Source organism: Triturus cristatus, chromosome 9 (assembly GCF_964204655.1).
Source record: "Triturus cristatus chromosome 9, aTriCri1.1, whole genome shotgun sequence".
Taxonomy (NCBI): domain Eukaryota; kingdom Metazoa; phylum Chordata; class Amphibia; order Caudata; family Salamandridae; genus Triturus; species Triturus cristatus.
In genome coordinates this window covers 53,886,823-53,958,911 of record NC_140592.1, presented here as the reverse complement: position 1 = coordinate 53,958,911, position 72,089 = coordinate 53,886,823, and the positions used below count along the sequence as shown (strand labels likewise).

General features: G+C 47.7%; 1 protein-coding gene across 4 annotated transcripts; it reads right to left on the bottom strand.

Moving 5' to 3' along the window:
- Window positions 1-17,041: 17,041 nt before the first annotated feature.
- Window positions 17,042-70,855, bottom strand: GATA2 (GATA binding protein 2). Of its 4 annotated transcripts, none has more exons than XM_085624386.1 (6): window positions 70,755-70,855; window positions 33,243-33,616; window positions 29,192-29,755; window positions 26,085-26,263; window positions 23,257-23,382; window positions 17,042-19,196 (listed from the first exon to the last, which is right to left on the bottom strand). In XM_085624386.1, the coding sequence occupies exons 2-6, from the start codon at window positions 33,466-33,468 to the stop codon at window positions 18,897-18,899; spliced, it is 1,395 nt and encodes a 464-aa protein (XP_085480512.1). In that variant the 5' UTR covers window positions 33,469-33,616; window positions 70,755-70,855; the 3' UTR covers window positions 17,042-18,896. The 4 variants fall into 4 exon arrangements, with proteins under 4 accessions (XP_085480512.1, XP_085480513.1, XP_085480511.1 ...); XM_085624387.1 differs by lacking the exon at window positions 70,755-70,855 and adding an exon at window positions 35,024-35,408 and having other exon boundaries at window positions 26,085-26,230; XM_085624385.1 differs by lacking the exon at window positions 70,755-70,855 and adding an exon at window positions 35,024-35,391.
- Between the last annotated feature and the right edge of the window lie 1,234 nt (window positions 70,856-72,089).

Sequence of the window (72,089 nt, the reverse complement as noted above, 5' to 3'; positions counted from 1 at the left end):
TTGCAGTTACACAAAGGAGGGTCAGCAGCCATTCTATTCAACCTTGGCGCGGCCTTTGACACGGCAGAAAACGCCACACTTATCTATAGGATATCATGGGTCATTGGCCGTGCCCTGAAATGGCTTTCCTCCTTCTTGAAGGACAGAACTTTCTAAGTTCTTGACCACTGCTGGTACTCTCAGTCTTCCCCTGAGTTGTGGTGTACCGCAGGGGGTATTCCTTAGTCCCACCCTTATTAATCTTTATATGTGTCCCGTTTCTGACATTGTCCGTTGCTTCGGGTTGTCAGTGGTCTCTTATGCGGATGTCACCCAGTTGGTGTTATCTATTTCTCCTGATCGCTCTTCTAACCATCACAACTCTTGGCCCCCGTTTTCAGGAGGTGGCCAGTTGGATGGCCAACTGTGAACTTAAGCTAAACAAAGACAAGACGGAGGTTATGCTACTGGGCCATAACCTCAGCAAGAAAGTCTCAACTCCTGTGCCTCATTGTCTGGAGAGACTGCCCAATCCTAAAGTTGTGATAAAGAAACTTGGATTGTGGTTAGAGTCCAGTCTTACTGTAGAACCAAGAAAAGCCCACCTCAAGGAGGAGTGGGGACTTGGCGGTGCGGGAATCACCCGAGTCTACTCTTACCATCCTTATATAATAAAGTGGACCCGGAAACCTTCGTCTGCAGAGAAAACCACCTTTATTACAATAGCCTGGGCTATGGAACAGAGTCCCAAGCTAGTCAGAGACGAAACCCAGGAGGCTGCTGCTTTACTCCACAGCGAACAAGCCTTATATACATTTTTACTCCACTCTGTTGGCATTCAGTCCATTGTTCAATCAGGGCGGTGTTTGCAGTTGATAACCTGATCGAGGCGATGTTTGTAGTTGATGACCTGATCAAGGCGGTGTTTGTAGTTGATGACCTGATCAAGGCTCGGCATTCAGACCATTGTTCAATCAGCTTGATCAAGGCTCGCCATTCAGATCATTGTTCAATCAGCTTGATCAAGGCTCGGCATTCAGATCATTGTTCAATCAGCTTGATCAAGGCTCGGTCAGTCAGACCATTGTCCGGATAACCTGATCAAGGTGTCAAGGATGTTTACCAAGCAGGAAGCGGAAGATGAAAAACAAGCTTGTTTACACAGGGCGACGGTGTCTCATGGCTTTGTTGATGAATTGGCTAACTGCAAAGAACAGGGGGACTTGGGTATGCAATAGTTTTGAGCGTCAGCAAAACTGGAGGCTGTAGGCAGGGTTTTGTCACGAGATGGCAAGGAATGGAGGAATGTAAGGAAATTAATAGAACCTAGTAAACTAATTTTCTTCAGACCCTCCTTTTGCCATTGAGTGGCAAAACATGTTTCTTAGGAAATGTCTATCTGCATTAGGTCACCAATCTCTTGTTGAAGCATTATCCTTACGTTGGTGGCACGCGTACTGACCAGGGAACTTTTAAGGACCTGTGTACACATAGCACAAAGCATAGGCAAGCACTGGATACACAGGCAGCATGAGATGATGACTGCTATTCCCAAGGCAAGAAAAATAAGGATCTCACATCTGGAAAGGAGGCCCCAAATCCAGCCCATGAGGAACCAGTCGTCTTGGTGTTGATGAATCTCAGAGGAAAGTTTATGCAGACATTGGATAGCTTGATAGACTGATGGAGCGTTATCAGGTATGTAAATGCAGCAGCTGGAGCCGATCAGTTTACATACACCACCACGGTCAGCAAGGATGATGTCAAGTACCATTCGATGTTGTAGTTTCATCAGGCGGTCCGCATGAAGCTCCGCGGTGATGTTGCCCAATGCTCCTGCTGTTTCATTAATGGTTGCCTCCACCACTCGGGTAAGGTGTCGTATGTTGCGGCTGTTGACCATAGGACCCAAGAACGGCAGGAAACCTTTGAAGAAGTTCCCCGCCTCCTGTTCTGCAGTGTCATCGGCTTCAATTACTCCCCTAGGCATGCGATGGTGGAGGTGGGGATTGGTCAAGTGATGCGTCCCAACAGCAGTAAAGGTAGGGGGGAGTAGAAAGGCCAAATAACACACACCTGACCAATTTCCGGGAAGCCAGGTATAAGCAGACTGTCCACAAACAAAATATGTATTTGGAGAAGCGATTAGGAGTGGTGGTGAGGTAATATTCAGGGTACTGACTATTGCGCAGTCACTGACTCCTACCTCCCGGGTCCCCAATCCTTTCAGGCACACCTGGCCATGCGTGCTGATCACATTGAAAGCCTGCAATTTGGTGGGAACTTTGCGTCTGGACCGGAAGCGAGAAAAGATGATTCTAGAGGTGTTGAACACAACCATCTCATTGCGTTCAGCATGAGAAATGTTTAAGATGTCAGATGTCGTAGGAGGGCAGAAAGGATTACTGACATTGCCTGTTCTGTTTCGGGTGAAAGTGTCATAAAAATCGCCAATGATGGAGCTCGTTGTTCCATTGATTGTATATGCATCGGTGACGAGCATTCTCCAAGCCAGACAGGACCCAAAAACAGAAAACGGATAGACAAAATAGGGGACAGTGTGTGTCATTGAGAGTAGCATGAGCCCACATACCCAACAGTTCGAAGTATTAATCACAAGCTGATGCTGGTGCAATAATTGTACAAAAGTATTGTTCATGAATTCCAGGCATCGTGGTAGTTCAAACTTCATGAGGTGACAAGGTGGCGTGGAGAGGTTCCGCAGGTGTCGGTGTCGTAACCAGAGGAGCTGGGGATGTGGTCAGTAACAGAAGCCATCCCACAACCAGCAGGATGAGGAGAGCAAAAAGTATAACTATTGTGGAAAGGAAACATGTATTGTTCACAAGTTTGACATATTTCTTGTGTGCTTCAGATCCTTGGACTTCTGCCATTGTGCTCAGCCTGTTGTCACTAGCGGCTGTCTGTGATTGGTGGTTGCTTCACTGGATGTGAATACCAAGAGTCCTACGGACTTCCCATTGGTCCAGCATACCAGCACCGGTCTCAACCGGGATATCACAGCCCTACAGCCTATTAGACACCAGACAGAGTCTAGGGCCAGCCCCTTTTCTTGGTCTCAAGTTGTAGCGAGTGGAGGAAGGTATGAAGTGGTCTGGAAAGAGATCTTCTTGTTCCTTCCTCTGATCCTGCAGAGGAGGGATGACTGGACCTCCTAAGATTCGATCAGTTTCGGCTTCCGTAGTGGTGTAATGAAGCTGAGCATCACTGAAAGGGACAAAAGTCGGTACTACTTCTGTGTCGCAATTCGGCAGTCCTTCTTTCACCCATTGGTCGTACGGGAGGGGTAGCATGTGTCCAGTTCTTTCTCCCTTCGACTTTTACAGCAGTGCGGGTGGCCAGAAGAACCTGTCGGGGGTGCGACCAGCGGGGCTCCAGACACTTGGTACGCTGGAAATTGCGGATTACCACCCAGTCACCTGGCTGGATGGTGTGACCCGGGCCTTCGCTCTTGTCGGGGATAGCAGCGTGTACCTGATGATAAAGAGTACGAAAGGAATCAGTTAACTGGTATAGGTAATCGGTCAATACTGGGAACTCAACATCAGACAATTTCTTTGGCCTTGGTACGCCCCATACGTTAGCTGGTCTACCAAATACCAATTTGTAGGGAGATAATCCTATCCTTGAGTGGGTAGTCGTCCTTACTGACAAGAGAGCAAGGGGTAGGGCATCTACCCAGGTAACACCTGTTTCCGCCACTATTTTGGCCAATTTTAATTTAAGTACCCCATTGTATTTCTCCACCAACCCGGCTGACTGGGGGTGATTAGCAGCATGAAACTTTTGTCTGACACCAAGCCCGGAACACACAAACTGGACCACATTGGCTGTAAAATGTTGCCCATTGTCACTCCAAATCAAACGGGGCAACCCAAATCAGGGAAAGTATTCTTTCTACAAAACTTTAGCCGTTGTAATAGCTGTGCAATCCTTGGAGGGGGTAGGCCTCCACCCATCTGCTGAAGGCACAGACCACTACAAGGACATATTTCAAATTCGCACACCTGTCCATGTGGATATAATACATCTGGATGGCATCAAAAGCAAACGTAGGAGGGGAGAAGCCACCAGCGGGGCTAACTGTACTTTTTCCTGGATTGTGTATAAGGCAGATCATACATGATTTAACCACTCGGTCAGCATATAGGGGTATTTTTTCATTATACCACGTTGGCTCTAGTAACTTGCATATTCCCTTCGCACTGATATGGACAGGGCTATGGGCCATAGTGACAACCGGGGGACATGACTGTCTTGTAACATCCATTGCCTCCCTTCGGATATACGCACCCAACATCCCTCTATCTCTTTCTCTGCCAGATGTTCCTCCCATCTGTGCAGTTCTTTTGCAGTGGCATGAGATTGAATCTCGACCACACTCTGACTAGTATTTTCCAACATTCCTCCTTCCACCACCCATCTGGCTGGTCCTGTCACAAACATTCCATCTGATTTACTTAGAGCAGTCTGACTTGCTGTTTGGTCTGCAAGGGCATTGCTTTCCCCTACATCATCAGTCACTTTCTGGTGGGCTTTACATTTAATCACTGCAACTTTCCTAGGTAATGTCAAGGCATCTAGAAGTCTGTGTATCAGGGGACCATGTTGTATTCTAGTCCCATGTGAGGTGAGAACATTTCTTTCCTTCCAGATTCTGCCAAAATTGGGAGCCACCCCAAAGGCGTATTGACTGTCCGTATAGATATTAACAGTCATGTTTTTACTGATTTCACAAGCTCATGTCAAGGCCATTAATTCAGCTGCTTGGGCCGATGCCTGTGGAATTTGTGCTGTCTCGACTACCGTAACAAGAGTGGTGAGACCATATGCAGCAGATGTAGTTCCATACGATCTTTTAAGACACAAACCATCTATGTATAGTGTTTCTTCAGCGTCTGTTAGGGGGGTGTCTTGTAGGTCCACACGACCCTTTGTTTCTTCTTCAGTCCGTAATATGCAGTCATGAGGGTCAGAATTTTTCCCTTGTGTCTCAGTAGGGAGTAGTTTAGCTGGGTTAAAATATTACATCTCCTAATGTCAATGTGACTGGCAAAAAGAGTGAGCTCATAACCTGTAAGTCGTGCACTGGTAAGGTGTTGTGTCTTGGTGTTGTTGAGCAAGGTATCTACTGCATGTGGGACCATTAAGGTCAAGGGTGAAGACATAACAATACCTGCGCTCTGGTGGGCCATAAGTGCAGCAGCAGCAGTTGCGCGTAAACATCCAGGGGGTGCTCGGGCTACTGGGTCAAGTGTAGCCGAGAAATAAGCACAAGGGCAATGTTTGTCTCCAAAAATCTGAGTTAAGACCGCGCAAGCGCAGCCAAGTGTTTCATGGACAAAAATAAAAAATTGTTTGCCATTATCTGGGGTGCCTAACACTGGAGCTGTACATAAGGCATCATTGAGTGTCTGAAAGGCAGCCACATGCTCAGTTGTCCATGGAAAACCGCTCTCTGGCATATCTTTAGTAGTGAGAGCTAAAAGAGGTTTGACAATGGCCGAGAAGTTAGGGATCCATTGTCTGAAATAGGAAGTGATGCCTATAAAGGCACGTACTTGTTTCTGTGTCAAAGGGGGAGGCATGGAGGTAATAAAGGACACTCGGTCAGTGGTAAGTTGTCTTCCCTCCTTCGAGAGGAGGTGGCCGAGGTAGGTCACTTTCTCTCGACAAAATTGCAATTTGTTCAAGGAAACCTTATGATTGTGGGAGGTAAGGTGGGGAAGTAGACGTACTGTTGCTTGTTCACAAAGTGGAGCAGAAGTGGCTGCAATTAAGAGATCATCTACATATTGCAACAGAGTGGCTCCTACTGGGAGCGTCAGGGAGTCCAACTGATTCTTGAGAGCCTGACTATAGATGCTGGGGCTTTCAGTAAAACCTTGGGGGGTGCGGCAGAACCGGAAACTCCGCCCTCCAAGGGAGAAACCAAAAAGATGTCTACTGTCTGGATGTATGGGAATGCTGAAAAACGCATTCTTTAGGTCAATAACAGAAAAATGAGTGGCGGTCGCTGGGACCATGGTCAAGAGGGCTGTGATATCAGGGACAACGGAATACTGTGAGATCGTAATTTTGTTGAGAGCCCGCAGATCGATGACAAACCAATGGATTTTGGAGACCGAGGGAGAGGGATCAATACATTTTTTAAGAACTGGAATAATTGGGCTGTTACACTCATTACCACGTGTCCTCAACTACTCCCGTCTTCACGAGATCTGATATTATAGATAATAGGGCAGTCTCACCTTCCTGGGGAAGGCGATACTGGCGAAGCCGGGGCAGTTGGGCACCTTGCTGGATACGGACAGTATGTGGAGAAATGTCGAAGTCCTACATCAGTGTCAGAAGTGGCCCAAAGGGATGAGGGTGAGGCCTGCAGAATGGGAGGGAGGGGTCCAGAGAGGAACATAGTGGCGGAGGAATCTGGTGAAATGGTAAGGGACACGCAATCAAGATTACAAGAAATGGTAGCATGTAAAGCCTTTAACAAATCCATACCCAGCAAATTTTCACTACATCCAGTCGTGAGAATCAAAGGAGCATCCATATGAGCTGGACCGAGATCCAGCGGGAGAGGCTTAGGCACGTGGTTGGTGACAGGGACCCCAGAAAAACCCACGGAGACATTGAGAGAGCCAGAAAGGGGTGCCTCCGGTATCAAGGTGTGCGCAACAGAGGATCTAGTAGCCCCGGTGTCTAGGAGAAACTTCTTTTTATACCCTGCAACTGACATCCGGACTTAAGGACCTCGCTGATCCACAGGAATTGGCACTCTTACATTACCCCTTTCCTGGCTTTCCTATGGCTGGTAGAAACCGGTCTCATCGGTCTCATCATAATCATCGTTAACGTAGGTCCTAGTGGCCTCATACCCGTTGTCAAATCTGTTAACTGTACCCTAGGGCGGACCCATACGGGGTCGAACATTAGGATCTGCTGCACACCTCTGCCTAGGAGGTCCCATATTTCCTTCCCTTTGGTTTCGGGCCTAGTTTTTCCTGACTGAATATTCTGGGCTAATACCAGGCATTCACTAACCCAGTGGTCATAAGCCTTACAGTAGGCACACTGGTCTTAATCACGGCGGGACCTGCCGAACTGATGGACTTCTGTAAAGGAAACTGAAGGGGGCGCTGGGGCAGCCTCTGGAACTGGTCCGAAGGCGGACCTTGGCCTACAGCATTTTGTCCCCGGGGTGGATAAGCTTGTTGTAACAAAACTTCCGTTTTAAGATCCTGGTTCTTCCTAACCTCTTTGTCTTTATCTTCATTCTCTCTATTCTCTTGATATTGGGCCATGGCAAGGATGCCTGCCATAGTCTGAGCTGACCACGTACTCTCAACCTTCTTAAGGCGGGCAGAGAGATCCGGTAATAAATTAGATACAAATTTATCAATAAACACTGAACCCGAGTCAGGGGCTCTAGGGTCTAAACCACTGTGACTTTTGTACTCAGTTTCGAAGCGGGTGAAAAAATCAGCAACAGACTCATCCTTACGTTGTTTACATGCATTTATCTTATCCCAATTAACAGCTATTTCGGGCAAAAGGGTCTTCGTGAGTTGCAACAGATGGCTTGGGAGAGCCAGAATAGCCGGATCAAGCTTAGTCCCTCCCTCTCTGTCATTCTCCATCCTCTCAAAGTCGGTCCAGTCACCATGCAAAGCGGCATTATGGTTGGCATGGCGTATTTTGTCCCATATGTCGGGTGGTACTACTGACCCGAACAATAAGTCAATATCCTCTAAGGTAAGGACACCAGAGGAAACAATCTGACCTAATTCCTGATAGTAAAGAGCCGGATTCTTACGGGGGTCTGGTAATTGGGATTTCAATTGAAGAACATCCGCGGGGGTCTGGTAATTGGGATTTCAATTGAAGAACATCCGCTCTTTTCCATGGGACATGCACCCACATCCTACGCCAGTGGGCTGGGGCTGCTCCAACACCCTGGTTATTGGCGAGCACTGCAGGGATAAAGACTGGAGCTGTCTCTCTCGTAGGCATAGCTTTGTCATTTGGAGGTGGCGGAAAAGCCGTTGTGTCTCTGAACGCAATCATGGTAACAAGGGCTTCATGCATATCATTTCCCTGAACATGACCCTTGGCAATAGTTAGTTTTAAATCAATCAATCCCCGGGGAGTATCTATGAACAATGCTTCGTATCTTTTCATTATAAATGTGCACATATACTCGGCCATGTCTGTTTGTTGTATGGCCGTCCATTGTGTAAACGTCGACCAGATATCTTTAACGCCATAAATATTACCATTATTTACCCAAAATGCACATTGTTTTTGTATAGTGTCCCTTTCACTACCCCCCAGCGAGTTCAGCAGACCTCAAAGACTCCTTTCTAGGGGTACCGAAGAATCCAAACAGGGCATTGGGCATAAGAGAGGAGCATCTCGTTCAGTTCGGAGTGGCATAAGGGTCACCAACAGGGGTACCAATGGACTGATTATCAAGCAGACGGGAATGTATGGTCGGGGTTGGGTCAATAGGTGGGGCGGTATGAACTGTTGGAGGGAGGGGTGCTGGCAGGATGACGGGAGTCAAAGGATCAGGCAGTGGTACAATGGGTGGGGCAGCCTGAACCACCACTGGTGGGGGTGGGGCGTTAGGAACATTTTGAGGAAGAGCGGGATACATAGGAGCTGGAGCATAGGCAGGAGGTGGACCTTCAAGAATAGCATTCAACAACGAGTCCCCCTCTTCTCCTTCAACCTCAAGGTCCCTGGGAGAACGAGCAGGGTAACATTTTGTCGCCTTAGCCCTATGATGCCTATTTGCCATTTCAACCCCTTCCTGAACCTTATTTTCTAAATGCGCTTTCGCATGATCAGCTGCAGACATCCTCTTTCTTTTTATTCAACGCTTGCTTTTTTCTCATTCTTCGATCTATTTCTTTCCTCCACAACACGGTGGCGTCAAACATGGCTTGATGAGACAGTTTGCGGAGCAGCTGCTCCTCCAGGCTCGAAAGGGCCTGGAGATCAAAGGAGCCAAACTGGCCAGTGTAATTCAACATTGCTTTGTTTCGTATATTTTATCCATAAGGAAGAAAACATGATAGCAGATGGCCCATATTTAACATACATCTCATAACTTGGAGTTCCTTCTGGAAGAAGCGGGCAGGCTGCCTCCAGAAGGGAGTCCTCTGTACATACGCAACAACATAACTTTCGAAACTTACTACTGACTGGCATATTTTTACTTCAGGCAGACAATAGTGGGAGAAAAACACTCACCTCACTGGCTTGACTTTTGCAAAATTCAATACAGACAGAAAACAGAGCACAAGTGGTGGATGATCAGTCCACCCTTACCCGAAAATGTTGTTCTCTTCTGCAGACGTAGGCACGAGTCCAGATCCAGACAGAGACCGCACTAAAGGGGACACCAGCGGGACGCAGTCAGGTGACCCAGACCGGGTGGGGAAGACCGTGTGCAAGACTTCTGGTCTACCGGACTCATAATGGTCCCTCGGGTAGGGTACCTCTGTCGGACTTCCACCACGGGCCCCCTCACGACCACCGGGCCAGACCTACATCTCCGTGGTGTCCCTGTTCAGGCGCCATTTGTAGAACCAAGAAAAGCCCACCTCAAGGAGGAGTGGGGGCTTGGCGGTGCGGGAATCACCCGAGTCTACTCTTACCCTCCTTATATAATAAAGTGGACCCGGAAACATTTGTCTGCAGAGAGAACCACCTTTATTACTATAGCCCGGGCTATGGAACAGAGTCCCAAGCTAGTCAGAGACAAAACCCAGGAGGCTGCTGCTTTACTCCACAGCGAACAAGCCTTATATACATTTTTACTCCACTCTTTTGGCATTCAGTCCATTGTTCAATCAGGGCGGTGTTTGCAGATGATAACCTGATCAAGGCGATGTTTGTAGTTGATGACCTGATCAAGGCTCGGCATTCAGACCATTGTTCAATCAGCTTGATCAAGGCTCAGCATTCAGATCATTGTTCAATCAGCTTGATCAAGGCTCGGTCAGTCAGACCATTGTCCAGATAACCTGATCAAGGTGTCAAGGATGTTAACACACGGCGTAGGTGTCTCATGGCTTTCTGTTGATGAATTGGCTAACTGCAAAGAACAGGGGGACTTGGGTATGCAATTGTTTTGAGCGTCAGCAGAAATGGAGGCTGTAGGCAGGGTTTTGTGACGAGATGGCAAGGAATGGAGGAATGTAAGGAAATTAATAGAACCTAGTGAAAACTCATTTTCTTCATTACCATGGAGCACCAAGCAAAAAAGCTTACGACCAGTTGCTTTGTCCTGAGATTACTTAGAAAAGTCTTAAACCTTCTCCCTTTCTTAGCCAGAAGACTAATCGCCCAAGCTCTTATCTCTCATCTCGATTATGGCAATGTTCTGTACCTTGGTACACCAGGTTGTGAACCAAAGGTTACAGACCACCCAGAACGCAGCCTTGAGATTTCTCATGAACCTCCCCAGTCATCACTCTGTAAAAAAAAGCCTTGAAGGATCCCCACTGTCTCCTAGTGGAACAACCGGTCTAGTTGAAAGCTTAGTGCATTCTGCACAGGTCACTCCACAAGAAAGGTCCCACTTTGCTGAGTCCTTTCGCCATTCCTTACATCCCAGGAAGGTCACTTAGATCCTCCCCAACCCACCTGCTACAGGTCTCCAAGTTCAGTAGATCTTGCTGGGGTGGCCTCTCTTTTTCACATCTGGCCCCTAAACTTTGGAACACCCTTCCCCTTGAGCTGCGTCAGCTTCCTTATGAACTTTCCTTCGCAAGGCCTTGAAGACCTGACTTTTCGTTAGGTAGTGTAGGTGAGCTGTTGGGATTGTAGACTGTTCTAGCGCTGGGAGACCCTTGGGTAACCATGCACTGTATAAGTTTTACAGAATAGAATATGGTAGCAGCCCAGCCTTTATCTCTGCCTGTATCCAAAAATACATACCCACCCGTAGCTTGAGTCTTCTCACTATTTCCTCCTTTAAAAAGAAGAGTCTTGGCGGCTCCTGATTTTCTGTACCCCCCTCTCCATATCTGGAACTCCTTCCCACTTGGTATTACGGTGACTCCTTGTTATGTTAGATTTGGACAACTTTTAAAAACATGGCTTTTCAAACAAGCATAGGACTGAAAGTGCAAGAAGTATGTAATGGTTCTGTTACTATAGCGTCAAGAACCTGTCTGGTTTATGCATGCTTTATAAATGCTAGTAACGTACCATAAGATGTGCTCCCTCATGATCAAATGGTACAATCACTTAAATTACGGACTTTGCTGCCCCTCGCCCAGCCATTCAGTGTCTCACTGGACTAATCAACATAATCTACCCAGATCTGATTGGGTATCTCCTGACTGTCCCTGAATCTTTGGCGATGCATCTCAGTGGTCAGCCCAAACATGGGAAGCAAAATGGCCTTCATGGGGGTATACTTGGTTTGGTCCCCAACTAATGTCAGACGTGTGTCCCTCCCCACTGTAGGCATGTCTTTTCAGAGAGACCCCCTCCCCATACTCCTCAGGAACCCACTGTATCTTCAGTGCAATTTTTCATAAGCAGAAAACCACTTAGCAATGTCATCTCCCACCACATTACTGGACACCAAGTACTTGGGTATACAAACCTAATCTCCATCAGGCACCGTATGTAGCTGCCACCATCACTGCTGGTTTATATCTCCTTTAAGCTCCTCTCGTGAGCTAATAACAATGTATTTTCATCCAAGGCCCTTTCAGTCTTCTTTTTTGTAGCCTCCCTTTCAGCCGTTTTTTCCTCAGCTTTTATTTTTAACTTGGCTATCTGCAGTTTAAATTCTCTCTCCTTCCTTCCTATCTCTGGAGATAGGCCACAAGAGTAGACACTGCTTCCTTCTTTCACAGGAAGCACAAATTCAGGGATATCACCCTCAGCCACTGCAGTTGATTCCTCAGAAGATCCATTCTTAGGCTTCCCCCAAACCATCATTCTCCTTGGAGCGGGCTTCTGCCCAGGCCCTCAGCGCCTTTTGAAATTCCACCTTCTTCGTGGCATCTTGGCAGGAACTCCCATCTCCTGTCTTCAAGGTGGACAACTGTGTAGTTATCAAAATTGGCCAAACCCAGCAGGCAGAGATGTAGAGAAAAGTTAAAAAATGCAATCGGGGAGAACTGGGAAAAATAACTCGAAATGGTCTGTGAAGTGGATGGTAGTATACAACAAATTACTGCTAGGCACTGCACAAACACATGTCCTACCCTTACCACTGATCACCAATTTTAGAAATTTGGTCTCTAGTTGACAGAGGTATGCACCCTGTCCAAGTGGGGACCACAGACCTAGTTAGGGTAAGTCACAACACACCCTAAAATATCATGTGCCAACCCTCTGGTAGCTTAGCACAGAGCAGTAAGGTTTAACTTAAGAGGCAATGTGTAAGGTATTAGTGCAACACTTAAACCATTAACAAGGTGAAAACACCACAAAAAGATTCTACACCAGGTTAGACAAATAGATTATGATCTTAATATAAAAAAAGAACAAAACGACAAAAATCCATCCATTAGAAGTAGAGATATGAATTTTTAAAGATTAAATGTAAGTAAAGTGCTTAGCAGCTAATTGGTCATGCTAGATAAGGTCAAACTCAAGGTTTAAGGCCACCCGTGATGGAGGGCAGACTGGATGCAGTACCCACACAGGGACCGCTGAGCTAAAGTACCTTAATCCATTTTGCAGCATGAGATACATCAATGATCCCCACACAGTTGGGGTGTTGCGCCAGAGTTCTCCTCACAACTGCGACGATGCGTCTCATCTGTTGAGTGAAGCACCGGTTCTGAGTGCTGCAGGTCCGAATACAATGCACTGGGCTTATCCGAGCTGGAGGGGCGATGCGTCGATCTTCTCTACGTAGTGAAGGTGATGCATTGGTTCCAAAGCTGCAGTTCTAAGTGCGATGCACCAGCCCGGTTCGTGCAACAGCGGCGATGCGTCAGTTCTGCTCTTACAGCAGAGGATACATCTGTTCCACTGGAGTAAACCCCTAGGTCCCCTTCCAAGGGTCCAGGACTGGGGTGGCAACACTTGGCAGGACAGACTCGCAGGCAGGTGAGCAAAAAGGTTAGAACAGGAGGGGTCTAAATCTTTTGTGTTCCTAAGACTTAGGCTACAGGAGGCAAGCCCTTGGACAACTGAACTGAATTCCTACTCTGTCACAAAACAGACAGGGCTTTTTTTCATGTCACGCTCAAGCTGAAGCTTCAAAGAAGCCAGACACAGGCGGACAGGGACACCACGCACGATTCCATTGAATAAATTCAGTGCAACATGGAAACATTTTATTTGTTTTGAGCCAGAGTAAGAATTTGGTTATCAATAGACTTGGGACGTCAAGCGGTGACCACCATGGATTACGGTTAACTCATGTGTGGAAGGTTTCCCCATAGTATTCTCAGAGAACATTGAGTGGACATGAGTGATCAATAGTTTGAGTCCTGAGGAGAACCAGATATGAAAAAGGTTATGGGTTTGAAACGCGTTGACAAGTGTGTAACCAACTAGAGCATTAAACATTAGGCGCTAGTAATCAGGGTGGAAACGACCTAACGTGAAGAAAGTTGGATCCTTTGCTTCAAATACCGCAGCACTGATTTGGTTGTCTTGGCCCATTAAGCAAGGAGTTCAGTCATTTGTACATTGTGTATATAGTAGCCTCTCATTTTGGACAGCTAACTGTAATTTGTTTGTTGCATTAAATGTTATGTTTGTATGAAATGTCTTTGTTGTGATGTGGGGTGGGCGTAAAATAGATATTGTAATGTTAATTTATGATACATTCATATTAACTTTTGTGTATGTCAATTTTTATTGCAAAAGAGCAATGATTCATGACCTAAAATAAATGTTGATCACTGCTTTTGAATACAGTGGTCATGAAGGAAACTAAGGGTGTGTAGAAGTAGTGTCAGTATTGGCAGTTGTGAGATATTTGAACTATCAGTGGCCTAGCTTTGCTGACTTATAAGGGACCAACCCCTGTTACAGGTGGTACACTTTCTAAAAGTGGCATTCTTAGACTTTCAATTTAAAATCCAACTTCACTATCAGTTGTGATTTGAAATTTTGAGACCAGGGACCCCAAACTCAAAATATCTGTCGCAATTGAAAATGTCACTTATAAAATGTAAGAAGGTAATCACAGTGTTAACCTATGGGAGAGATAGGCTTTGCAGTAGTGAAGAACGAAATTGGGAATTTTTCAGTACCAAGACATGTAAAGTTTAAAAGTACATGTCCGGCCTTTTAAATACACTGCAACCTGCCCTGTGGGTTATACAGGGCCTACCTTAGGGGTGACTTCTATGTATAAAAAGGTATGATTTAGGCCTGGCAAGAGACTTTGGAAGGGGCGATCCCAGATCATAGGAGCCGTATCTTCATGAATGTTTGGAGAAATCATAGGGGTCTTACTAATGGTATGGAAGTCAGACTATGAGGCAGCATTGTACATGGCAGCCTTCTCTCTCACCATGTACAGGACATGTAGGATCTTTGAGATCATAGGAAGATCAAAGCAAAACGTTCATAAGGGGACTTTAATCAGCCAGATCTCTTGGCAGTGAGAGAACCTAGTACACAGAATAGCGTGCTCTATGACGGATCAGTTAGGTAAAAGGGCACTCTTACGGTGAGCTGGTAGATTCCCATGGTGTTCAGTAACCTCAGTGTATAAAGTTGTGCAGATATTTCCACAGGTAGCATCAACTTCCTAGGCCTGTGGCAGAGGAGTTGTGTGTGACAAGAAAACAGGTAGACAACTTTGACATCAGGAATATAAAGGCAGGTGAATTCCAGCTAGAATTGGGTTTTTGAAAACGTAGCCAAGACAGGGCCTATAGTGAATTTGGATGATTTCATTTATTCATTTTTTTATTGCCATGCAATAGTTCTTGATGATGTACATGTTGTACATAATGTGAATTGAATTTTAATCTCATGTTTGGGGTGGTAATAAATATGGCCTGAGAATGATGTGTTCTCGAATGCAAGAATGATGGCTAGTTAGTCTTTTGTCATTTTGTGTGGGATCGTCTTTATATTTTAGGAGAGTATAATTTGGGGGTGGGTGATTATATTATGGCTGGTCTCACTACGGTCCCCCACCTGTGGACTAGGGGCTAGCCCACAAGATGGCAATCCTTGGGGACCGGTGTAGGCCGGATCGAACCTCTTTTGAATTTTTCGCAGCCATTGGTTGCTGGGCGATTGGCAACATGACAGGTTAAATCCGGAGTATAAATGTAGGCGAATTCCTGTTTTAATCTTTTTTTTAAACCTTTAGCTCAAGCTGGGGCAGCAGTACTGCAGTCTCTAGTGAGGGCCTTAAGACATCCGCTACAGCTATTGTCAACCTTCCAGGGTACTCTATTATACGCCCCTTGGGGTGCGGATGCTGGGGGATGGTGGCTGCTTCTGGAAACCAAGGTATTGCCCGGTTGCTCATGCCATCCCCCAATTGGTAACAGAGTGTGTCCTTTTTTAGGTCTCGCCTGAGCCAGCCCATGCGCTGCTCTGGCGAGACATTTAGTAAGCGGGTTTTTAAAGTGCTACCCACATGCTTTTTCCGGCCACCAGCTTGCTGTTAAGTGCACAAGCGTGCACGACGTGCACAGCTGCCATCTGGCTTTATCGCGTGAATCCGAACGTGATCACTTTCGCCGCAAGCACAAAACTCCCGGGCTTCTTTTCACGCATGCACCACTCACGTGCTTGTTGCCTGTTGGGAAAGCCTCATTCCTGTCTGTTTGTTTCTATGTAAACCTCGCCAGCCAGATTCAGCCGTTCTCTAATTTCCGCTGCGAAAGAGTAGTTTTGACTCCTCGCGACCTCCGTTACCAAGGGCTGTGGCTTTGTTGCTATGTGTGATCCAGTCAGAGCCACGGCGGCCTTGTACTGACCCAACATGAACAATGAGCGGCGCAGCAAGTCCCAGTGTGTTCTTGTTAATGGTGACCGGGCAGATGGAGAGCGCCGAGGTGAGGAAATAAAATACCCAAATGTCCGTAAACTACTCGTTAGAGACATCAGCATCAACTGAAAGACCAGAACCCCACTGGCCGCCTTCAAGCTCTGTTAATTTATTGTTTAACCTCTGCCCAAACATCCCAATTGTCAGTACCCTCGGCTACACCACGCCGAAGAATATGTGGGGGGCATAATATTTTGATTTGTAACCAGGGATTTAATGGTATGAAAATGACATGGCTTGTGTATTTAGGGGGCTTGGCTTAAACAGGTGGACTAAATGTCTGTGAATCCCCTAGGGTACCACCCGTCTGGTTGTTAGCTGTTTAAGACAAGCATAGGCATAGCCAATAGGTCTCGCCTTTGGGACCTTATAAGTGTTTAACCATGCAACAGTTAATGGTGTTTCACCAAGGGTATTGTGCTGCATAACTAAATACTTACAAGGTCCCAAAAATGAGACCTATTGGCTATGCCAATGCTTGTTTTATTATTGGGTTGCCTTTGGCATGTTTCTTAGGGGGACAAGATTTCATGCTGGTCCAAGCTTCCCTCCATCTTGAAGGAACCGGTGAGTTCACTTTGTGAAGGACAATTATGGAGGGACTCACGGGTTTTCCCTTGGCCGAAGCCAATTGAAATAGTGAATTTAGGAGATTTCATATATTCGTTTTTTCTTACCATGCAACTGTCCACATTGATGCACATGTTGTAAATAATGTGACTTGAATTTTAATGTTGTGCTTATGGTCTGTTAAAAAGCTCTGCCTGAGAACGGTATGTTTTCGAACGCAAGAAGGAAGAGTATGATGGTGACGGCAATCCGTCTAATCTCGCTAGGGCAAGAAAGCAAACATTGCCCCCCTGCCCCCGGCAATAAAATAAATGTTTTCAATGCATTTACCTGCTCCTTTCCATGGCACTCTAAAACACGGAATAGCAAGATCAGGTGACACAAAATATTTGTTGCTTTCTTGACTTCTTTGTAAGCACATGTATAATTCGGCTGCATTGTCGTCTAAAAGGATGCCAAAAGTTCTCACAAAAGTTATTTATTATTCTTAGCAATGTTCACCTTCAAGGAATATGAGAATAGCATACACTTTTTACAGACAATATATAAACATGTTGTTCACAATAAACAATAATTTAGTTCACTAATCAAAATAAACAAGCCAAAATTAAAATACTGCAGAATTTTGCGGGTACAACTACAAAATAATTTAAGTTTGGACGGCTGCTGCCTATATACTGCAGTGACTGACAATATATTGCACTTTGTCATTTTAAGGCAGGAAATCATTCCCTCCCTAAAGTAATTGTGATAATGTACAACTGTACCATGTTGAGAGATTCAAAGAAAATAATGTTTTTTTTTACTAAAATATACTTAAACTTGTTATATTTCCTCTTCAGCGGTGGTCCCTTTTCGTTTTTGGGCGCTACTTTACAAAGTACAGCTATGCCACACACACCAGAAAACTTCTTAGTCCGCAATGAATTTTTGTATGCAATTTTTGAAATATATTACGATGGTGAACATACATGAAACCCGGTGTGCTTGCTAAGAAATTCTGATTGGGAAACCACGGGCTTGGTCCAAAGCTTGTCACAAACATTAGGCTTATCCTGTGTATACTATCGACTGCTCGTTTCTGTAGGGCTTTCCATCAGAAGCATTGTACATCACATGTTATAATTACTGGAACTTCATCTGGACGGTGATTATCGACTAATAAGTGAATAGATTACACATAGTATTGGCAATATCTTTCTTATCTGTTATTTACGAAGACTGTGGTTCTGTAATGCGAGGCAAAAGGGTTTAAAAAATGTGCTCTGATGAAATCAATGGGAAACGCGTCGTTATTTTGTGAGGCCTGCAGCTTATCACTGCGTTTGATGTTGAAAGTAATAAATGAGGTTATTTGGTGTGCTTCCCTTTCCCCAACCATTTTTTCACCCTCTTGTCCTTCCTCATTTCCATGTGGCAAAACAGTATGACCTGTCCACATTCGCTAGTTCTGAATTTCTGCAGCTATGTGCAAAAGAGCCAGCCCAAACTTCGACATCTTAGAAGTCGTTAAACCTACCCAAAATGAAAAACACAATCTGGAACTTATCTTGTCATAAATTAGTATTTGTGTGTTGTCAACTTTTTTTTTATTTTTTTTCAGTGGGATGGCATACTTTTGTTTATACGGTTCTAGATGTGAATTAAAGGTCCATGTCCAAATAAAGCACAACTTCGGTCCAGATACAATCACTAGTACAGTTATATTACACTATATATTATTTTCATAGCAGGTGTTTACAAATATTAAATTAAGGGGCTGTATGGTGTTCAGCTAGAACTCTAGCTGAATAGAGAAAGAATTCCCGTTGCAAAATAGCTTAAAGCATGCAGGTCAGAAAGGAATGGGGCTCTTTACAAAAGCAAGAGCAAAATAAATAATTACTCCTCTTTTTAAAATTAAGCTTTATAAATGTTATAAAGTTGTCCTTTTGCAAACAATGGTCCACAATAGAAATCCAGCAAAGGCTACTGCTGGGCCTGTGCTGCGCTTGGAGACGGCCAATAGATTTACAATATTCACAGTAACAAAAAAAAGAAAGAAACACGAGGTTCGTCTTTTGACACTTTGGGTTTACGTTGACCAAGAAGTGTGAAACAAGTGAATCTTTCTTCTTTCTTCAGTCCTCGGGTGCTGAATTCCAAACAGACCCAAACGTAGTCAGTTTGCCACATACCAGTTGGCTTATATGCGACTTTTCCATGGATGTCAGATCCCTTCTGAGTTCAGTATAGCAGAATGGCTCATTCCATGGTGCTATTTCTGGCAGTACCCTGTCTGCTTCAGTCCACTGGGTAGGCATGTCAGTGATCAAAACTATCCCATGGCTGTAACCATGCTGGAGTGATGCGGATGTCCAAAAGATATGCTGGAAGATGGATGAATGGGAGTGGGTGTCTGCAGAATGTGTCCGGAGTGGCTAAAGGGGGGTAGGTGTCCCATGGGAGCAATGTGACCAGCCAGGGCCGCAGCACTGAAGGGTGAAGATTTCTCCTGCATGCATTTGGACAGTTCCTCAAAGCATTCAGAGCCTTTCTTGCATTTTTTGGATTTATTGGACATCTTCCTGTTCCTGGTCTGGATGCCCTCCTTTTTCATCGTCAGAGGCCTGTTCACCTGCAAGAAATAAGAAAATCAGGCTCATGCAGAAAGAAGTTAACCTACATAAAATGTTCATACATTTTGGGGTACACATTGTTGCCTTCATTTTTTCAGAATGGCGAATCTTTAAATTTTGGTGTGGAACTTTATTGTATTTGTAGCTTGGTCTGGAATTCTATTTTCATAAAGATTCAAAGGATCCCATCCCATGGCAGGTTCACAAAAGATTTTTAAAAGCTCCTATTTCAACGCTAATTCCAGCTGTAGTTTGATTCACATTTCCTAAATTTACTGTGTTGTAGTCAGTCCTCAAACATTTGCTGAAATTGCTTCAGTCAGATGTACGTAAATCCTGCCCTTACTTTACCATTATCATTTAGCTTGCGTATACCACTGTTTAGCCCTTGTTTAATATCGGTTGGTTTTATTGTGGGTTTACTATGTAATATTGACACTTTCTACTCTTTGCATCGTGGCTCCTTTTGCAGAACACTTTGGCGCCCCATAGCTGCAGGTTATTCTACAGAAAATAACCAAAGCGAATAAATTAAATAAATATCCGAAGAAAAGCTGCCACGGGCACTATTTATATGGCCCAAACGCCTCTCTTAACATCAACCTAGCCAAATACATGAGAGCTTTCCAACGCATGACATAGTGTCACAGAAACTCTAGGCACTCGACCCAGGAATGCCCTGCTCTGAAAAGGGCCCCTTTACACTCGCAGATAAAATGGAAACTATTTGAAAAGGAGTGCTGTGCCACAAGAATTAACCGGAGATGGGTGCTAGGCACTATAGTACTCATTGGAAGTGGCCTGTGAGTGGATTGGGTCCAGCGGCTTTTTTTGCTCCCTTATATTTGTCAGTAGTGCTCTTTTTATAGACTCAAAAACAAGGCATATTTGTTCTGTATATCACATGGAGGTTTGGGTGGGTGAATTCTTCAAGGGGAATAGTGAATGCCATGGTCTCACAAATGAAGGCTTATAATTAATTTGGAGAAATTGTGTATCCCTAAATATGCCTCAAAGTGGAATCTTCTGAGTGCATTCTGTAGAAAATACCATTGGGCGGTACGCATATGGAACAGTATGCATGAAAGTATACACGCTGGTTTTAGGAGTAGCATATGTACATTTTGGGGCAGAAGGTAGGTACATGGCCGTCAGTATGCTCCTAGCCTGTATTGGGTTATAGTGATGAAAACAAGTGCAAATATCAGGTATTGAAGTAAATAATATCGACTGAATGTGTTATTCTTGAGGTGACCCTTAATAGTGGGGAAAAGCAAGAGTTGTCCGTTTTTGCCTCTAGGCATTATTATGGCATGGGAAGCTATTTCTTGCCTGTTTGAAGGAAAACAAGAAGCTATTTATTTGTGCTTAACTAATAAACTCCAATTCGGCACAACCTGTCCATAGCAGCTCCTTGTGGATTATTAACACCCTAAAAGTTGTTTATTTAGACCATAGGTCCTTCAACATATACAGACATAAAAACCAAAAATCTCGATTTAAAAAAACATCTTAGGCTAAGAGCTATACAATACCCGTATAAAACACCAAATCCAATATAAAAATCTTCTTATATATAAAAACATATTCTATATTACAATTATTTAGATTTCAGTTAACACATGTAAAACTGGGGTACAATTCATTAACTCAATATCAGCAATAAAATATCCATTCTGTACGTTTTTAAGAACTGGCTGTCATGAAGCACACAAACAGCTGGTCTACTTATCTTCCTGTAAGATGAGGCAAACCAGTTTTAAAGTACTTCATTGGCTTGAATATACAGCAGCTTTACTCTATTACTCTATATAACTCGTGACCCCTCCCCACCCCCAACAGGGCTCCAAAGCTCTAAAAAAAAAAAAAGAAAGAATCCGCCTGCTACAGAAACCACTAAGCAGGGCTGACAAGTTAGAAAAAAGCAATGTCTTCAACTGTTTCCGAAATATCTCTGCACTTGGGCTCTGGCTCAAATACAGTAGTAAAGTATTGCAAAGTTGAGGTGCCAGGAACTGGCCCCCAAGCCTGGCACGATGATGGTCTAGCATCAGATTGGATGTTAAGGTCCTGGGGGAAACTATGGCTGAATCAGATGACTAAGATCAAGAGGCCCACAGTTATCAACTGCCTGGTATGTCAAGAAGAGGGTTTTGAATGTCATACTTGCTCACCGGCAGACAGTGAAGACCCATTATATACAATGACAAAGTGACACTTTGGAATATCTCCAGAATATCGTACTGCAGTGTTTTGCAGGATTTGAAGTTGCCTTAATGATTCTTTTGCAATGCCCAAATACAGAGCATCATTGTAATCCTAGTGAGATGTTATGATAGGCGGGACCATGGTTTTTGGGTGGAGGTCTGAAGAGAGCCCATATTATTTTCTCCTGGTATTTTATTCAAGCACAGGCGCTGGAAGTACGGGTGTAGGGGTGCCGCAGCACCCCCAAAATAACCATGCTGGAATTCATAAGGTGAATGAGCAATAAATATGCCTTTAAATTGTGTTTTTATCTGGTCACATTTCCTGTGCGTTTGAAAGAGAAGTCAAATGCCAGACTATATCCTCTGGCAAAACGCTGCTTATTCCTTTTTCACGTGGAGATTGGGGTTTACTTTTCTTTCTCTGACTTCAAGGTTAGAGGATTTTGTAATGTGAACTCTCTGGCAATCTTGCTGGGATACAGGGAGTGTGAAAAGTAAGGACGTCATTGTTTTCCACTCAACAAAATGTAAATCCCTGTAAATCAATTGTACACATTTTTGAAACAGCAGCGGTTTTGAAAGCACACCTGAAGTGTGATGAAAACATATTCAATAGGACTAAAAACGAATGAAGACTATTTACTTGGGATGAGTACAAGATTTGTTGAAACCAGATTTGTACACACTATTGTATGTGAGCTATATAGTTCTATCAGTAAAACTGCATCAGTGCAATATTTGCAGCCTTACCTATGCAAAGCATGATGCCTGTAAATGAGTGTGCTATACCACACGATGCTTTTAATAACCTGTTCTTCATAATTCGCCCGGTGCTCCATACCACACCTTGACCAGTCTCCTGAAGGGACGTGGCGTATTTGCTACAATTCTCCTTTATGAAACGCCTGGGTTGTTCGCGGGGCCTATGGCTTCATTGCTGCACCGTTGTTGGCAGCATCCCCCACTCAGAAATCGTTTCAGAACCACTGATCTTAAGAGGGGCAGTTCTGATCTGGTGGACATGTTTTAGCATGCTAGCCTTTCTGATATGGCAATATGAGGCTCTTGTTTTTAGTCATTCACCCTGTTTCACAAATACATAGCCAGTATGATAGCTCGGTGGGTTCTTTATGTGCTGCCAAAATCTTGTGTGCCCTTTCCATTCCGCGGGTGTCTAGCCTAGAGTACTGACTCAAGGAATAACCGCAGCTTTGTGGGGCGGTAAAATGCGTTCCCTTAGATTGGCCAATGATATAGCTTGCAAGCTAAAGGGCTATTAAGCCCCAAGATCATAGCAGGAGGTTCTACAAATTAAAATGTATTATACTACAATGACAATGCTTGAATATATCGGTATTCGCTTTCTGCATTGGATTGGTTTTTATTCTTTTGTGGTTTTAAAGTCTGCTTCGTGTTACAACGCTCACATCCCCAAATGTTATACCCTCCTCATTTTTTCGTATGGATGAAACATTGCGTGGGCTCTGTTGCCGGTTAGCTTTACCCTGCGCATATTTGGTGGGTTTTACAGGCCCCGGGTAGTATTCTCGCATTTGTGTATTTTTAAATGATGTCCAGCAGCCAGTGAGGTCGCTTTATTGGACCAGCTGTAGAAGCCAAGCAAATGCCTTTTCGTGTCAATGAAGGTCGCATCACTCTGCCGGGAGAAGAATAGCTTCGGCTCCCAGGGGGTAGGGAACAGAAACTGAAACCAGTAAGGTCTGGCTCCGAGGCGCTGATGGATGCGCGCGTCTTTAGTAGGGACGGGGTGTGCGCCCATCCTCCCAGCTGTTAATGCTGCTTTACCCAGTGCATTCCCCTCCGAGCCAACCGCCGCAGTCATACTCACGTTGTGCAGTTTATAGTACAGGCCGCAGGCGTTGCACACTGGGTCTCCGTTCGCATTGCGTCGCCATAACGTGGTGGTGGTTGTCTGGCAGTTGGCACAACAAGTCCCTGCTCGTCTGGCAGCCGACTAAAAAAATAAACAAATAGCAAGTATTTTAAAATACACCCTACACCCAGATAGACAACAGTGGAATTCAAAGACCGTTTAAAGAGCTCGAGGAGAGATTGGGGCACTGTGTTAGGGTGCTGGGGCAGGGAGAAAGGAGGCTTTCATGCAGATAATATTTGAGAGCAGCTACATGCGCTTGCCGTGTTTTTCTCATAACTGGTTGTGGTGAAGTGTAAAGGTTTAAATAGGGATTAACACTCATCCGCAGCAGTGCCCACATGTTGGGTGCTTCTACCAAAATGCCTGGCATCCTTCAGAAAAAATACCCTTCTCCGGGTTTGAACAGTAAGTTAATCTCAGGCCCGAGAAAACATTACATTTTAAAATGGGAGGGACGCAAGTATCCCTGACTATGCGATGGTTCGAAAATGTCCCAAAGGCCCTAGACATCGAACACCAACAACGCCGGCACCCATGCAGGCTTCCCTGGGAATACAACAAGGCATGACCTTTGCCTTAGTAGGTGAAGGGGTGGGAGTCCTTTTATTGAAAACCGAAATAAGAGCCACACAACACGATTTTAAAAAGGCCCTGTGCACAAGCACGCTAGGGTTCGTGCCCCCTGCCACGCAGGACAGGAGCTGGCTGTTTACATTTCTTCAACGGTTTCTGTGTGCTGACTGCTCCGGGCTGAGGCACTTCTGTGTTACAGTTGCTGTTTCTTTTGCTTTCCAGCCCAGAACGCTTTTGGGCCTGGGAGCCGATACGGTTACACTCTTATTTGAGCGTTTTTAGACGTGTCGGTCACATTCCTCAAGTACAGCCAGTCATTAAGCAGGGCCGCTAAAGTTGAAATTATGACTCATAGCAAAAATCCCCCTGATTCTTTCCCAAAAAAAATGAACTGCAACCCGTTTTCCCGCACCCCCACCTCCTAGACTGCTGCATTTTAAACTGGCCCCGGCTTAAATGGAAACACGCATATATGTATTATTCTTAGCATGGTCAACTTTATTTGTAGTGTATTGGAAATGTTAAAACAACCGGCATTAGCTGGCATGCCTGGCTTCGAGGGAAGAAAAAAAAACTAAACCTTTTCGAGTCCGGAAACAGAAACACAAAGTCTCCTTATCTTTGCAGCGCAGATATCCGGATAGGAAACTCCTAGCGCGGCCTCCGAAAGGGCACAGGCAGCCAGAAGGTTTGCAATGAAAACACTGGCTGGAGGTGACTCCATGGAAAATGAGTGCTTTCAAAGGAAGGGAGCCGGGCAGTGCGAGGAGGCAGCCCAACTCGGCTCCATCGCGCACACTTCACAATTGGAACGGCTCCCTGCCCTTGACACAATCACACAAAATGGATGTTGGGTCGGTGGGTGACTTCTTGACTTGTGTTCGTTTCTCAACCCTTGGTCGCTGTAGCTGGCTAGGTTAACCCTTTCAGTAGCGGGACTCCCAGAGGGATCACGTTTTACTGTCCTTTTCTCTTCAACTGTCGGATAGATATGGAAAACGTTGCTCACCCAATGGGGCAAGCGGGTCGATTTCTTTCTATTTGTGCATAATTAAGGCATGTTAATAAAGGACAGTATTCCAGTTTATAAAATGGATAGCATGAGTTGTGTGTGTACACGTGGGGTTGTGTCTTGTGCGTAATAGAATCGGACAGTACGATTTAGTGTCCAGTTCAATAAATTATGCCGAAGTCAGGCAAACTCTGGTATATGTTAATGTATGCGTGTGCGTGGGCCAATGTGCCACTGTGTGGGTGCGTGTGAGAAAGGATGTTTGTGTGCATATAGGTGGCTGTGTTCGAAAGAGGGGGCTAGGGTGCAGCCTATCCCCAAGTGTGAATGATCGACAGCTGTCAGATGCATCCCGTACATGGACAATCTGCTATCAAGAGAGCGCGCGTTCTTCAGGCGAAGGTTTCATGTACCAACCAGGGCGTGTTAGCCACCGTGGGTGAGGAATGCGGAAAGCGCTGCAGGCCGCGGTGTGACCTCGGCGTGACACCGATGCCAGGAACCCTTCCACTGCCTTCCAACGGTAGGGCAGCGCTGCAGAGTGAGCACACGTCCTCCCTGCGCCGAAAAAACTGCTGTCGAAAACCAGCAATGAGTGCACACGTCCTCCCTGCGCCGAAAAAACTGCTCTCGGACACCAACGGTGAGTGCACGAGTGTGCACACGCCCTCCCTGCACCGAGAATCAGCCCTCGAATACCAGCAGTTAGTGCACGTGTGCATACCAGCAGTGACAGCACGAGTGTGCAACACCCCCCCCCCCTCTCCGCGCCGATAAAGCAGCTCTCGAATATTAGCCGTGAGTAGACGAGTGTGCACACACCCCTCCCTTGGGCAAGAACTACCGATTTCTTTTTTCTGTCCAAACTGGGCAGAAGAAACGTGCCAGCCCGGTGTAATCCTCACACCAAAAAAAACACATCACTGTCTGGTCTCCTCCTGTGTAAAAGCACAACATGCACACGCAACAATTGTGTTATATGTTCAGAAATAGACAGTGACTCAGGCATTGTGAAAACACTAATCACAAAGCGAATTCTAAGTACACAAGACAAGAGTGCGCTGCGCTGACAGAAGGCAAGCCCTGATGGTTGGACACAAGCAGTGACAGCAGAATGAGGAATGAAAAGCAGACACCATGAGACAGGCCAGACAGAACGGTTGCATTATAGAAGCATTCAGTGAGTGCCACCTACCAGTCTTCGCTTTGGTTTAATGAGAGGTCGGTTTTGACCATTCATTTTGTGGTAGAGGCCACAGGCGTTACACAGATAATGACCGGTGCCGTCCCTTCGCCAGAGAGGGGTGGCCGTCGCTCCGCAGTTCACACACTCTCTGCCTTCTAAATGGAAACACGAAGAAACCGGGTTTCTTTCTTTAAAACAAATTCACAAAATCGTTTTGCGGTGTCCTTCAGGCAGGAGGGTTAATATACAGTTTAGACAACAAAAGCACGGTATAAACAAGACAGTTACACAACTTTCATGGACATGCGAGTTGACATATTAATTGAAAACAAATTAGAATGTGCATTTTTAGACAATATATCGGCGTCAACTACCACAAAAGAATTGAGAGAAAAAGTGTGTACAGGTTTTTTTTTTATACATTTCATAAAGTGTTGCTATAGTTTCTTTTTACTTCAACGTATTAAACATAAGCAGGGCCTGATTTTATAAAACATGGCCGGGCTCCAAGGCTCTGCTACGGCTATCCTGCCAGGTGATCACTGTATTTTTAAAAAAAAAATCCTAATGGGCAAACTATAGATTCCACGTAAATCTGTTACTCGTGCAGCTTCGCGCTACTGCAAGAACATTCATACTGCAGTTTTGACAACACACACCAACCAGTTCAGAGTTGTTTGGGATTTTGCAAAAATAACAATTAATTGCCCTAGGACCAGAGTGTGGATGTAATTCTTTAGGGCTGTGTTTTTATTCTTTTGTGCTGCTTTTTAGACGTGCGGACTTCCAAGACCTATTGATACTTGCATTTTACACCGCCTTATTTTTATGGTGAAAGATGGTGCAAAAAGCTTGCATACGCGCGCGCTAGTAGTTGTCAAATCCGGCATTACTCTGCGCGCGTGAGAGGGGCCCAGCACAGATAATGGGGTACATGTTTCGGATGGCGAGTTTCCCTACTCCGGCTCACGCCACTGATTCCTTTACTCTCCTAATGAATCCATTAATGTCCCCGAAGGGTGTCCGGACAGGGCAGAGGTCAGGGTTTGGGGATGGCAATGAAGCCGAGAGTTTCAACAGCCGAGGCTCGCATGAAGCCGCTACTACAGCCTCAGTGTCGGGAGCTTTGTTTACCTTCAATAACACGAGCCCGGTCACGAGCTCCTCTCCTCTCTTAGCCTCTGCTCGGAGGTCGTCTGATACCCCCCACCCCTGTCACTTGAGCCCGGTGCGAAACGACCAAATACAGTCTCGCCCCTTGCAGCCGAGCTTCGTCGTGTTAACAAAGGTACACAAAGCCCAGCGCCGCATCATTGTGTTTTAGGATCGCTAAAAAGCCAGAAAGCATCTGCTATTCACCCTGTCCGCCAACCGTAATCAGTTTTTAACAAATTGCACAAAGAGTATTTTTGTGTGTGGACGTATTAAAACAAAGCCCGCTCTCTTCTAAAGTACTGTGCATCCATGCTATGTGAAGCACATCATGGGTGGCTACTTACTGAAGCTATCTGCAGTTCTACAAAAATCTTGCGCACGCTAGGAAATGAAGTGCATTTATTGTTAATGGTGGATGCTGCCATGGGTCCCCTTGGAGAGAAAGGCAACGAACCTGCACACGTCTCGGAAATTCACTAGTAGACCAAATGTGCGTAGATAATCCAACATGGGGTATTGTTGGCACATTGATACTTTCCAATGCAAACCCTGCAGCCGGGGAAAAAATACAGAGGGGGTCGAGGGATCTGAGTGGCAGGTGACTGCCCAACCCCAGCGGCTCCCAGAAGAGGCGTGAAACGGTGTCCACATCGGGCCACGTCCAGACCGGGCAGGATGTTGTATCTGCCGGTAAGTGCCTGGTCTGTTCGACGCTGCTGCTCGTCCGGGAGTGACGGTGCGGCGTGTGCGCTCGGGTCCAGATTGAACCCTTGTGGGTAACATTCACCCTGCGACCATCCCGTCATTTCTAACTCCTACACCCCCTAATCCAGTGTCAGCCCATCCATGCTTCCCCGGGCTCTTGTCACAGCTTCTCTCCAGGCTGAACCCCCTGATAGCAGCCGCCGAATAACTGGCGAGTAGTTCACGAATAGCGTGGTTTACTACTAAGCGCGTTTTGCTATAAAGGCACAACGCTGTGATTGATTGAAATGGGGTTCTAACCTAAAGTGCATTATGGACAGCAGTAATTGAATAATAAGGTTTTATATTACAAGGAGCGCTGTGACCGCCAGTCGCTGAATAAAATGTGCCCAGTGAGGTAAACAAAAAGCATTGATTGATGTGGGACGCGAACACGAAGCACTTTATCAATAACAATTCTTGAATCATGTGCGTTTAAACAGGAAGCGCTGTATAAATAACACCTTTTTAACAACGGGCTAAAACATGACAATTACAGTTAAACCAAGAAGTGAATTGTAACTTTTAAACTATGCAAATTTCTTATAGCTAACCTTATTAGAACAAATACTTGAATACAGAGTTTCATATTTAAAGAATTTCGTAAATAACGATCTTTGCATGCAAGTCTGCTTTATGAATAATCACTAGAAGATGAACGTTACTAGAATGAAGAGATTTGCGATTGACGTTCATTCAGTTACATGTTTTCATATTACAAGGCGGCTTATTAGTAACAATCAATGGATTTGTTTCTGTACAAGAACCAATATCATGGTATGGCCCCATATCATAACACACATTGTGATCGCTCTTTGATGTCCCTTAGCGCCATTATTAACAATACTGTTTAGAAGGGCTTTTCTAAGGCTGCCATAAAGCACTTTATAATAACTCTTGGGTGGCGTGGCACGCCTCTAACTTAAAACGAACTCCTGAACAATACTGCATGCATGGAGCTATAACGCGATGATGGCAAATACTCTGGGTGGCATTGCCAGTCGATATGAAACCATTACGAAAAATACTCTTTCGATGGGTGGCACCCTGCTATTAGAAAGCGCTCTATCAACAATACTTTGGGTGGCATTGCCTGTCGATACGATCAAGTGATTATGAATGGGTGACCCCTGCCATCATAAAGCGCTCTATGACAAATGTCCGGGTGACACTGAACTGCAGCCAGGCACTGGAGAGCAGGTGTGTGAATGTCTCACCTGAACAGGATCGGCTCTTGCTCCTCTGCTTGGGGGTGAAGCTGGAGGCCGGGCCTCCCAGGAGGCTGCCCGGGTGGAAGAGGCTGCCGCTGTAGTCGTGGGGGCCAGGCACGTAGGACGGGTAGGTTGGTATGGGATGGTGGGTGCCGGCCTGGGCGCCCATCGAAGCCAGGCTGCTCCGCAAGGGGCTGGCGCTTTCCATCTTCATGCCCCCGTCCGACAGGTGAACCTGGTACTTCAGGGCCTCCTTGTCTTCGGGCCGAGTCCCAGAGGGGGAGGAGGCGCTGGCCGAGCTGGGGTCCGGAGACACGTCCTTGGGAGGGGTAGGCGGGAAACCAAAGAGGTGCGAGCTGGAGTGTGACGCCGGGGCCGAGGCGGAACCCCCGCTGCCTCCTCCGTACAGGGAGCCCGGCCCTCCACCGGGGTGCAGAGGCCCCTTGGCGAAGGGGCTCACTGTCCAGGGGTTATGGTGGTGGGAGAGAGCGGCCTTCCCGCTGTCCAGCCACGGGATTCCAGGGCTGTGCAGGAGGTGAGGCCGACACATCTGGCTTCCGGTCAGACGGGCTGTGAATAAAGCACGAAACATGGATTTAACCTCATGATCTCTGAAAACTATGAGTAGAAATGGAAATAAGAAAACGGACCAGAAGGTCCGAGGAGCAGAGAAAAGGGAAAGGCGAGACGAAAACAGGGTTGAGGAAATGGCATAAAGCGCATAGAGCCAGGAGAGCAAAAAGTAGAGAACAGGACAGCAAGTCCCAAGAGCTTGGACAATGGGCAAGTGCCAAGGAGAAGATGAAAGACTATTGGCAACGGAGCAAAGAGGGTGGGTGGATGGCGAGAGGACAGAGAAAATGGAAGTCGAGCTAGAACCAAAGCTCCATAAAGGAAAAGGGCACTCGGAGCTGAAGGGATTCGAGAAAATGGCAACCATACTACAGATGAAAGCAAAAAGATCAGAGGCACAATAAGGGCAAAGGGTGGCAGCAGGAAGGGTGGAGGAGCACAAGATCCCATGCGAGCAAGGTGGAGGAGAGGGAGCAGGGAAGGTGAAGCCTAGATCAGAGGACAAGCAGAGCAAAAGGGCCAGAGGAGTGTATGGTAAGCAAAAGGGTCAGAGGCTAAGAGACAGGAGAGTAAAGCACAAGAAAAGCAAGGCAGGCATTGGTAAAATAAGACAGTGACAAGAATAACAATGGGGGTGGGAGTAAAGGGCAGCAAAAGAAAGGAGAGAAACTGGCAGAAGAGCAAAAGAGGTAAAACTGAAAAGTGCCACAAGCAAGTTTAAATGCAAGAGGAGCAAAGGAGCATACACAAGAAGGGAATAAGAGGCAACAGAGCAAAGGGAAAGAAGAGGAAAGGGAGGTAGAGTAAGAGATGGGGAGCAGCAATAACAAAAGGGCAGGAGAAGCAAAGCCGCAAAGAGAGGACGAGCAAACGGTGCAGAGTGACAATAGAGCAGACAGAAGAAAAGGAAACGAGCAAAGGCAAAGCAAGTAAAAGATCAGAGAAACGTCAAGAGGGTTAAAACATTACAGGCTGTTGAAAGAAAGAGAAGATTGTAAGAACAATTACAGTGGAGCGAGAAAAGGGCAACAAGACAAATCGGCAAAATACTAGAAGAGTAAAGGGGCAGGGGCAACACCAGTAAACTGAGGACCAGAAGGCAAACATCACAACAGTAATAGAAAAACCGCCCTGAGCAAAACAAACAAATTCACTTTGCACACTTTTCTCCTTGTGTAATATAACATGAGGCATGATATTGTGTCTTTATCTATAGTATAGAGTATTTATTCGCTACGATAAAAATGAAAATAGATTGTCGGGCCACTTCCATATATGGCGGGATTTTTTTCCAAGATCACTAATCTACATTTTCATATAAATATATTTGTAATTAAAACAAACAAACAAACGTGTTACTTTTTTGCTACTCTGAAACAGGGCACAAGAGCACATCTGTTTAGTCGGTGTTTTGCCTTCATGCAGACACTGCTTAAGCCAGATCCTGTCACCCAAGCAGCAATAATATTGCAGATGGACTGGTCCTGAGGCAAAGTTTCTGTCATAAACATCCAGAAGAGCAAAGGATCGGAGAGACAAAGCTTTTAAGAAAACCGAGCACATTAGAAACAAATGCAGAGAAAATGATGGCAAAACAGTAAGGCCAGAAGTCGAGCACTGCAGTGTGGGCCAGGGGTGGCCTGGTGCATGCAGTGAACCAATCGGGGCCCGTGAGCGTATTTCCAGGTGAAACCAGTGATTTGACCCAGGAGCGCCTTCATCCCACTGTGGGCAAAGGCTTCCAGAGTAGACCAGTGACACGTACACCGGTGCAAGGGCCATGGAGAGCTGGCAAGGCGCATCAGGAGCTCGGCAGTGTGACCCGGTCACCCCCATGCTCACTCTCATGGAAAACCTACACTCCAGCCAGATCTTAACCCATCGGGTGATGCACGCTGGGTAGAAAGAAACTCAAAGCAGGAACTGGCACGTCACGGGCCTCTTTACAGTAGGGGCTGTGGAGCCAAGCAGCGGGCCGGGTAGGAAGGAGCTACTGACTGACTGGAGGGGTTACTGATCCGGGCAGTTGTGTCTTACTGGCTGGAGGGGCTACTGAGCCAGGCAGTAGGGTGTTACTGACTGGCTGGAGGGGGGTTACTGAGCCAGGCAGTAGGGTGTTACTGACTGGAGGGGCTACTGAGTCAGGCAGTAGGGTGTTACCGACTGGCTGGAGGGGTTACTGAGCCAGGCAGTGGGGTGTTACCTCCTGGATGGGTTACTGAGCCAGGTAGTAGGATGTTACTGACTGGCTGGAGGGGGTTACTGAGCCAGGCAGTAGGGTGTTACTGGGAGGCTGGAAAGGTTACTGAGTCCGGTAGTAGAGTGTTACTGACAGGTTGGAGGGTTACTGATCCGGGCAGTAGGGTGTTACTGACAGGTTGGAGGGGTTATTGGACCAAGCAGGAGGGGTTTATTGTGCTAGGGAGAAGGTTTTTTTTCCTCCAAGAAGTGGAGCAGGTGTTGAGAACCTGCTAATGACCGACAAACGTAAGATGGTATAAAAGCAGTTTGACCATAGGTTCCAAAACGTTCTTAATGGTTTGAACCAAATAAACCTCCTCATAGATGACATTGTACGATACGTCAAGCGGTCCTTCCTGGATATTCTAACGAGGAAGTCGCCTTTGCTGGCAGTAAAGTTAAACTAGAGTTTGACTGCTGGAGGGGTTAACTTTGAAGCACAGAATACGCGTTTGCACTTTACAATCATAAAACTAATAGCACTTAAATGCTCTTTACCAACCCTTTTATGCACTATATGAGTAGTATATAGGTTTGGCTTAATGATTAGCTGAGGACTTCTAACACGGAAACGTAGGCTCCCACTTGGACATATCACCATTTACAACTTTTTAAATCGCAGAATTCAATGGACCATCTGTATTTTTATTTTATGTGATCTTACAACCAGTCACCTGTGAACTGTATTGATAAAGTTGTGTTACACTGCGCTGTCAATTGGTGTGGGCCGTTACGGCTGAAAACAATACAGATTGGATTTGAGATAATGTGGTGCGTCTTGGAGTTTGGAAGGCGGGTTCTTCACCCATGCAGTGGCGGTTTTTGGCCGAGTCGGTAGGGGTTACAGAACCAGGCAGCAAGGGGCAGGCTACAGGTTTTTAATAATAGCCGGATGACCTGCCAGTAGGGGCCTAGCCCGCGAGGAGCAGCGGCGCGTTCGGCTGCAGCTGAGTTGGGGAGTGAGGCCCCTATATTGTAGTGTTCGTCACGGAGTTGTGCGGTGTAGTAGGATAGGCCAGAGCGAGAGGGTGTGCCGTAAGTCCGTTCCACCAGGCCCCTGGGCTGTAGATAGGTGCAGAGTTGACTGTTTTGCAGGCGGAAGGCCGGCCACGGTGTCCACTCCCAGTGTCGCGAGCGCTGATCATGTGTGGGCACCTTTTAGTGTTGCTAACCCCTTTGCCCCTTCCCCCCACACACTGCTTTATTTCGACGGCCCAAATCTGTACTGGGTCGAGGCACTTACCGTGGGCCTGACTGTAGGAGACCCGGGCCCGTGCGTGGGCCGAATTGGCATAGTAAGGGTTGCCCTGCGAGTCCAGGTGGTTAAAAAACACGTCCACTTCGTCGGGCGGCAGCAACTGCGTCGGCTCCATGTAGTTGTGGCCCAGGTGGTGGGAGTCCGGGTGCTGGCCGTTGAGCACGGCATGGTGGGTCACCCAGCGGGGCTGGTCGGGGGCTACCTCCATCATCTCCCCTGTGCGGTCTGTCGGCTGCTCTCTGACGCGCTGCCTCTGCCCCTCAGCGCATAGAGTTGTTCCAGGCGCTAGGGAGATGTTTCTCTCAGTACTGGGGCAGATGTCCGAGGCCCATCCAGGGGAGTGAAGCTGCTAGCACCGCCTGCAACAAGGAAAGGAGACAAATTAGCTTCATACTCACTCTGGACTTACTGCACAGAGCCGTGTGATCGCCTGTACAAGCGCTGAATCTGACACGCATAGTGCTGAATCTGACACGCATAGTAAGGACATGGCAGTGGGATGATCGCCTGCTCAAAAGTACCACTTCTGTACAAACACAAGGGCCCAGGAGCAGTCTGTCTGATTATCTACACAAACACAGCAGGTATGCACTCGCAAACACGACTCAAACTGTTAATGGTAACACCTCTGTGGCCGACAGGGCACTGCCGAAGGTTAATATTAAGCGCTATAAATATACACACACGCATATATACTTGCTTTAAATTGGCAGTCACTACGAAAGGAGGCTGGGTGGTTTTCCCGGGTAACAATATTTGCAAAATAAACGACAAGACTAGTGTGCCCAAGTTATATTTTTGAATAATGGAGGCACAGACCGGAAACATTGGGATTTTTATGAATATTTTGTAAAACAGCGCCGTACACACACAAAAAATACAAGAATAGGGCATTCAAATAATCGCTTCAAACTAACAAGAGAGCTATTAAAAAGCTCCAGTGACTCTGAAACAGAGCCCCTTTGGAAACGGATTGCTGACAAGAAAGCCCCCTCGCCTGATGCATTGCCCGCCTGATTTATTTGGACACGCGAGCTCTAAAGCGCTCTTTGACAAAGCAAACAAGATACTCCCCCGGCTGTCAGTGACAAACGGGCTGCGGCGATCCGGCACACACAAACACCGCAGCGCCCCCTCCCCGATCACACAGGGCAGAGCAGCGCCGCAGCCGGCCCAAGAGCGCTGTGTCCCCCGGGCTGACAAGACGTAGGTTAGCGCCAAGCCTCCTATCCGATAACCACAGACATAGCGCCGAACCCCCTGTCCGATCACGGGGTACAAGAGCGTCGTACCCCTAGCGCTGCAGTCCAGACATAGGTAGCGCTAAGCCTCCTATCCGATCACCACAGAAATAGCACCGAGACCCCTGTCCGATCACGGGGTACAAGAGCGTCGTACCCCTAGCGCTGCAGTCCAGACATAGGTAGCGCCAAGCCTCTATCCGATCACCACAGACATAGCGCCGAACCTCTATCTGATCACGGGGTGCAATTGCGTTGTTTCCTGAGGACAGACACCCCCGGCACTTCCAGAGAACGGAGTCCGGTGTACTTCGTACATAACAACATACGGGAGAGGTCCATTTGACGCATAGAAAATTAAATTCGCTTCGGTCGTAAGGCCCCCACACTGCCCGAAGCGGAAGGAAAAGTGCAGTTAGTGACAAGAAAAGGGACACTCCAAACTAAAGAGGTTCGACGGTTGTGAATTAAAGCGTCCGCGCAGGACGGAATCCAGAGAAAGGGTACCGAGTGCTGTGTACTTACAGAGAGAACTGCTGCGGGCCCAAGTGCGCCCTGGTCCTGCCCGGGCGGGAGAGTAGGCACCAGGCTGCGCTCGTGGGAAGAGGGGCTGTTGGGCTGCGGTGAATGAGCGGACTCCTGCCGGCGGCTGCACGCAGGGGTATCCGCTGCCGGGAGTGAGTGGCACAGGCTGGAGTTCGTGGTGACACCCGGCGGCAACAAGAGGGGTTGTCGGGCTGCAGTGCAGAGCTGATGGTGGCGGCAGTGGTCCCCGTCAGTGCCCAGCGGTGCGCGCAGACAGGGTGTCAGCTTCCTGGCTCGGCCCTCCCAGCTCTTATCCCCATAGGCACCCAATGGCAGGAGCTGCAGTGCGAGCGCTGGCGCCAGCTGGACTCCTAGCAGCAGACATGAACCAAGGCAGCGAGGCGCAGCCCTAAGAAGCCCCCGCCCAGCCAATCAGGGGCCCGCCCGGCCCGCCTCGCCATTGGCTGCCAGCCCCGGTGACTCCAAACATCTGAGGACTTGAACCCCCGCAGCACCACGCCTTAATTAGGCAGCCCCTGTCCAGGGCTGGGGCCCGCTGATTGTTTGCTTTTGTTTGCTACGCGGGGCAGACAAAAGGGGCACAAACGTCCCCGAGCAGATTTGAGGGCCCGGCGCCTACAAACCTCAGGAATGTCCGTGGAGCCGGCACCCCTACGCCTCTCGCTGTTTGTGAACTTAGGCATGGAGGGGCAGACAACAGTAATTAGAACACACCTTCCCATTCAGGCATTGTCAACATTGCCTGCCCACCTGTGTACCTAGACGCCAAAGAACATGCCATGGGCACACCGGCGGCCGCTGGATGGAGGCCTTTTGCAGGTGGCGCATCACCAACTAACGCGCACACCCATCCCCATGTCTGCCAAGGAGGAACGACTATGCACAGAAACACTGATGGTATGGGCAAAGTTGTTTTCAAATAATAAAAAAAAAGAGAAAAACTGAAAATAAATAGTGACGCTGTCTGTAAAAACGAGTCACCGTCACACGCCAGCAGCCTGGCTGAATAATGCTGAATAACATCTTCAGTTCACACCTATTCACCTGCGGTATACGCCGCTCTCAGTGCCTAACAATGTCTGTCGAACTAATATGCATTGATCGATCCCCCTTTCCCTGCCCCCCCCCCCCGTGGCATTCTGAGAGTATTACATCATCATAAGAAATACTACGAACAACCAAATGACCTTAAGTAAAAAATGTTTTTAGTCCAATTTCTACAAATATTGTAAAGGCTACTTAAACCACGAGACCTATAATACTGCTACATTATTAGTTTTGGAGTTTTTCATGTAGAAGCCGCAGAGAAGTTGGTGTTTGTGACCGTGATGAGCTCGCAGTATGAGGTGTGTGATAGTGTTCTGATATGGTGGAGGCTTGGTGTGTGCTCTTTCTGGTTGTTACACTCCTGGCTTGTGTCTCACGGTATGAGGTGTGTGATAGTGTTCTGATGAGGAGGCTGTGTGTGTGCTCTTTCTGCTTGTTACACTCCTGGCTTGTGTCTCACGGTATGAGGTGTGTGATAGTGTTCTGATGAAGAGGCTGTGTGTGTGCTCTTTCTGCTTGTTACACTCCTGGCTTGTGTCTCACGGTATGAGGTGTGTGATAGTGTTCTGAGGAGGAGGCTGTGTGTGTGCTCTTTCTGCTTGTTACACTCCTGGCTTGTGTCTCACGGTATGAGGTGTGTGATAGTGTTCTGAGGAGGAGACTGCGTGTGTGCTCTTTCTGCTTGTTACACTCCTGGCTTGGGTTTGTCAGTATGAGGGTTAGATAGTGTTCTGATATGGTGGAGGCTTGGTGTGTGCTCTTTCTGCTTGTTACACTCCTGGCTTGGGTTTGTCAGTATGAGGGTTTGATAGTGTTCTGATGTGGTGGAGGCTTGGTGTGTGCTCTTTCTGCTTGTTACACTCCTGGCTTGGGTTTGTCAGTATGAGGGTTTGATAGTGTTCTGATATGGAGGAGGCTTGGTGTGTGCTCTTTCTGCTTGTTACACTCCTGGCTTGGGTTTGTCAGTATGAGGGTTAGATAGTGTTCTGATATGGAGGAGGCTTGGTGTGTGCTCTTTCTGCTTGTTACACTCCTGGCTTGTGTCTCACGGTATGAGGTGTGTGATAGTGTTCTGATATGGTGGAGGCTTGGTGTGTGCTCTTTCTGCTTGTTACACTCCTGGCTTGTGTCTCACGGTATGAGGTGTGTGATAGTGTTCTGATGAGGAGGCTGTGTGTGTGCTCTTTCTGCTTGTTACACTCCTGGCTTGTGTCTCACGGTATGAGGTGTGTGATAGTGTTCTGATGAGGAGGCTGTGTGTGTGCTCTTTCTGCTTGTTACACTCCTGGCTTGTGTCTCACGGTATGAGGTGTGTGATAGTGTTCTGAGGAGGAGACTGCGTGTGTGCTCTTTCTGCTTGTTACACTCCTGGCTTGGGTTTGTCAGTATGAGGGTTAGATAGTGTTCTGATATGGTGGAGGCTTGGTGTGTGCTCTTTCTGTTTGTTACACTCCTGGCTTGGGTTTGTCAGTATGAGGGTTTGATAGTGTTCTGATGTGGTGGAGGCTTGGTGTGTGCTCTTTCTGCTTGTTACACTCCTGGCTTGGGTTTGTCAGTATGAGGGTTTGATAGTGTTCTGATATGGAGGAGGCTTGGTGTGTGCTCTTTCTGCTTGTTACACTCCTGGCTTGGGTTTGTCAGTATGAGGGTTAGATAGTGTTCTGATATGGTGGAGGCTTGGTGTGTGCTCTTTCTGCTTGTTACACTCCTGGCTTGGGTTTGTCAGTATGAGGGTTTGATAGTGTTCTGATGTGGTGGAGGCTTGGTGTGTGCTCTTTCTGCTTGTTACACTCCTGGTTTGGGTTTGTCAGTATGAGGGTTTGATAGTGTTCTGATATGGTGGAGGCTTGGTGTGTGCTCTTTCTGTTTGTTACACTCCTGGCTTGGGTTTGTCAGTATGAGGGTTTGATAGTGTTCTGATATGGTGGAGGCTTGGTGTGTGCTCTTTCTGCTTGTTACACTCCTGGCTTGGGTTTGTCAGTATGAGGGTTTGATAGTGTTCTGATATGGTGGAGGCTTGGTGTGTGCTCTTTCTGCTTGTTACACTCCTGGCTTGGGTTTGTCAGTATGAGGGTTTGATAGTGTTCTGATATGGTGGAGGCGTGGTGTGTGCTCTTTCTGCTTGTTACACTCCTGGCTTGGGTTTGTCAGTATGAGGGTTTGATAGTGTTCTGATATGGTGGAGGCTTGGTGTGTGCTCTTTCTGCTTGTTACACTCCTGGCTTGGGTTTGTCAGTATGAGAGTTTGATAGTGTTCTGATATGGTGGAGGCTTGGTGTGTGCTCTTTCTGCTTGTTACACTCCTGGCTTGGGTTTGTCAGTATGAGGGTTTGATAGTGTTCTGATATGGTGGAGGCTTGGTGTGTGCTCTTTCTGCTTGTTACACTCCTGGCTTGGGTTTGTCAGTATGAGGGTTTGATAGTGTTCTGATATGGTGGAGGCTTGGTGTGTGCTCTTTCTGCTTGTTACACTCCTGGCTTGGGTTTGTCAGTATGAGGGTTTGATAGTGTTCTGATATGGTGGAGGCTTGGTGTGTGCTCTTTCTGCTTGTTACACTCCTGGCTTGGATTTGTTGGACGGTGTCTGCTCCAGATAGGATTGGGCTGTGATACGGTGGGGCTCAGGGTTTGTGGTTTCATAATATGGTGGGGTTTTTTGTTATTTTCGATGTGCTGGGACACTGCCTCTGGGGTTCGTTGTTGGTATTTTGAACGGTGTGGGCTCGGAATAGAGAAGTTGTTCTTTTTGCTCCGATACTGGGGGCCTTTTGAGTTAGTAGTGTCCACTTTTTGTTTTGTGACGTGTTTATCGCTCTAAATAAGGGGTGTGTTGTTTTACAGCATGGGCAAGACTGGGGTGTACTGGTGGTGCATTTGATATGGTGTGGGCTTGATGACTGTTTTTCGGTTTGGTGGGTGCTGTTTTGCTTCTCGGTGGGGGCTGCACTCGGAGTGGAGGGTCAGACTCTAGGCCCCCTCTCTTCCAGCCCCATAGCTCGGAGCGGGAGAGGGCACTGAGAGTGACAGTCAGTAATTGAGCTTTTGATGCCGGCTCTCCCAGGCCAGGCGGCCTAGCCACGCCGACGCCGGCTCACTGACGTCACAGCCTGCAGCCAAACTCACCAGGAAATGAACTTTTAACAGCATTTCTCCCCTCTGTGGTCTGCGCAGGGAACACATGGGGGAGAATCCCTGGAATGCACTCGTCGCTCTATTTATTTACCTTTAGCCCTAACTCCAGGAAATATTTATTTATTTGTGATAATAAATGGCAAACACAGGCGCGCACGTAATGTTGTATATTAAGGTGTGTCAATTTTAACACAAGGGAAGACGTGAATGTGTATAGAACGTATTAACGTAGAAGTCCGATAATAATTAAACTGCACAAGAAAATCCCATAAATACACAAAGAAGGGGGGCAGAGTGACAGTGATGAATAAACAGACATGTCGGCTGACTGTCTCGGGAGACAGTGGCATGGAAAGAGAGAGACAAACACACACCGCCCCTCTACACACACCGCCTCCACCCCCACGCCCCCTCCACACACACACACACACACACTGCGCATTCTTTTGCCCCTCTCTCCTGGGTCAGCACCAGTCCGCAGGGCTGACTTCATGTCCTGTCCCTCTCCCGCCCCCAAGTGACTAGATCTTGTCCACGTTTCCTGCTAGTGGGAGGGCAGGAGAGGGGGAGGCAGACCGGGGAAGTTAAGTGGGAATTAGTCGGAGGAGGGCTGCGGACTGGCGGCACCGGGCGGCCCTGTGTAGTCTGGAAAAGTGAGCGGAGAGAGCGGGCTGCGCTCCAGGGGTCGGAGCCCGCGGCAGACCGAGGGCTCTGCCCTGGCAGGTACTGATATACCAGCGAGATTCGTGCTGAGCGCCAACTGAGGAGACGGAGATCTGGAGCCGTGGGGACATGAGAGAGACTACGCAACTGCAGCATACACCCAGAGACATGCCAGGGTCTAGCGGAGTTCCTCTCCTGCAACAAGCTTCTAGAGAGTGGCGATGGGTCTGTGAGTACAGTGGCCAGGCGAGATCCCACTGTCCGGCATGCATCTCGAGAGGTCTGTGGTTACAAGGGGCAGGAGAGAGGCCACTGCATTCCATGCATCTAGAGAGGACCAGTACTGGGTGAAGGAGAGAGGCCACAGCACCGGCTGCATCTAGAGTCAGGAGAGAGGTCTGTGGTTACAAGGGGCAGGAGAGAGGACACTGCATTCCATGCATCTAGAGAGGGGCGATGGGTCTGCGAGCACAGGGCCAGGAGAGATGCCACTGTACAGGCTGCATCTACAGAGAGGAGAGAGGTATGTGGGGGCAGGAGAGATGCCACTGTATTCCATGCATCTAGAGAGGGGCGATGGGAGAGAGACCAAAATGCAGCCTCCATCTCCAGAGAGGAGAGGGGTATAAGGGTACAAGCGGCAGGCGGTAGACCAATGTGCAGCCTGCATCTAGAGAGAGGTCTTTGGGTACAGGGAGCAAATGAGAGACCACTGTACTGCCTGCATCTAGAGAGGTTTCTGGGTACAAGGGGCAGGAGAGAGGCCAGGCCACTGTACTGCCCTGAATCTAAGAGAGGAGGAGAGTGGTCTGTGGGTACAGGGGACAGGAGAGAAACCACTGTACTGCCCTGCATCTAAGAGAGGAGGAGAGAGGTCTGTGGGTACAAAGGGACAGGAGAGGGGGCACTGTACTGCCTGCATCTAGAGAGAGGAGCGGTCTGTGGGTACATGGGTCAGGAGAGAGGCCATTGTACTGCTCTGCATCTTAGAGAGGAGAGAGAGGTCTGTGAGTACAGGAGGACGGAGAGAAGCCACTGTAGTACCCAGCATCTAAGAGAGGAGAGAGATCTGTGGGTACAGGGGGCAGGAGAGAAGACACTGTACTGCCCTGCATCTAGAGAGAGAAGAGAGGTCTGTGGGTACAAAGGGGCGGGAGAGGGGCCACTGTACTGCCTGCATCTAGAGATAGGTCTGTGGGTACAAGGGGCCGGAGAGAGACCACCCTACTGCAGCATGCATCTATAGAGGCGTCTGTGGGTATAGGGGCTAGGAGAGACACCACCCTACAGCAGGATACATCTAAAGAAAGGCGTCTGTGGGTACAGAGGGCAGTAGAGACACCACCCTTCTGCAGCATGCATCTAGAGCGGGGTCTGTGGGTACAGGGGACAAGGGAGACACCACCCTTCTGCAGCATGCATCTAGAGCGGGGTCTGTGGGTACAGGGGACAAGGGAGACACCACCCTGCTGCAGCATGCATCGAGAGCGGTGTCTGTGGGTACGGGCCAGGTGAGAAACCCTAGCATACATCTAGAGAGGGGAGTCCGAGGGACGGTGCAAGAGCAATTCTTAACGGGAATTCGGGTCGTGATTCAGAGGTTACGAAAGTTACCATCGCACTGAGCAGAAACAAAGGGGTGGGGGTACAGTCAAGAGACAGGAGAGGGATAACTTCTCGCTACGTTGTCCTTCACAGGGAGGAGGGGTGCAGGCTGTAGGCAAAAGGTGGGGGGGGGGGGGGCATACTTGCAGACCGACCTCTGCCCCCACCCCTGCCCTACCGTCACTGCGGTGCATGACAACAACCTGACAATCGTGGCAGGCCAGGGGCTCCCGTCAACTGAAGCCATAGTATAGTGCTCAGGAGTCGATTATTCTCTGAGGTCGGCGCTATATAGATCCGCCAGAGTCTGATTCCCAACAGGGCAAGGGTTCCGTTGGGCGTTTACAAAGATCCGCTTTACATTACGTCGCGGGGGAGTGGGTGAGGCTTGCAGCTGGGCACGATATCTAGTGTCTTGGGCTGGGAGAGTGAGGAACTGTAGTGCTTGGGCGTGGCCTTGATCTATCCATAGCTTTGCAGTATACGCAAGTTCACTCGGAAATGGTATATACATGTACTCGCTTGGGATCTATGGTACTCGGAAGCTGGACAAACGTGTGGCTTCTAGAAAGGTCCATATCCTACTTTAGCGCTAGGGCACGGCAGGGCCTTGTAAGTAAGTAGGTGGCATACTAAGTACCCGGGAGCCTTTAATGTAGGTGCTCTGGGGAAGAGCAATGTGGGCTGTAGTGATGGCCTGCGAGGGGCTTCATTCACTTGTCCCCGCGCTCTCCTGCAGCTTAGGGCTTGATGCCCCTCCCCCCCCCCCCCCCACACACACACGGCCGGAGCTAGGCTTCCCTCTTCATCCTGACTCCGCACTCCCCCGGCAGCTCGAGGCTCACAGTGCCCCCTCCCTGGCCGGGAGAGCCTGGACGGAGCTAAGCTTCCCTCTTCATCCTCACCTCGGGCTGCACCATGCGTACTGATCCCCACGCCACCGGGGCTCTGGGCATCCCAAGCACACTGTAAGGGTCCAAGGGAGACCCTCCAAAAGGAGCAGGCCATGTGCTTGCCGCACGACTTTAGGATACGGACGGTGAGGGCGAGTGCCCCATCTATTCTCCAGGTGAGGGGGGCGCCTGCCTTTTGGTGCGGGGTGTGATCACCGTAGCAGTTATCAATCCCTTGGGTAATGGCTCGTTTTCGGGGACAGGGCACACAGTGGCCCTTCCCTCTCACGTGTGCCCCCTTGGCCTGGCCCGTCCAGCCCTCGGCGGGCTCTTGCGCCCCCTGCTGAATATAGCCCGCCACACAGCACACACTCCCTGACAGATAGCGCTGGTGCAACATTTCATCATCCCAGCGCCTACGAAGGGGGGGGGGGGGCAACAGAGAACTTGTGGCCATTGATTGACAACCAAGGCGTTAAAGGGCTGGTCTGATGATGCGTTGTGTAATGTTAGGAAGGCAGGCGGTGTGCAGAACCCCCCCCCCCCCCCCGTCCTTCATTGGCCCATCGCTGTATCGTCATGAAGGAAGTCAGTACGTGTGTATATACCATAAACTCGTGTAGGCAAAATATAGCTATATAACTTAAACATGCTAAATCAGTAAGGTTTACACACGCAACTGTGTGTCTGTGTGTGCGATATCAACACAATTCGCGTGTGTCTATGCGTGACTAGTGAAGCCAGTGCAATTTAAAGTTACGCAATTTATGACTGCAGCGGAAAACACGTCTTCCATACCTCATCATAGTACAGATTAATTTGAGAAATGGCTGCTTGCTGCCTTTAAGTTTCCTTGTTACGCTCACTTTACCCCAGAAGAAAGAAGCTGGCCTGTCCCCAGAAGCCCCGTTGAACGCGTGTCTAGTAGTATATACCACCGTAGTTTTCGTTGTGTGCCCATATGCATTCTTTGTAGGCGCGTGTTCATTGGAATACATACCAGTTATACTATTATGTTTTGCTGCGCTTTTACAAAAGCAGTACCGCAAATGGGCATTAGAATACATCTACGCTAATAAACACCCTATCAGTTACACCAATCTCTAAAATATACGTATACTTTCTTTACCACTCGCATTACCGCTAGATAAATAATGCAGTTATCCACAACCCACACTTTTTGTCTTGAGACATGCAGATTTCTGGATACATAAACACATCCCCGCTCAATGGACTTCGTGACGTTAAGCACATCGCGCCCAGAGCATCCTTGTGTCAAACACGCAGCGCTCGGTGCACGCCGTGTGCTAACCACGCAGTGCACCCGTATTTTTAACAAGCCACGCTCAGTGCACCCCTGTGTTAACCATGCCCCGCTCAGTGTGTTAAACTCTCGCTTCCAGTGCACCTTGTGAGTTGAACACGCAGCGCCCAGAGCTCCCCTGTCAAACACGCAGCGCTCGGTGCACGCCGTGTGCTAACCACGCAGTGCACCCGTATTTTTAACAAGCCACGCTCAGTGCACCCCTGTGTTAACCATGCCCCGCTCAGTGTGTTAAACTCTCGCTTTCAGTGCACCTTGTGAGTTGAACACGCAGCGCCCAGAGCTCCCCTGTCAAACACTCAGTGCTCGGTGCATGCCGTGTTCTAACCACGCAGTGCACCCGTATTTTTAACAAGCCACGCCCAGTGCACCCCTGTGTTAACCATGCCCCGCTCAGTGTGCTAAACTCTCGCTTTCAGTGCACCTTGTGAGTTGAACACGCAGCGCTCAGTGCACCCCCTATGTCACTCACGCTGCCCTAGCTGCACCCAGTGTATTAACCCGTTGCACCGCGTGGTTAAACAGGCAGCGCTCAGACCACCCAGTGCATTAAGGCGCTGCCCCCAGTGCTCCCCGTGGGTTACCACGCTGTTTAGTGAACCCCATGTAAACGACGACACACTTAATGCGCCTCGTGCCCTCAGCGAGGCGACGGGTGCGAATGTGACAGTATTCTCTCAAGGTTGTAATCTGTCGCCCAACACCTCCCAGCAGAGAACACTCTTAACTCGCCCTGGGAGGCAGTGAGCGTTTAGAATAATAAAACTGGGTGCAGATGAGGGGGTGTAGTCCATAACCACCTCTGTTAGTCTGCTGGTATAGTGCTTAGACTTAGAGTCATGAATACCTAGTGCATTCCAGGCGCAGTCACACACACTCGACGAGGGAGAAAGTGGGGGATTTATGTATGTAAATACACTTGCATGACTTCATATATTGGCGCGCACACTCCTGCTCAGTCAAACGAAAACATATTAACGCTCCTTGTTAATTGAAGCAAGTTTGCGCCATCAAAGTCGCGCTCCCATGCACAAACATCCATCTACCTGGGCAGGTTTATATAGCGCGAACTCTAGGGTAGGGCGAGATTAAAGTGTGGAGACTCGAACCCGGTCTCTGTCTATCTGTCTGTCTGTCTCACATAAAAGAAAAACAAGAAACAGAGACCCACGTCCGCAGTATTTCCGCCTTGAAAAGTTGCACTCGAATTATTTTTATTACCCATTTACGGTAGAAAGTCGGTAATTAATTCAATCAAATGCTAGATGTTACTACATCTTAAATGCGTATTCGCTCAAACGAAAGCATTAGTGATTGGAAAAACAGTTTTAAAGTGAATAATAGAAAAAGGTATGTTTCAGAGATGATGTAAATCGAAGGAATACGCATTTTTTCAGTGGCATTGCTATGTCATCAAAACCACCACAATCTACTTGTGTCTCTAGCCTGCCAGGCTGGCACCCACTCCTCGTAGTTTTTGGCTGCCTTTTCACCCATCCATCCAAGTGTTCCTCTGTCTGTGTACAGACCCGTCCACGGCTCTGGCTGGCTGGACAGCCACCATCTGACTGTCTACAGTACTCTACACTGAGCCATCCATGGTTCTGACTTTCTGTCCACCCATCCATGTATCCTCTGCTCTCCTGCCGTATTTGTGTCTCTTACCTTTCATCTGTCTCTTAGGGTCAAACCAAGGCTCATGTGTGGCTTGGCGTCTGCTTGTTTCTGAAAGAGAAACGTGTATTACGTTTCCATGTACGCGGCTGCGGAAACACCGCCTTCCTGATTCTGAAGTGAAATTACCCCTTATCAACGCCACGTGACTCTTATAGGACACACTGTGCTGGAAATATTTGTATGCAAAATGTTGTCCATGACACCTTCTCGCCGACGGACCTAGCTCGGCGCTGTGACCTTTGCAACAACACACAGGCCTTCCCTTTAATTCATCCTGTGTGTTTAGTGCTGCGTTTGATAGAACGGCCCATCGGATTCGGGCCTGTTCTATTCAATAAACGTGTTCCAGAGAGCAAGCAGGATTCGCCACTGAGACAAGGGTCACTCAGCGGCCCTCTCCACAACCTTGCAGACACGTCTGCCACACTACACAACTGTGAGATACACGTCGTGTCCACATCGGATCGTAGCCCCCCCCCCTCCCCATGAGCTTACCACAACTCGATGAAAAGGGGGTTCTGGGGGTTTAACCCGTCCACCTAACCCACCCATTTATCAGTCAAAGCACCCATCAACTGTTATGTATCAGTATCCATCCGTCAATCCATATGTTTATATACCCATCCTCCATTTAGTAAATGTATCCATCCTGCACCCCTACCAACTTACTAGAGCATCGAGAAGCCGTCCTGCCCCTTCAGGCTACCCCACCACCATATGGCTGCCCCAAAATCGATTCATCCAACCATTCATCCATCAGTGTGTGCACTCATGCCCCCAATCCATCCTTTCATCCAGCCTCTCTTCCTTCCACTAACAGATCCGCCCATCTGAGCATCCTTCATTCCCTGAATGTGTAGATCACAGACCAGTGGCATATGGTGGTGTAGTCATGTGTCAGCCAGCCACAGTGTATGTAGGCACCAAGAATGTATGGTGCTCAACCTCCCTGGACAGGGAGTCTACCAGTGCAAGTACTCTCCATACCAAAGTACCTGTTAGGTACTCCGAGCCAGATTACCTAATAGGAAAGTAGGCAATGGCCTATGGGCCGCAGCACCGCAATCGTACAAACTCATCATTAAAGATGTGTTGCAATCAGTGTCCCAGATGTAATGACGGCGTTAAGAATGTATAGGTGGTGTCTCGTGATCACGGATGCTACTGGTGAACGAACCTTATCAAGGTTAAAACGACTGAAAAATTGTCATCGACGCAAGAACGACTGAACCCACTTGACATTATGGCCACTGAATATGACATCTTGCACAATGTAGACTTCCAAGATCGCCTGAAAGATTTCACCACAAAGAAATTGAGGAAAGTGAATATTTAAAGTTTTGTTGGTTTAAAAATGTAATTTGTGTTCAATAACATTTATAATTGTTAATGTTTAGTTTTGTATAATAAAATTGATTTATTAAACTAGTTGCCTGGTAAAATTAAAAACGTATTAGGAGATAATTTACGAGGGGTACCCCGAAATTTCGATTACTCAGGGTCCTCCACAGGGCTTAATCCAGCACTGTAGGTATTGAGAAGGGGCGGAACTCATCGATTGAAAGTATTGCGTCAGTGCTGGTACAGATTAAAGGGTTGCATGTGCTTGTGCTACTTGCCCATTTAAAGCACTGCGGAACAGCGGTGCTGTAGGCCGTCAGGTACACATATTGATCCCTCTTTCCCTGGCTGCCTCCCAGCATGGAGAGAACGTCTGATGAGAGCTGCCGGTGACGTCATTTCCTGAGCAGTGAGCACCAATACCCTGCGTGCAAAGCACGCAGAGTCACGTTGGGTGGGGTGCTATGCCTCTCTGCTCCTCGGACCTCTTGCTCATAAAATCCGTGCTGCAGGGTTCTCTTTTGTTTTTCAACCATTCTTGGTGCAATGGACTGCTTGTCATCACTGAAAATTGTCATTTCGTGGCTAAGAAATTCTTGTAATATTTTATGTGGGTTTGTGGGTGGGGCTTCGGATCTTGTCTACCACAGGGACACTCATGCCCCGGGCAACGGTCTGTGGTAGTAGGGCGGCGGGTCTGTGTTGGGGCATAATGCTGGTGTGGGAAGTAACGGCCCTTATTGGGTTCAGGTTGTTTTTATTAAAGAGATGGGTCACTCTTGTATAAATTTGTCAGTATTGCACAGGTTTCTACAGGCATCAGCTCATCCCAATGATGTGGTTTTATCCTATCAATGATTATGATACACGCAATTACATAACACATTGGATTGACACAACGTTGTGTGGGAGGAAAGTGTGGTGTTGGAGCACATTTTCCTTGCAATGTAGTTACCTAGTTCACGGGAAACTAGGCCCTCCCTTCATAGCAACTGTTATAGCGCTTTTTGGCCACCGATGAGCGCCCTTCCCTCACTCATGGATGTTATGTTATGTCGATTTGTATGGCGCAGCTTATCACCCGTGAGGGTATCGAGACGTTTGGGCAGGAATGTAGGCCAGGCGGTGCTCCTACTTGAACTGCCAGGTCTTCAGTTTCTTGCAGAAATTGAGAAGTAGAGAAAGCAGTCCTGTTGTGTTGAGGAAGTTTGTTCCAGTTCTTGGCAGAGATGAAGGAGAAAGCGCGCCCTCCTGACTTGCTTCTGCGGATGCGGGGGATTCGTGAAGCGCAGAGGGAGGTGGAGCTTGGTAGAGTTGATGTCGGTCGTTGAGGTATGCTAGTCCGGTGTTGTGGAGGGCTTTCTAGGTGTGGATGAGCAGGTTCAATTTGTAGCGTTGCAGTATGGCTTGCAAGTGTAGTTCAGCAAGGTAGGGAGTTAGTTGAATGCTTCTGGTGGAGTCTGGCGGCGGTGTTTCAGATGGTCTGGAGTCTTTGCGTGAGCTGGTTGGAGATGCCGGCTTAGAGTGCGTTGCCATAGTCGAGTCTTCTGGTTATGAGGGCATGGGTGACCGGGTGTCTTGTGTGGGTGGGAGCCATTTGTACTGTGGTAACAGTAAGGTCATACACAATGTTCAGTGTTACCTTGCAGTAAATCTGCACCAGTGCGATTACTAGTAAATTGGAACTGCAGAGTGGGACTGATTTCCCAGATGTAAACCACATGGAATTCCCAATTTTGGGGGTTTTAATGTATGTTTACCACTTCCTCGGAGCATGAGACCTGTGGGTGGGGCAGGAATGGGGAAGGTGTGATGGGAAGGGGAGGATTTTTTTTATTTTTTAAAATATCTTTGCATAGTATGCGCCCCCTGTAAAAATCATGAGGCTTGTCTGTTGCTGCTGCCAAAGCCTCGTGCGATTTTTATGTTCCCGAATTGCTGGTTGGAAAAAATCAGGCATCTTTCTCCCACATCCTGAAAAAACGGGTGTTAAAAAACTTACTATGAATTCAGTCTAGTGAAATTCCATGTGGTAATGTCTCTCCACCTGTCTTAGAATTAGGGTCAAAGACTCATCAGACACTTTGATCCAGTAACCTCCTGGACTGGGATATTTAGTATGCTTAAACAATTTAAACAAAGCATCTCACAATTCACAAACCTGGGAAGTAACTCGCTTATTGGCCTGTTACCATAAAAAATACCATAAAGGGACCGGCAGAACTGCTCAAAGCTTCTAGCTTACTGAAAACCATAAACTGCATGCTGGCTCTCAAACTACTTCATCGCGCTGCTATGTGCTCTGTCCCATTACAGTAAAACCGAATCTCGGTGATCCTCACACAGGACACAGAAACACTTTTCACACAGGACCAAAACAAAAACAAAATCCCTTCCAACCACACACCCAACAAGGTGGTGTGTGCTACCTATGCAGGGAAGTGCTTCAGTGCCCCACATATGGGTAGAAAGAGCTATATAAATGCTACAATACAACGCAAAACATTTTGGCCTATAGTTTGTTCATTTAGCCATCTGACACACGGATGGAAACCTTGCTTTAAAACCAGAAATGATTAGCGGACCCATCCATTTGTAACCAGTTTATTGTTTTGTGAACCCAGTAGAAGTTTTGTCGGTGGTCCTAATTACTAATAACTAATACTTAAGAAGATGTTGCAAGTACGTGTATTTAATTGTGACACAAGAATTACAAAATACACACTTGTGATCATAGTAACCCAGATGTGGTGCCCGGAGTAGCACAGGGACTTCTGCACATGGCCAGTGTTCCCACTTATGGTATATGGCATATCCGTCTGTATTTATTCATATTTATTTGTTCTCATTTCATTGATGTCTATTAAGCGTTGAAATAATTAAATTGCAACCAGTAGTTTTCCAAAATGTAACTGATAAATGCACACACTCTCACTCCCATGTGATAAAAGAATAACTACTCTCACCTGAAAAGCTTCATTAAGGAATTGTATTCCTTATGTAACTTCCTATGATTTGAATATGCATAGCTGTTTGCCTGCTGGTGACAACTGACAGCACGAAGAGACACTCGACAATTAGATAATGTATCCTTTTCCACTTTTAATAATAAATACAGGTGGAATCAGAATGTTCTTTGTCTACATTTATGTGTAACATTCGGTAAAAAAGCCATGTTTATGCTGTGTTGACGTGTTCATTCATGAGCATGATATGTGTTCATTGTATTTTTTCTGTTATTTATCTGTGCATTTTTATATAAGGCGGACATTACCCAAAGGTGTTAGAGTGCTTTACAATAGAAAAGGAATACTACATAAGGTGCATGATTATATTTACAAGGGAATTAGAGTTCCATCAGGCAACGAGCAGGGTAAGAGTGATAAAGTATTAATAGCAGCAGTCCTAGACTTAACAGGACTTCGACTGGAGCCAAATGCTTGTGGAGTCTATAGAAAGCCAGGTAGAGTAGTAAGTATTAGAGTTACTATTATTGATTAAAACCGGGGAGGAGGGGTTAGCTGAAATGTCTGTGTTGATGTATTTAGTGATGGGAACCTCTGTATGAGAAAGGGAAGCCCGAGTGCTTCACCTATCCTCCCTGGGCATGTGATGTTGGCCTCTTATGCACAGGTTTCACTGTTTGAGACCACACCCCTCACATCTCAGTTCTTCCAAGCTTGGCCTGCTTCTTTCCCTCAGCATCCCCTGTGTTCAACTCCAGCCACCCAGGGTTATCTCCCAGAAGGGTGGCTGGGGGAGGTCTCGCAGGAGACCATCTTCTGTCTTTGGCACATTTGGAATTGTTGGGTTGATCCCTCGGGGGCGGCCTCATGGGTTACGATGTGTGTGTTGGATGAGGGAAGTAGACAGCGTTGAAAATGAGTTTAAAATAATTGTATGAATTATCATGATGTATTTACATGAAATTGTTGATGTCTTGGTTCAAGAATGCTAGGATGTCTTGTGTAAAAAGCAACACGTTGTAATTAAATATGACCAAAGATGTGAATCCCTACACCACAACGACTATTGTTCATCCCTCTCCTTTCTTGTGCTGGTGCCACTCTCACCCTCTCACGGGTCAATAACTCGGGTTCAGGGCCTTTAACAACCAGTATAGTCGTCGGCAGCAGCTATAATGCTACATTAAGTTACAATATGCGGCCAAATCATCGAACCTGCTTGATGATTACTGTCTCTAATAGGATGAAATGTAACTCATAGGGTTTCCTAATGGATACCCTTCTATCTAGGTGGTGCCGCTAGGGCACCAATGTAAGTAGCCTAGTCAGTCTTGTGCCCACCTCACCCAGAATAAACAAGGAGTTACTGAGTTTCCAATATAATGGCAGAAATTCGATTACTTATTAAAGTGACTTGATATTAGTGTATATAGGCATATGCAGGCAAGAAAAGTATGGCGTTATTATACTCATCAATTCATACTTTACTTAATTTCCTGTATTTCTAAAAATATGTAGCCCTCTTCCCATCCACTGGGGGAATATCCTTGAAAAACAAAAGCATCGTGTGTCTAGCCTAGACCTGGCAGACCCAGTCAGTGTTCAGTAGCAAAAGCCTTACAAGCGACCATGCTCTACAGCCAAGAGGGGGGAGAGCACATGAAATCACCAGCGCTCCCTAGACTTCAGTGCGGATGAGCCTAAGGTATCCAATTGTCCGACAGTGAAACATGTTTACATGTAGGCTCTTTTTTAAGACACACTGTGAGGGCACGTGGCAATTTATTATTTTAACAAACTGCTGCTATTCTGTATCTCCCTTTCACAATATTTTATTTCCCTTTCGACAATATTTTATTTATGTTTTTTAACCGGATGAAATGTTAACTGTTAAATGTATGTTACTTTTATGGATGGATAACCTTCCGAATAAAGTGTTAAACTGAACTGAAACTGAGTCTAAGGTAAAAGCAGCAACCTGTGACAGACTGAAAAAGGGTTACAAATATAACAGTTACACCAGAGCAAGCCCGCCCTTAAACCACATACAGGTGGCCTTCAGGTGGAGCAACAACAGTGGCTGCTACCAGTGGTGATGGGAAAACGAGGCTCTGTGATCAGTCAAAGATGTTGATTATCTTCGAGTATGTCACTAATAATTATGAAAGTGACTACTCTATAAACACCGGGTGTTGGAATTAGCTTAGCTTAATTTGAAACAATCAAAACGGTGTACATATTGTTTTTAAAATGCTTATTCTGTTAGTGGGTTAGAAATGTTTGGTTTTAATATTGTATTTTTAATAATTAATGCGACCATTGTGTAATCCAAACCTGAGTAAACAGGTCATGTCTCGGCAGAATAAATGGGGGGGGGGGCATGGGGGACCCAACTGACGCCTCCTAATTCTATAAACAGGATCCCTCCCACAGTAGGATGCATGTGCAGACAGGGTGTGATGTGCAGGAGCCATCCCAGGAGGACTCAGGCCTGTCTTTTGCTGTAGGGTGGGGTGTGCAGACAGGGACCCACCCCCGGAAGATACAGGCCTGTACTCTGTTCCCGGTGGCAATGTGCAGACAAGGACCCACCCCAAGAGGATGCAGGACTGTTCTCTGGTCTAGGCTGGGGTATGCAGAAAGGCACCCACTCCAGGAGTATGCAACCTGTAGTCTGCTCTAGGGTGGGTTGTACAGACAAGGACCCATCCCAAGGAAGATGCAGGCCTGTAGTCTGCTCTAGGGTGGGGAGTGCATACACAAACCCACCCCAGGAGGATGCAGGCCTGTTGCCTGCTCTAGGGAAAGGTATGCAGCAGTGCTTAATTTGAGGCGGTGCTTGGCACCCGCACTTAATTGTCAGGACCGGGGCCTGTGACAGTCTGCCACAAGGTGGCACTGTCTGGCTAATTTAGAGAGGACCACAACAACAGTTAATTGTTAACTCAATATACATTAAAAAATAATATTATCTTCCACCCAAGCCATTCTTTTAGCTTTTGGGGCCTGACATAGTCTGAACTTTCACACTTGTAGGAATCTGAATGTTAGTACTTGTGTTGTTACTATCATTGGCGGCGCTGGCAGGGGCAATGTGTGGTACAAGGTGCAGTGGAATGCATGACATTTTAACGCGTACTAATACCATGCGTGCCATTACAACGCGAGTATTACCACGCCAATGCGTTTACAATGACCTACCATTACAACAGAAACTTTTACCACGCATATGCCTTTACCATGCATTCCATTACAATGCAAAGGCATGCGTGATAAAGACATGCACTTGGTAAAAGTGTTGACGGTAGTTAAATGACTATATATATATATATATATATATATATGTGTGTGTTTGTGTGAGGGTGTATATATATATGTTTTTATACACATATTTGTGTGTATATATATATATATATATATATTAACTTAAAAAACCATAGGTTTCACACATGTTATAGTTAGGTGGATATTTCACTCGTAAAAACCAATGAAATTCCACCTTTATAGTTAGTTCAGATAACTATAACTCGCGCGCCCGCAATCCTCTGCTCATGACGTCACATATTACATCACTGATGACATGGTCAGTGGCATCACTCTTGACATCACTGATGACATCATCCTTGTGATAGAGTGGCGGTCGCGCGAGTTATAGATATCTGAACTAACTATAACGGTGGAATTTCATTGTTTTTTTACGAGTGAAATATCCACCTAACTATAACATGTGTGAAACCTATGGTTTTTTAAGTGAATTTGCAAGGTTTTTTAAATGCTAATTCCTAACTATAACGTGTGTGAAACCTATGGTTTTTTCAGTGAATTTGTACGTTTTTTTAAATGCTAAATTATGTATGTATTATTATTTTTTATATATATTTATTTTTCAATAAACTATGTATAAACATTATTTTTTTTTTTTTATGGTTTTCACCGTGCGCGCACGGTGCGTGCACCCCCGCGATTTAAAAAAAAAAAGTAAATGTTTTTTTCTGCCTTCGGGGTCCTTCAGGGACCCCCTGACAAAGGCTAGGGGGGTCAGGAACTCTCTACCCTGCCCCCTTTTCACGTTCGCCACCTTCCTTTTCCACTCTCGCACTGAAAATAAACATAATGGCGGCCGACACTTCCTGATTTTGACCGATTCGAACGTTGACTGACATGTAACAACCAATCAGAATTACGCTCGCGCACGTTAGGGTGCGCGCACGGTGCGCGCACGGTGCGTGCACGGTGCGCGGCTATAGATATGTATGTGCTTTTAACTGCAATTTTCTCAGGAACTACTGAACAGATTGACTCCATATATGCAAAAGGCACATCCCTGACCTGAGGACTACCTCTCTGCCAAACTTCAAGTAATTCTGTTCAGCCGTTCGGGCTGTACCTTCGACTAAAGGTCCTATGGGAAAATGCATGGGGAAAACGCGTTTTGGGACCCCCCTTTTTTCTCGGCCCCCGCTTGATGAATCCCCCCGAGAATTTCAGGGTAGGAGCTGAGCGGAGCGCCCCATTAGTTTTGAAAATGTTGCGAAGATTCGTCAACCGGTGCCAAAGTTATTCAAAATAGAATTTTGAGATTTCCTATGGAAACACGGTCTTAACTATAACTATCTACTGGCGACCGCCCGTAGATAATATATATGTGTATATATATATTTTTTTTAATATATTTTTTAGCCCCAAATATTTTTAACCCCCCATAAACCCTAAAATTGCCATTCCCACCCAAAATCCCAAATCCACCCTAAACCCTAAAATTGCCATTCCCACCCAAAAACCCAAACCCACCCTAAACCCCCAGAAGGATGCGGGCCTGTAGTCTGCTCTAGGGTGGGGTGTGCAGACAGGGACTCACGCCTGGGAGGATACAGGTCTGTACTTGGCTCTAGGGTGGGTTGTGCAGACTGGGACCCACCCCATGGAGGATACAGGTCTGTACTTGACTCTAGGGTGGGTTGTGCAGACAGGGACCCACCCCAGGGAGGATACAGGTCTGTACTTGGCTCTAGGGTGGGTTGTGCAGACAGGCACCCACTCCAGAGTATGCAGGTCTGTACTTGGCTCTAGGGTGGGTTGTGCAGACAGGGACCCACCCCTGGGAGGATACAGGTCTGTACTTGGCTCTAGGGTGGGTTGTGCAGACAGGGACCCACCCCTGGAAGGATACAGGTCTGTACTTGGCTCTAGGGTGGGTTGTGCAGACAGGGACCCACCCCAGGGAGGATACAGGTCTGTACTTGGCTCTAAGGTGGGGTGTGCAGACAGGGACCCACCCCAGGGAGGATACAGGTCTGTACTTGGCTCTAGGGTGGGTTGTGCAGACAGGGACCCACTCCAGAGGTTCCAGGACTGTAGTCTGCTCTAGAGTGGATTGTGCAGACAGGGACCCACCCCTGGGAGGATACAGGTCTGTACTTGGATCTAGGGTGGGTTGTGCAGACAGGGACCCACTCCAGAGGATGCAGGACTGTAGTCTGCTCTAGAGTGGATTGTGCAGACAGGGACCCACCCCAGGGAGGATACAGGTCTGTACTTGGCTCTAGGGTGGGTTGTGCAGACAGGGACCCACTCCAGAGGATGCAGGACGGTAGTCTGCTCTAGAGTGGATTGTGCAGACAGGGACCCACCCCTGGGAGGATACAGGTCTGTACTTGGATCTAGGGTGGGTTGTGCAGACAGGAGCCCACTCCAGAGGATGCAGGACTGTAGTCTGCTCTAGAGTGGAGTGTGCAGACAGGGACCCACCCCTGGGAGGATACAGGTCTGTACTTGGCTCTAGGGTGGGTTGTGCAGACAGGGACCCACTCCAGAGGATGCAGGACGGTAGTCTGCTCTAGAGTGGATTGTGCAGACAGGGACTCGCCCCTGGGAGGATACAGGTCTGTACTTGGCTCTAGGGTGGGTTGTGCAGACAGGGACCCACTCCAGAGGATGCAGGACTGTAGTCTGCTCTAGAGTGGAGTGTGCAGACCATCCCTGGGAGGATACAGATCTGTACTTGGCTCTAGGGTGGGTTGTGCAGACAGGGACCCACTCCAGAGGATGCAGGACTGTAGTCTGCTCTAGAGTGGATTGTGCAGACAGGGACCCACCCCTGGGAGGATACAGGTCTGTACTTGGATCTAGGGTGGGTTGTGCAGACAGGAGCCCACTCCAGAGGATGCAGGACTGTAGTCTGCTCTAGAGTGGAGTGTGCAGACAGGGACTCACCCCTGGGAGGATACAGGTCTGTACTTGGCTCTAGGGTGGGTTGTGCAGACAGGGACCCACTCCAGAGGATGCAGCACTGTAGTCTGCTCTAGAGTGGAGTGTGCAGACAGGGACTCACCCATGGGAGGATACAGGTCTGTAGGCTGGAGTGTGTAGATGAAAGGACCTCATGTGTGGAGTCTCGCAGGGATCATCACTCAGCCCCACACTTTTCGAACATATGCATGACTCCTCTGGCAGACATCATCAGATCCCACAGAATCAACATAATCTCTAACTCCGACAACACCCAGCTCATTTTTTCCCTCTCAGACGCCACTGCGACCACCAAGGCAAACTTCAGACAATGCGTGACCATTGTCTTTAATTGGATGTAAACTACCTCAAGCTTAACACAAACAAAACTGAAGTGACGATATTTGGGAATAAGAGCTCACCTTGGGACTCCAACTGGTGGCCGGCCCATCTTGGATCCACGCCCACCCCAACTTACAGCGCTAGCATCATAGAACTCATCCTGGACACAAACCTCCACAACAACCTCAACATAAAGACTCAGGTCAATGCCATCACCTCCTCGAGCTTCTGCATCCTCTGTATGTTATGTAAAATCTTCATGTGGCTACCACTGGACACCAGACATATCATCATGCAGACCTTAACTACAAGCAGATTGGACTATGACAATGCACTCTACGCTGACATCCCAACCCATCTGCTTCACAGACTTTAAACCATCCAAAACGCCACAGCCAAACTCGTCCTCGACTTCCCGTGCTTAACACGCGCCACGTCACTCCTCAGAGAGCTCCACTGGCTCCCCAGCCAGAAGCGCTGCTAGTTCAACCTTCTCACACACACATGGACCAGCATATCTCAATCACCGGCTTTACTTCTACTAACCCACCAGACAGGTTTGCTCAGCATTGCTCGCACACACCCCGTATTCACAGAAGCAGAACGAGAGGTCGATTATTCTCCTACCAAGCCACCAAATCCTGGAACAACCTCCCCCCAACACACCAGGGCCTCCTACTCACTTCTTGAATTCCACAAGAATCTGAAGACCTGGCTATTCAAATAGTCTTCTTGTGGGACCATCGAACCTGCCTGTATTAAAGCCCAGCCTCACTGCACGTCTACACTCACATACTCAGCATATGGATACCCTCAGGGTGACGAGCAGCGCTCTACGAATCCACCCTACATTACATGCAGGAATGTAGTCTGCTCTAGGGAGGGTTGTGCAGACAGGTACCCACCCCTGGGAGAATGCAGGCCTGTAGTCTGCTCTAGGGTGGGGTGTGCAAACAGGAATCCACCCCCGGGAGGATGCAGGACAGCAGTCTGCTCTAGGCTAGAGTGTGCAGAAAGGGACCCACCCTAGTAAGATGCAGGCCTGTAGTCTACTCTAAGATGAGATATATATATATAGACAGACACCCAGCCCCATCAGAATGTAGGGCTGTATTCTGCTCTAGGCTGAGGTGTGCAGAATGACCCGCACATAGGAGGATGTAAACCTGTACACCGCTCTAGGGTGGTGAATGCACATGGACTCACCCCGGGAAGGATACAGGAATGTAGTGTGCTCTAGGGTGCGATGTGCTGGCAGGGACCCACACCAATGAGGATGTAGGCCTGTTTTTTGCTTTAAGAGCAGTCAGTCAGTTCAAGTAGGATGCCGGTCTGTAATAGGGTCTAGGAATGGGGTATTAAAACAGAGAGCTATTCCCAACAGGATGCAGGCATTTGTTCAGCTCCAGGGTGGCGATGCAGATGTGGATGCCCCCCCAGCAGCATGCATTACTGTTCTAGTTTCTGGATTTGTAAAGCGCATGGCTGCCCGAGGGCTTCCCAGCGTTAGAGTAGAGAGCTGTATTAAGGACGGAGCCCATCAAGTGTGCAAAGGATCTTCCTCCCCAGCTTGATCTTTTGACTCTGGTTGTGCGGAGAAGGTGTAGATGGGAGGATCTTAATAATCTAGAGGGCGCATTGGTGGATATCAAGTTTCTGAGTTTTTCAGGGCCTTCATTGTTTATTGCCCTGCGAGTGATACATAGGGATTTGAACTTGACTCTTGCAGCGATTGGCAGCCAGTGGAGTTGTTTAAGGGATTCTCTGACACAGGCACCAATGTTCCCTTTTAAAGGGGATTTTTATGTACATAGATCAGTGGAGGAGAACTATACCGTTTTTTGTAGTCATATTACTTCCACTGTTAATCATACTGCCCCTTTGAAATGCTGCAAAAATAGAGGCAGACCCTCTGCTAGGTCGTTCAATGAAAAACTTAAAGACTTGAAATCAAAATGTAAACAGGCAGAACGAAAATGGAGAACGTACTATGCAGATGAGGATAAGTCTGCCTGGAAAGTGGCTATATCTCTTTATAAAAAAGAAATCTTTGCCGCTAAACAGGATTACTTCGCAGAGCTCATGCTGAACTCGTCGAATAAGTCCAAATGCGTTTTTAAATTAGTTCATGATCTCACTAATCCTCAGTGCTCACAGAATCAGATTCAGCCTACTCAAGATCTCTGCAATAGTTTAGCAACCTTCTTTTATGAAAAAATCAGTAATATCATCATGGGGCTTAATAATAAGATCTCTGGGGGGGAAGGATGTATGACTCCTAAAGTAGCTACCTCAATTGATAGTGTGGGCCGAGTGCCCTATGTAGGTATACAGACTGGGGAAGGGCCCGGTAAGCTGAGTCTCTTGGACCATTTTGAGCCCCTCTCGGAGGAGGAATTCAGTAGGCTCGCCCTAGGTGTCTCCTCAGGCTCTCCCTTGGACCCTCTCCCACAGAAAATTTGGAAGGAATTTGCCTCAGAACTTTTCCCCAGGCTTCGACAGATTTGTAATCAATCACTTTCTAGTGGAGTGGTACCATCTGGCTGAAAACAGGCTGTAGTTACACCAATCTTGAAGAAGGCCACTCTTGATTCAACCTGTCCGGGTAACTATCGGCCCATCTCTCTCCTCCCATACCCAGTGAAAATTCTCGAACGCCTGGTCAGCAAATCTTTGTCAGCATTTTTAGAACGCACTAGTTGCCTGGCTGATGTACAATTTGGCTTCCGTCTAGAACACGGAACAGAGTCAGCTCTAGTGACCGTGATGGATGACCTATGTCAGCTGGCAGACAGGGGACAATCAGCAATACTCATTTTGCTTGACCTGTCTGCCGCTTTCGACATGGTCAACCACGATATTTGGCTAGAGGAGGTGGGAGTAGTGGGCACTGCCCTAAATTGTTTTCGATCCTATCTATCTGGCAGGTGTCAGGCCGTGGCTCTTCCACCGTTCCAGTCAGCCTTCACTAATATCTATCATGGGGTTCCACAAGGATCTGCCATCAGCCCAATTTTATTCAACATTTATTTGAGCCCATTGATTAACACCAATCTGGCTCACAATGTAAAATTGGTAAACTATGTTGATGACACCCAGATTATTTTAGCCCTTGATGGAACCCAACCTAATGCCCTGGAGGAGTTTCATGCGTGCATGCATGACACAGCGCAGTGGTTACGAAATAACTCCCTACAATTCAATTCGGATAAGACCGAAATTCTGCACTGCACAGTTGGGAAGGTTCCTTTGCCTCTTCCGGGTGACTTCTGGCCTCTCGGCACTTCCACTCCCTTGGCGCCATCTACGACGGTGCGAAACCTGGGAGTCATGTTCAATGCCAACCTGTCATCGGAGACGCAAGTGAACAAGACGGTGGGGTGCTGTTTTGGCCTTATGAGAGCTCTAAGAAAGATCCTTCCATTGCTTCCAGTTCCGGCCAGAGCCTTGATTATCCAAGGCGCTATCTTAAGTAGACTTGACTACTGTAACGCCTTACTGTTGGAGTCCCCCAAGTATTTAATCCAGAGAATACAACGTGTTCAGAACACAGCAGCGAAACTAGCACTGTCCAGACCACGAGGTTCTTCTGCCTCAATGTGCCTAGCCGAGTTACACTGGCTTCCTGTGCAGCAAAGGATATATTTTAAATCCCTGTGCATTGGGTTCAGGGCGCTGCATGGACTAGGTCCTAAGCCACTACAGAAGAAACTGGTCTGGTACACTCCTGCCCCAAGTCTCCGTTCCTCTTCCGCGTATCTGGCAAAGATACCCAGATTCTACAGGGCCAGACTGGGAGGAAGATCTTTTCGTTATGCTGTTGCAAAACTCTGGAATGAACTTCCACTCGCTATCAGACAATGTAGTACCTTGTCCCTGTTCAGGAAAAGGATCAAAACGTGTCTGTTTCCTAGAAATTGATCCTGTTATATTTGAGTAATGCTCATTTTAGGCTCTTTTTTTATTTATCTCTCTTTTCGTCTTGCTCCTTGTTGGTCCGTGTTCACGTATCTTAAGCGCCGGGGTACCCGTAGGGTGTTTGTCGCGCTCTATAAATATTATATACAATACAATAAAATACAATACGTGGCTGGGGAGCTTGAGCAGGACCCTTGCTGCCGCGTTCTGCACAACCTGAAGTCTCTTGATCACAAAATTTGGTGAGCCAAGGTAAAGGAGTTGCCATAGTCCAGGTGGGAGACTATAAGTGACTGCATGGCAGTTTTTCTTAGCTGCTCTGGGATGAGGGCCATTTTCTTTCTGAGCATTCTTAAAAACCTGACGCATATTCCAGACAGTTTGTTTGCCTGGTGGTTCATTGCCAGGGTTCTATCCATACATATACCTTGGTGTTTTATAACTGGTTTAGGGTCTGGTGGATTACCCATACAAGAAGGCCAACTATACCGTGGCCTCGGTATGGCCATGTTGCCGTGTATCATTAGTTCTGTCTTCTCTCCGTTCAATTTTTGGCAACAATTCCACATCCAGTGAGACAGTTTATCCAAGCAGGAAGCCATTTGTTGGTTTCCATGGCTGGGGCCATTGGATAGAGAGACAATCAACTGGGTGTCATCTGCGTAAGATACCACTGAAATGCCAAACTCTTGCGCGATAGTGGCAAACTGTCTCACGTATATATTAAATAACATAGGGCTAAGGGAGGAACCCAGTGGTACCCCACATTTAATTGGCAGGTGCTCAGAAAACCAGTTACTTTCCATCACTTGGTAGGATCGATCTACCAAAAAAGAGGTAAGCCAGTCCATCGCTGTCTGGTGGTCTAGGGTTGAGAGAGGCAGATACAGACCTACCCCAGCAGAAAACAGACCTGTTTCCCTCCCTTTAGTAGGTATGCATTCAGATACCCTCAACATAATGTAACCCTGTATTTGCTTTCAGGCCTGGGCATGCAGACTGGAGCCCACCACCATCAGGAGGCACACATGCATTGTGTACAAGGAAGAGATGAAAAGAGAACCTGGTTACACCAGGGCACACCTTCTACAGTTGAAGTGAGCTCCCATCTAGAGAGCAGCATAACTTGACTGGATAGGTGGGTGACTCACTAGTCTAGCCTAAATGCATGGAGCATTGCCTCTGCCTACCGGTCACCAGCAGAAAAGTGACTGAAGGGGCAGAAGCGACTTAGATTGAGTTGCTTCTTCCTGGTGGATCAAGACGAGTGATGGCTATGAGTGGGCGATAAATAGATTTTTCTCACATCCGGCTTGCCAACGTTAAGTTGGCAAATGGAAATTGCTGTCTCCTAGTGCAATTTTTGGGCACTAGGATGGCACCCTGCGAGATTTTCTCAATGTGGAGGTTGCGGGTAGTTGCAACCATTTGCTGTGAGAAAGCAGCAACTTGAGTCCAAAATTTAGTCTAGCAGCAGCAAAGAAGCAACGTCCTGCGGTGCGCCGTGTTGTGCTGTTCGTGCTGATTTTGCAGTGTGGAACAAGCACCCGGCGCTAAAAATCAGCGCAAAATGCTGATACCACCGCCAGCTGCGGCCTGTGCAGGTAAGAGCGGTGGGGCCAGATAGGGGGGGAGTTTGACAGATGACCACAAGGGAAAATTTTCCCTTGTGGTAGTCTGTCGAAATCCCCCCTCCCCCCAATCCGGCCCCACCACTCTTACCTGCACGGGTCGCGGCTGTTCCACCCGCTTTTGGAACTCAGCTAAATCTCACAGTTTTTATGTAACTCCACGGAAATCCACGGAGTGAAACTTAGCGACTTGTGCCCACCCCTAGTGATGCCCTGTAAAACCCTCTGCGGCAGGTAATGTCCACTTTTGCTCCTCACCTGCCCCGCCTGTATGTGAACATGGTGTTCCAGCACCTGCCCTGTACCAATCTTTTATGCATTCTCTTGTTTTGTAGGTTGAAATTATGGAGCATTAATAATTTGCCTACTTTTGCAGCCGTGGACTTCGTCATTTCAAAGGGGCAGTGTACTTAGGACTTGAGCACAATTTCAGATGCAGGTTGCTTGGGATGCGAATGTTGATGGCATGCTGTTAGGTTTTGGATTTCTCCACCTATTTGGAGATGTCAGTTTTAAATTCATACATTTGTGCGTATGATTTAATAAAATCGGTACAAATTGGATGTTTAATCAATATGTGCCAGTTTTCACATATATCGTAGTTTCTCTCGGTAATCCTCGGTGTCCCCATTCTCTGTCGGTCCACAGCGTGTTCTACTTGTTAATCGGAGCTCTCTCCTGCCTGCCAGTAACTCCTAGGGGCAGATTAACAAGAAAGTGATGCATCTGTAAAGATGCGTCACTTTCGCTGCGCCACCCTGAGAAACCCTTGCGCCAGCATGGATGCGCCATATTTACAATACAGCCCACCGTGGCGCAAGGATTAACAGATGCGTCAGAAATTCTTACGCATCTGTTGATCCAAAAGTGATGCATTGCTGCTGTTGTGTCACGCAAGCACGACGCAACTCCAGCAATGCATCGAAGGCCTATTCCTATTGTGCTGCGTCACTCCTTATGCCTGCTTCAAGCTGGCGTAAGGTTTTGACGCAGTGGAGTCCTAGAAGTGGCGCAGTGAAATCTAGTAGATTTCACTGCATCACTTTTACGTGGCTTTCCTGCATGAGAACTCCCACCCTGCATACATTATCACTAATGCAGGTATAATGTGACACAGGACTTGACAACGTGACGCATGTCCTTAGATGCGTCACGTTGTAAATGGGCCGCATCTTTACACCGCCGCTGCGTCACAAAAAGTGACGCAACAGTGGGGCAAAAATGACACAAGGGGCTTGTAAATCTGCCCCCTAGTTTTTATGTAGCGCTTCACACGACATTACCTCCCGGTCCCTCCAGTCTCCTTCCCATTCCTTAGAAAATGGAGATGACCATCTGCATGACAGAAAAAAGAACAGGAGAATGCTGGGACACCTAGCATTTTGCATGACAAGTGCTACTGTTAGACAAGTTTTGTTTAAGTTTAACTCCGCCATCCTGTAGCCTGCTCCCTGGCACCGCATCCCGAGACCCAGAAGGAAACATAAACACTTCTGCAACTAGGACCCTGACCCCCCAGGTTGTTACCAGCCCCGCCCCCACCAGAACCCACAAATCAAGGCTTGACAATCAGAGCTGTGGGTAAAGGAGGCCATATTTATTATAAACCATCACATATATACATGACAGTATATCATCAATAAAATTCAAATTTCATACGACATATATTTATCAACTTTGATCACTGAACGATATTTTCATTTACGTTGATCATAACTTCATAATCTATCAGCAGAAATGACAGAACTTAAATTATCGACAAAGAATGTTCTCTATCGCTCCAGCACTAAGGTGCCTTCTGGCTCGCGCCCCCCAACGGAGAACCACACAAGGCGCAACCCACCTGCGTCCTTGAGATGTGAGCCCCTGCCATCTGGTCCTTGTCCGCCACCTGAGGGCCCCCCCCCCTCCACCACCAGGCGGCCCATCGGGCTCAATGGGAATAACCAGGGGATGATGCCCCATGCCCTAGTTTGTAAACTGGCACCCTTGCCCCCAGCGGGTGTCTCATTCTCCCTGGGGTGAGCTTACCGTATCTCCCACTCGGTGCTGGACTAGGGATATGCAGGAGGACTCCCCTTAACAATGTAAGGCAATTTATGTGACCTCGTTACCGCCACTCTTAATTCAACTTCCAACACCTTCTCAAGCTCTAACTCTAGGGATGGGTGGGTGGGAGATTCACGAAGTCCAATGCACACGGGGCCGGCACTGTAAGGAAAAAAGGATGAGGGCCTGGGCAATGGGCCCTAAATAGGCCCCTAGCCCTCTCCTTCTCCCCCATTACCGGCCCCGGCAGGAAATGACGTCAGTCTCGCCCCGGAAGTTCTAAACGTTGTTCGCGGCGACCAATCCCTCAGCCAGGAGCCACGAGGATGTGGCCGGGATCCCGGCGGCCGCGTCCTTATGGCTCGCTGCTTTACAGTATACGCTTTTACATTATGACCCACTCCCCCACAGTCACCTCCACCTATCGGTACACACACCATAGTGAACACACATACACACCACATACATATACACATTGCACACCCCACACAAATTACACTGCGCGCACATACACATAAACAATACATTTGCACCGCACACATACTACACTCACACTACAGTTATGCACCAGACAAACACACACGCACACAAACAATCCCCATGTGGGCAAATACGAACCTGTGAGTATGCTGTCTCCTTTTACACTTCACCCGAAGGGCAGAAAAATGCTGTCTCTGTGTACAGTAAAGCACAGTGATGCACTTTAGTGGGCAGCCGCCCATTAATGGGCGACTGCCACCCACACCCGATCGTCTATTTAGAAGGTCTAAAAAGAACGAGTTGAAACCATGCCACCAAACAGCACATCTGCCAAGGAAGGCCCCGGCGCTGGCACTATTGAGTGAGTGCGCTGTTGGTGATGGCGCCCAGAAGGAGCTTTCCCGGGTTGTCTCTGAGCGCGGTTTTACAAATAAGAGGCTGACAACTTGCAAATCCGTTTTGGTAACCTGCAATTTGCTTGCAATTTGTCACTGCAGGTAATTTATCATTGTCCGTGGCTGCTCGTCGCCTGACCAGTTTCCAGTCACGAATCTGCGCCGAGGCAGGAGGCAGGAGCTGGCTGCTCTGTGCGAGGTCTACAGTCTGGAAGAGCCGACACGCACACACACACACACACACACACATGCTTTGTTTTACCGTGCGCTGCTCTCTCTCCCGCCCCACAAGTGAGGTGTGCTGTCGCACCAATCGCTATCCTCAGGGATACACAGCCGTCCGCACCGGCGGCTGTTTACCTCTTTAACATTTCCTCAACAGTTTTCCTTTTTTAAATGTACCCTTCGCCTCTTAACCAGCATTCTGATCCCGCCCCCTTCGCCCCCACACCCAAGTCTTCACAACTGACATTTAACCTATCCGTAACCCGTGTCCCTTACACCCAACACTGTAAATAATGCAGTGAAATGACAACGATGAGGCGTCTGTGATGAAGTTGTTGTCAAACGGAAGTGCAGATGAGCGAATTGCATGACAATGACATGCATGCAAATAATGTTGTCAACACTGCCGCATAATTTGCTGCTTCCCTACCGCATAGTTCTAGTGGAACCTCACTATACAACGCTTACTTTACCGTGTGCTCCTCTCCCACTGCACACCACCCACGTCTCCTTTACTGTGGGCTGGTTTCTTAGGGCGCACCATCGGTATATCCTTTACTATTTGATGCTGTGTCCCAGTGCACACAACCCACAACTCTACGGTAGGCTACACTATCCCAGTGCCTCCTGCCTACACATCCTTCACTGGGCGCTACTATGTTCCAGTGCTCATCGCCCACACATCCTTTACGGTGGGCTACTCTATCCCAGTGCCTCCTGCCTACACGTCTTTTCCTGGGCGCTACTCTGTCCCAGTGCCTCCCGCCCTCACCTCCTTCACTGGGCGCTACTCTGTCCCAGTGCCTCCCGCCTTCACCTCCTTCACTGGGCTCTACTCTGCCCCAGTGCCTCCCGCCCTCTCCTCCTTCAATGAGCTCTACTCTGTCCCAGTGCCTCCCGCCCTCACCGCCTTCACTGGGCGCTACTCTGTCCCAGTGCCTCCCGCCCTCACCTCCTTCACGGGCCGCTACTCTGTCCCAGTGCCAACCGCCCTCCCCTCCTTCACTGGCCGCTACTCTGTCCCAGTGCCAACCGCCCTCCCCTCCTTCACTGGCCGCTACTCTGTCCCAGTGCCTCCCGCCCTTACCTCCTTCACTGGGCGCTACTCTGTCCCAGTGCCTCCCGCCCTCACCTCCTTCACTGGGCGCTACTCTGTCCCAGTGCCCCCCGCCTGGATGTCCCACCCACAGCAATTGCTTTTTGAACGAGATTAATAACCGTACCAATAATGTTTTTTGTATCTCTTCAATCCTATGTCTGGCGTGTGTCAACGCTCTATGTATAAGATGCCCCTATTACATATATAGGGGACCCATTGTATCTGCCTCGGAGATGGCATTGTTGGACCACCGTGTTATATATCATTCAAAATCTGCGACACACATGTCTATCCTTCCATTAGTTAAAAGCATCACTCCTGGAAATGATGGCAGCCCAGCGAATTGCAGATTTGGAATCCACTACCGTTTCCGAAATGACAAAACGCGTATAGGCAATATGTGTACTGGTCATACAACGGAGTGAGATGCAACGATATCTGTCTGTCTGTCTATCCTATCGATCTATCTATCTATCTATCTATCTATCTATCTATCTATCTATCTATCTATCTATCTATCTATCTATCTATCTATCTATCTATCTATCTATCTATCTCTGTATGGTGGCATGAGATGCAACGATATCTATCTATCCATCTATCTAGGTGTCTGGCGGCATGGGATGCAACCATTATCTATCTATCTATCTATCTATCCTATCTATCTATCTATCTATCTATCTATCTATCTATCTATCTATCTATCTATCTATCTATCTATCTATCTATCTATCTATCTCTGTATGGCGGCATGAGATGCAACGATATCTATCTATCCATCTATCTATGTGTCCGGCGGCATGGGATGCAACATCTATCTATCTATCTATCTATCTATCCATCCATCCATCCATCCATCCATCCATCCATCCATCCATCCATCCATCCATCCATCCATCCATCCATCCATCCATCCATCCATCCATCTATCTATCTATCTATCTATCTATCTATCTATCTGTCTATCTATCTATCTATCTATCTATCTATCTATCTCTGTATGGCGGCATGAGATGCAACGATATCTATCTATCCATCTATCTATGTGTCCGGCGGCATGGGATGCAACATCTATCTATCTATCTATCTATCTATCTATCTATCTATCTATCTATCTATCTATCTATCTATCTATCTATCTATCTATCTATCTATCTATCTATCTATCTATCTATCTATCTATCTATCTATCTATCTATCTATCTATCTATCTCTGTCTTGCGGGGTGAGATGCAATGATAATCTGTCTGTCTGGCAGTGAATTAGGGTAATCTATATATCTATGTCTGGCTGCGTGAGATACAAGGATAATCTATATCTGTCTGTCTGGCAGTGCGATAGGGTAATCTATCTATCTATCTCTTTCTCTCTGTCTGTCTGCCTGTTTATGTTATGCCGAAGCTACCTACACGGTGTCATATTAAAATGGCCGTAAGGCTGCCTTTGACCAGCCGTTGATACTTCAGGCGCTTGTGAATAAATGTAAATAAAAGGCAGCGCTGAGAGGGCCCGGCGGTGCCTGCGCCCTTCTCCCTACAAAAGGCTGCGGAGCTTAACACGCTAAGCTTTTTAAAGCGGCTCGGGCACAGGGCAGGTGCACCGTGTGTGCTGGGGTGGGGGATGCCAGCAAAGGCCCCCGTCCATCGGCTGAGCTCCGATTCGGGGGCAGGAGCTGCGTGTCTGCCAGCAGGACCCCCATCACCCAAACGGAATCTCTGGGCGGGAGGGTGATGGTCCAGCATCCCCAGCCCTCCCATCCACGCCATTATTACATACTCTTCTCATCTCTTTTTAAAAACATACCTAGGGCCGGGAGCTGATGCAGCGACCGGAACACCCAAGGAATGCTCTGCGCCGTCCAAAATGTTACCGCGGGGGCATTGGCGGCGGGGGCTGCTCATTAGGAGAGGAGTTTACATGTAAATGTAGGAGGGAGAGGATGGTTAACATTTGAAATACAGTATTCTGCGTCGTGAAGACTTTGGAGCGCAAATATCGTAAAATCCACCACGGCGCTACCGGAGCTCTACCCGGCAGCGGCTGGCTGGGAATCTGCGCGTTGCGGCATTTCATAGCGTTCGCCCGGTGGTTGTCGGGGGAGACTGAACCGCACTACTGCCTCTGTTACTAGACAGCATTCCGTGGATAGGGGTCTGCAGAGGTTCGAGGGCCCCTGGTGCCAGCCTGGAGTCCGTGGAATAACTGGAAGCATCGAAGTATTCCACGAAACCCGTGGCGGTACCTGCACGAGCAAGGAAAGCAATGCCCCCCCCCCCCCCCAACGATTGCAAGACACACAGAAAACACGTATTACCCCCCCCCCCCCCCCCCACCACCACCACCCCCCTCCCGCCCCCTTACCAATAACACCAGTAGTGGTGCTGGTGTTGACTGCCAGGGAGAGGGCTCGGCACACCAGGCCCTGCGTTAACTGTGTGCGGTGGAAGCTGGCGCCTGCCAGGGGGCATCAGGAAGAGGCGCAAACACGGCGGGGCTGTGCCAGGAGCTGTACACAGAAGCAGGCAGCAGAGTACGGGCTTGTGGCAGCTGTCGCTACCGGCAGCTGTCGCTACCGGCCGCGGTGCCACCGTGCGCCAGCGCGCACTCATTCTGCACATCTCACAGGGCAGAAGCGGCCGAAGAAAATGTAAATTCAGAGAGTACCTCCCGGGGCTGCTGCCCTTGACGGACAGATTTCACCTGTCAGTTTGTGTTCGACATGTAACAAGGGAGACATTCTGTACTCGAGACAGCACCCAAGGAGGTATGGAAACGGGCACCTTTCCAGGGACGTGAGGTGCATTAGCCCTTCAAACTCCCGGTGCTCAGGACGGCTTTGCATTCCCATGGACTGCTAGAAAGAGGAAGGGACCTTTCAACACCTGATCAAGGCAGAACTTTCACTAGAATCGTTTATCATTAAAAAAAATAAGCGTAAGTATTTCGGCCACATAATGCGAATAGAAGCCTCCTTGGAAAAATAATATTATGTTGAGGATTTTAAGTTGGGGATGATAAAAGAAAAGCGGAAAGGAGGCAGTGGCGAGAGGCAATCCAGAAGGATACATCAAAGAATCCCCAAGACCTAAAGAATTCTGTTAAACTCCAAAACAACTGGAGGGATTCTATCCATGGACTCAGCAGACTGATGGGTACAACAACCGAGGGCCCACACCTTCTGGTTAGCCCTAAAGATCAGGAAACATGTACCAGCACATGCCTAGCCTTCCAGAGAGGGCTGTATGTTGGACTCTCTGAAACCATACCCTCTGGGCACCAATGAGGACATCAGACGGGCCCATTCACAAATCCGCTCTTCAAATATAATGCAAAGGACAAAAAATAAAGAGCCGGTGACGATGCCAATATCTTTTGAAATGAGTGCCCTCTCAGTCAATCAGTTTCAAGACTTTATTCAGGCGAATGCGGCCATAAAAGTACAGATGATAAAAAGTATTTCATAAATAGAGGGCATTACAAGTTTCAGGGCACATCCAGGGGTAAATCAGTTATTTTCAAGAAAGATACTTCATAGGATGTATGCCAATGATAACATACCGAAAACATTAGAAAAAAATGCGTGTCTTAGACTAAAAACTAAAAAATGTAAGAGTTCAAAAATGAAATCAGTTCCTAACAGACGAATACGATGAGGGCGGGTAGTTATGCTGAGCCATGCGGGGTAGTTATGCTGAGCCATGCGGGGTAGTTATGCTGAGCCATGCGGGGCAGTTATGCTGAGCCATGCGGGGTAGTTATGCTGAGCCATGCGGGGTAGTTATGCTGAGCCATGCGGGTAGTTATGCTGAGCCATGCGGGGTAGTTATGCTGAGCCATGCGGGGTAGTTATGCTGAGCCATGCGGGGTAGTTATGCTGAGCCATGCGGGGTAGTTATGCTGAGCCATGCGGGGTAGTTATGCTGAGCCATGCGGGGTAGTTATGCTGAGCCATGCGGGGTAGTTATGCTGAGCCATGCGGGGTAGTTATGTTGAGCCATGCGGGGTAGTTATGCTGAGCCATGCGGGGTAGTTATGTTGAGCCATATTTGTAACCCCAGTGAAAGGCGGACACAATGTCCCACTGCCAGGCACATGTTCTCATCATCCAACCTTTGCAATCGCTCAAAAGCCTCCTTTTGGGAGCTCGTATTAGAGGAGTGGCACGTAGAGCACAGACATCGCTTCCTGGCATGGGCATGCAGAGTGCAAATACAATAAGGTGCATTATTGCTTGAGGGGCATGGTTATTGCAGGGACATCCAGACAGTGGTTCTCCCCAGACTATCGTGCGGAGAAAAGCAACTATCGGAAGCAATAGACTGAATCGTCGCCTTGTTACATAAAACCTAAGGTTCCCATTCGGAAACCAGGAGCGCCCTCTCCCAGAAAAAAAGGTGCCTGTGTGTTGTTCTCCCAGAAAAGAGTCAAAAGTGAAACATAGACCACCCATCCTGTAACACATCAAGACTTGTGTACGCGCTGAACCAGTCTGCTATCCTCAGCTGGAGGGTGCCAACACATGCCATCAACACTGCTAACTGGATTCACAGTGGTGATACAGGGGGGCTGCTGTGCACCCTTACCTGTGCCTCCCCTACTCTCCCAGTGCCAGAGTGAGCTTCCGGTCAGCTCCGACCGTCGGCATCACTCGCAGTAATCACAGCTGTGATGCAGCGATGGCTGCCTGCAGTCTTACCTGCCTCCTGGGGTTTGCCTGCTTCCCTGCTCTCCCAGTGCCAGAGTGAGCTGCAGCGGCGGCGCCGGCACATCTGGATCTCGGCACACCCTGGCCCTTCCCTCCCCCGCGCAGTGTCGCTGCTAGGAGGGCTCCCTCTCCCCCTCCCCTGCCCGCCCCTCGCCTCGGTGTATTTATGCCCAGCACACAGGAGCGGTCCCCTCGCCTCCGTTCACTCCAGTGCAGCATCTGTGCGCGCACGCAGCGCCCTCAGCCGCGCACCTTTTGTTCCCTCTTCCCGTCTCCGACTTCAACAAACGGATATTACCGCAGCATAGAAAAGCGGGGTACCGCCCACTGGCCAACCTTCGCCCCTCAGAAGGACTCCCGCTTTTATCCTCTCGCCTTACTCCACCTGCTCTGCCAGAAGGCGCGCGCAGGCGCTCGCGTGTACAGTAGATTCACACATAGGTTTCATGCCCACTCGTGCTTACCACCTAATGGCCGCGGTCTGGCTCGTCAGCACGCACACTGCGCGTTTGGCTATTTTTATTGTACCACATGCTGTAGTATATGGTATAAAATAAATTATTTGCAAGGAGTGTGAAATATAAAAACGATTTTAACGGTCTTTGCGAACTATTGATTTCATCACCTTACTGAGAGCCCTACTGCAGAGCTTTACCGCTGCCTAGGCCATGAGAGTTATGTGGCAAAGCAAGAACCAGCTGTGTAGCAGGGATATCTATATTATGCGACAAAAAAGACGAATTATGTGGCTTTATATATCTCTTATTCGAGCTAGAAACAACATTTTTTCGGACACTATTTTTAAGAAGGCAAATTGTCTTTTTTAAATTTTGTACTGTTAACAACATCGTTAACTGTTGTTCTCTTCTTTTTAAAACAGACAGTGGAACAAAATAGTCCAGAAGTTCACCATTTTCAATAATGAGAAAAAAAGCTTTAAGCTTTTAAACTAGCTTCCTGAAAATAAATGTGTAAATGAAAGTACATAACGGGTAAAATATAAGGTGGTCCTGTACTGGCAATGTAAAGCTTGGGGGACATTTATGAAGACCCCGGGCATCACCCACGTGGATCGCGAGAGCACCAGCGTCCCTCGACCTCACTATTGGACCCTATTGTAGGATTACCCATTAACCTCTCTCTCTCTCTCTGTGTATATATATATATATATATATATATGTATGTATGCATGCCTCGGAGCAGTTCGCTATATAAGATAACAGAGCCTGCCTTCCCTGCGGTATCGGTTTTTGCAGTCACTGTTTAGCACAGGCAGAAGTGCCTGTCTCTCATCCGTTTGGTGCGTCTCATAGTTTAGGGCGGTCT

Bases quoted from the DNA above. Each gene is read 5' to 3' on its own strand.
- GATA2 (XM_085624386.1), bottom strand. From the start codon at position 33,468: ATGATGGAGGTAGCCCCCGACCAGCCCCGCTGGGTGACCCACCATGCC. The intron at 26,264-29,191 runs GTGAGACATTCA...TTTGTTTTAAAG, and splicing joins CAAGAGCCGATCCTGTTCAG to AAAGAAACCCGGTTTCTTCG. The intron at 23,383-26,084 runs GTAGGTGGCACT...TTATTTTTTTAG, and splicing joins TTAAACCAAAGCGAAGACTG to TCGGCTGCCAGACGAGCAGG.